Consider the following 72,089-nt stretch of genomic DNA (forward strand, 5'->3'; position numbering starts at 1 on the left):
TGTTGATTCGGTCTTCGAAGGCGGTTCTCGTGGCAGTTCGGATGAGTTGGTGGTGTCTGCGGTTGGTGTTTTTGAAGGCTGTGTGGTTGTCCAGTGTCTGATCTTGGCGCCACTTCTTTTCAAGTCTTCGTCAGGTCTGCTTAGGTTCGTGGAGGTCGCCGGTAAACCAGAAGGCCTTTCTGTCGGTGCATCTGTTGGAGGGATTGTTGATCGGGGCAAAAGTGTTGGCACAGGTGTTGATGCATTGCCTGAAGTTGCAGGCAGCTGTGTCAGTGTTGGTGGTGTCGATGGGTGGGTTCCGGGAGAGGGTCGTGATTAGTTGGTCTTTGGTGACCTTGTTCCAACTGTGGAAGGGAATCCGTTGTGGGTGGTGGTGTGCTGTGGGTTTCTTGTAGGAGAAGTGGATGCAGCGGTGATTTGTCCAGTGGAGTTCGGTGGTGTGGCTGAAGGAGACTTGATTGCTGGTGGAGAAAATAGGGTTGAAAGTGTATCCTGCGGAGTGGGTCGATGTTGTGACAAGCTGTTTGAGGCTGAGGTTGGAGAGGTTGTCAAGCGGGGTGCCGATGTTGTTGTTGTTGATGTTCTCGAGGTGGAAGTTTAAGTCCCCAAGGAATATGTAGTCAGTGGATGCGAGAGCGTGCGTGCGGATGATGTCGGTGATGGAGTCACTGAACTGCTGTCGGGGGATGGGGGGCCTGTAGACAAGGGTCCCTCGGAGGGTGGTGTTTGGGTCAGTGTGGATCTGGAAGTGCAGGTGTTCAGTGGTGCTGAGGGTGTCTTCGGTGCTGGTCGTGATCCTGAGGGTGTTCTTGTGGACGATGGCGATGCCTCCTCCTGGGTTCTTGGACCAGTCCCTGTGGGTGATCTCATAGCCGTCCGGGATGGCTATGGCGATGTCAGGCGATGAGGAGGGGTTCATCCAGGTCTCGGTCAGGACGGCGACTTTTGGGGAAGTTGAGTCGAGTAGATTCCACAGCTCTACTGCATGTTTGTGGACGGAGCGGGTGTTGAGAAGGATACATCTGAGATGGTTGCGTCCTGCCTTGGTGTGTGGGCCATTGGCATGGATGCTGGTGAAGGTGCAGTTAGGCTGTAGAAGGGTCTGCGGGTGATCTGCGGGGAGGCTTGAAGGCAGGCGGGTGAGCGGCCGGTGTAGAGGGCATGGAGGGTGGTGGTGACGTAATGAAGACGTGCGTGGCAGCGGTGGGGGGGGGCGAGAGCGCCGGAACCCCTGGCTCTTGTGGACAATGGCAATGCCTCCTCCTGGTTTGTTGGAGCGGTCCCTGCGGGTGATCTTATAGCCGTCCGGGATGGCTATGGCGAAGTCAGGTGTTGAGGAGGGGTTCAACCAGGTCTTGGTCAGGAAGGCGATGTCTGGGGAAGCTGAGTCGAGAAGATTCCATAGCTCTACTGCGTGTTTGTGGACGGAGGAGAGGACAGCTGTGAGGCAGGAGCGGGGGTGAAAACGGTGCGAAAAAAGGGGGCAGGGCCACGGGGGCAGCAGCGGTGGGAGTGCAGTGTGAGAGAGGGGAGGGGGGCGGGCTGCAGGGGCAGCAGCGGCGGGAGAAACAGAGGTGGGAGAACGAGAGTGAGAGAGAGAGCGAAGAGAGAGTAAAGCAAAGTCAAAAAGTCAAGAAAGGAGAACTGCGAAAAGCGAATGGCAAATGGGGACAGAGGAGGCAGTCACGGAAGAGAGACCACACAGGGAGTGAAGCAGAGAAAAGGAGGAGGGAGGCAGCCTAGTAGGAAAGCAGAGTTCTCCCATTAGACACCAGGGATGAGGCGCAGGCAGAAGCCTGGGGGTGGAGAAAAGCCTCCAACTCCTGACAGGGGTCAGACGTTCAGAGGAGCGAGGGATGAGGGCTCTACTTACTATGTGGAGCCACAGGAGGCAGAGCAGTTCACTGACCAGGTCTTGGAAATCTATAGCCACCGGTGGGTGGTCAAGGTGACGGAAAGAATGTAAATTCTTCAAGAGCAGTGATGAGAGATTCTGGATTTTATTAAAGACACTGAGACTTTTATTATGCATATTTAAATAATTTCAAAATAAAACCTAGCTAACACATAAAGAACACTCAACTACAGCAGGTCTTCTTCTTTTTTTCAACAAACGTTCACACTTTAAAACTCTATTATAATTAAATCACAGAAGACTTAACATGTAAAATCCTCTCTTCATTACAAACTCTTTACTGCTCATCTGTTGAAAAACACAAGAAAATATCAACATAAAATTCAAGCTAGCATAATACACTCTCAAAAACTGAAAATCAAAAAGTTGTATGACAAAACCAAGTATGTTGGAACAACGTATGCCTTAACAAAGTGGTCGGAACCATGACAGCGTCTTTTCCACACATGCCTTTAGCATGTATGCCTTTACAACAAATTGTGTTGTAAAAGCATGCTTAGTAAAGCATATGCAGAAACGGCATGAGTGGTTCTGTCATACAAAGCCCCCACCCGCCCTGAGGACCAAAACTACCCCCACCCTTAATAAGTAAGCTACCCAGACACTCCCCCCACCCACCTGGAGCCCTTAAACCTTCCCCCACTCATAATAAGTAAACTACCCCGACTCCACACCCACCCTAAACCCTAATAAAAAACTACTCTATCTCCCCACCCCTGCCCCTAAAAACTAAACTACCCCGATCCCTCACTCGTCCTAAACCCTGACAAAAAAAACTATCCCGAGCCCTCCACCCCGTCCCTAAAAACTAATCTACCCTGACCCTCCACCCACCCTGAATCCTAAAAAAAACTATCCCATCCCCCCACCACTAAAAACTAGACTACCCCAACACCCCTATCCACCCTGAGCCCTAAAACCTTCTCCACTGCTAATAACTAAACTACCCCGAACGCCCTAAAAAAAAAACTCCCCTCACCTCCCCACCCCTAAAAACTAAACTACCCCGACATCCACTCTGAGCCCTAAAATCTTCCTCCACCCCTACTAACTAAACTACCCTGACCCCCACCCAACCTAATTCCTAAAAAAGCTATACTAACCCCAATCCCTGCCCCTAAAAACTAAACTACCCCATATCCCCCACCCGCCCTGAGCCCTAAAAAAAAACTATCCCAACTCCCCCACCCCTGCCCCTAAAAGTGTACTACCCCGACACCCCCCACCCACCTTGAGCCCTAAAACCTTCCTCCAATAGGCAAAAACCCCAAACCCCCACCCACCCTAAGCCCTAAATCCACTCCCACTGCTAAAAACTACCCATCACCCTGCCCCAACCCCACTTACCTCACCGCACCCTATCCCAATACTTCCTCCCGTTCTCCCCTCCCTCCTTCTGCCCTACCTTAAACCTTCTCCCACCCCTAAAAAATAAACTACCCCGCCCGTCCTCCTGAAGCCCTAAAAAAATACCAAAACCCGTCACCCCCAAAAAAATAGCCCAACGCCCCTCCCACCCGAACCCCTTCGTCCACACCACCCATAAAAACTATCCCCAACCCTGCCCCACTTACCTCATTGCATCCTCTCCCGATCCACTCTGCCTTTTCTGTGCTTTAACCACACATATGCGTAGTTTGGCACATGGGTGGTTAAGGCACAGAAAAAGGAGGTCATTTTGTCGTGGGAAGTGTTGTTACGTTTGTGTGATAAACGTCCACGTTGTTCACTATATATGTATGTGTTTTATATGTTTTTAACCATGGGAGGGCTCTGGAGGCATTAAATTAGCCTTAATGTCTTTTGTAGATTGCAGGTTCTGTCGTCAATGCTTTTAAAGAATCTACATTGTATGTCAAGACCGAAGGTTACCATTATGCATGGTCAAAGCACTGCAATAGAGCGCAAGAAACATGCTCTAATGGTGTTAAATAGATGTTAGCAAAACCTGATTCACCAGACCAAACAGCTTTCAGTATATCTTTCTAGCAGCCACCCCAAGAAACGTCTTTGTTGCCATTGCCCTTCTTAATTAATGGGCCTTAAATTTTGACATTTCCACATCAGACTCACTCACCACCACATGAAGCCATTTTGCAGTGGTTGCCGTTGACACTGCTTTATAAGGTTTAACAAATGAAATCTGACTCTCTCCCATTTAGACGCATTCTGTCTCATACCAGACACCACACACAACTTTAGATGTGCCTCAAAACAAGGACAGGAAATTGAAGAAGCATAGGGCCTGATTTAGATATTGGCGGACGAGATACTCTGTCTGCCAAAATCTAAATCCCATAGGATATAATGGGATTTAGATTTCACTGTACAGGATATCCGCCATTGTTGTGACAGTGTAACATGCAGCTAATATTTAAATAAGGCCCATAGTTTTTATGCATCTCGTGAACTCAAAATGCACTTCTCCAGGAACATAAATCTTATTATTTACATATAAAACATCTACATCCAGCACCCTTCTAAAAGATGCCAGACATAAAGCTGACAACTTTAAACTTAACTCCTTCACACTCAAATATTTATTAGATGGTTTACTTTGAAAATAATTCAGTATTAAATTCACATCCTACATGTCATGTCTCACCTTTGGTGGTTTTATGATCATATGCCCTTCATCATTCTGCAAACAACAGAGTTTTTTCCAAGAGACTTCGGATCAACCAAATGAGGGTCTTAAGCAACTTCGAATCTATAACAATTAGTAGTCGTATAATATAACATAATCCTTTGGAAAACAGATACAAAACAACATTTGCAAACTCTCCTATAGATGCTTCCAAGGGACCCAATTCCCTTTCCAACTACCCACCAGACCAATATTTCCATGAACACCTGCATCTCTTCTTAGTTCCTGGTGTTCAAAATTCATCAAGCAACCTTCTAGTCTCCTGCCAAAGTCCAAATAACTTGATGGAATCCCTGATGTCCTCCAAAGTCCAATGAACTCTGTGGAAGTTCAAAACCCTTGACACAACTAAAGGATCATCCATTCCATTAACATCAGTTACTAATCCTGGAGAAGCAGGCACCAAAATTGAATACTCAACTGCTAACTCCAACATACCGTAAGCCATGGTTGACTTACCCCCAAAAAGTGTCACTAACATCAATTTGCATAACTCCATTCTCACTTTCATTAAAACTCTCTGAATCATGAAAAAAGGAATGAAGGCATAACCTAACTCTTCAATAACCTCCAATCCTGTAGAAATGCACCCACTCCTTCTGTGTTTGAGTCTGGTCTCCAACTGTAAAACTGCTTTATCCAATTTGCCATTCGTGAAGCAAAAAAACCTACTTCCAAATCCCCAAATTTGATTACATTTATTGAATACTGTAACATTCAAACTCCGATCACGTGATTCCTGAATAGTAGTGAATTCCATTTGGCCAATACATTCTCCTCACGTGGCAAAAAAGCCTACCCTGACTGTGATCTCATGTTCTAGAAAGAAATTACAGAACTTCAAAGCCAATTCCTCTAGTTTCTTTGACCTTTTTTCCCTAGGCAATTTATATAATGTACCACCAAAACATTGTCCATGCTTAATGAACTGCACATTTCTCCACTTTGTGCGAAAAACTCTGGCTTGCAAACAGAGCTGCTGTCAATTCCAGACAACCTATGAACTTTAATTTCTCCTCATTCGTCAATTTCTCACTTGTGTGAAAACTGTCCGAATTTGAACTCCAGCCCAACTGGCTTGCATCCGATTTTACTAAATATTCTTGGTGCTTCCCAAAAGTGGCTCATCCATTCTATTCCTCCAAGTTGTTGAACCACCAAACCATCTCCTCTCTTGTTTCTTCTGTCAAACTCAACAAGTCTCCATACCACATTCCTTTCTAGAGATAATCCCCTTTCACTCCATTTAGACATCAGTGATGCGAAGGACATGAGAACACTACCTCTTCCTTCTGTATTAAACTAGGACTTCAGATAGCATCTGCCGGAAAAATGTCCTCTTCCTCCAGCTGATCCAAAACACTCCATTTCCTCCAAAACCGTTTTAATGAATTCTGAATGTTGACACATATTTTCCCACAGTTTTCATTAGGCCATTGCCAAATAGTAGACCTTCTGAACCTTCCACAAATTCCCTTTTTGCCAACGTGCAAAGCTTTGGGGTTGTATACAATAAAATTGCTTTCCTTATCCCTGAAATTAAAGCTACATAAGCAAATTGCCCTCTGATTCCAACTACACAGGAGAGTTACACCCATCTGCATTTTCTTACAGTGAGCTTCCCCTTCCATATCCATTATTCTTGCAAGTGGACCATCAATATGACACTGAAGTGCCCTTTCTACGTCTTTCCTGTGATCCCTTCCAAGCTTAAAAATAATGTATTAAATCAGGATTCAAATCCGGTGCTCAACATGCTTTATTATCAACCACTGGTCTTGAATACTCAGTTTTCAAGACACTCCTATGCATGTTTTCCATAGACCTCCACGCTTAATATGCCAAATAATTGCTCAAATGCTCCAAAGGCCACCAATCTGCACTACTTGGATGTCTTATCACACCAGGATTAAACATTAATTAATATGGAAGATCTCTTAAATCCTTCTTTCCCACAGAAATAGTTGAATGCTTTCCACTAGACATGTCTCTTTCTAGACTTTCAGTCCAACCTTCACTATCTGAAAGGTCTAAAACATACTCATCAACTTCACCATAAGAATCCTTTTTATTATTATATCCATCAGGATTATCCTGAATAGAATATGTGCCATAATGGATACCTTATGTTTTGCCGACCATGACACTAGTTCTTTCTGTGGTGCTTAGAACACCTATATCCAATAAGACCATGTATTTTACTCACAATTACTTCAGAGTGAATCTGTTTTCTTAATCTCTTCTTTCCCTTCCCAAAATGTCACTCTCACCTTCGTTAAGTGATCAACATCCTCAAATTATTCTGATATTTTTACTAATCTCAGAGCTAAAAGCCTCCTTCACTGATAATTCAAACAGTTTATCAATCAACTTCCTAATAATTTCCTCCTGACACCTCTCATTTGTCTCCCTAGAGCAGTGGTTCTCAAACTTTTTTCTTTATAATGCCTCTTTTGGAAGGAGTCTGGTGCCCCACCTGGGACCACTTGAGGCCCCTCCAAGGGGGCCGCCCCCCAGTTTGAAGACCCCTGCCCTAGAGGTACCTTTCCATGCTTCAGACATTTTTAAAAAGCAAAATATCCTTAGCTTCCTCAAAGACCAAAACTCCTTTCTTTCAGCTCTATGTCCTTACCACAAATATAACTGCCAAAGTACATCATGCGACCGCGCTCAAACTGCCAACATAACATCCAGTTACAATCAACATTAACCTCCCAAACTAATATGGCGGCGAGTGATTGTGAGATTACAATTCTAATCTGTCCCTATCCACATTAAATTACCTGATCCTCTGGCCGGTTCTATATGGCCTCCAAATGTCACAGCCTTTGCTCCGACATGTGCGTCACCATTGCTACATAACCCGAATTGAACATCAGTCAGACACCTGCTTCTGCACCAACAGCATGTCCCATGCATGAAACTTTTTTTTTTAAACGAACATCAGCCTAACATAACAAAACTTTTCTTAAAAGCAAACTTTGTAACAATAAGGATTATCGGGCCAGATGCATAATGCATCTTTGTGATCACAAACGTCCCAACAGACCGTTTTCAATATCAAAAATACATTTTGGTATGTATGAATTCCAGTTTGCGATTCGGTAACTTGTTACCGAATCGCAAATTGGAATTGCAACTTCACACTGATTTGGTATTAGGAAGGGGCGTGTCAAGGGCATGTTTAAGCATGCTGGCCGCATGCCTTTCTTTTTTTCTGCAATGTACAAGCTTGCTTAAATATTCACCAGAAAAATAGCGTGAGATGTAGAACTCGTTAGTATTTCATCATCGCTGTGCCCACTTGACTGCCCCTTAAAGATGAAGTACGACAGCCATGAAGCGTGTGTTGTGATGATGAGATGCTTACCAGTTCTACAGCGCGCGCTGTGCCCAAACAAAATAAAGGCATGCAGCCGCCATGCTTAAACATGAAGCGCAGCAGCCGTGAAGTCAGGGGAGGGCACAGGAAAGACAGGCACGAATGGTGCAGTCGTGTTTCAAATGAGAGAGAAGGAGGTGGGAGGAATGAATGCTACAATCAAATTCTAGCAGCTCAGCCTGAAGCATCCACACTGTAACACCAGCAAAAAAGGAAAAAAAGTAGTCCCTGAAACCAAGAGATAAAGAACCATGGTGTAATTATACAGTAGTTAGTCCCTGCTCCCAAAGAGAAAAAGGTGGGACAAAGAGGCATGACTGACCAGTAGCAAGCAAGGATTTTTAAATGACACTGAAATTATCAAATGAAATAGCTGGAAGTCCACAGAAGTATACCTAAGTATACAAGAGGTTGTACGCTTCCGCTCAACCTAAAAAAGCTTTAAAACGTACTTACAGCCCACCCCATACTTACCGATACTCACCATTGGTTGGTTGCCATGTTGCTCTCATCTCCTTGCGGATGATTGGTCAGAACCCTCTGCTCCCTCCATTTTCTCTTCAGTGCTTGCTCACATTATGCACAGTTTCTGGTTTCTTCAGCCAGTGCCCTTCCACAGTCCATTTGTACAGGTTCTTTGTTTTCATTTTAATCAGGCACTCCTCAAGAATGCAACTGTTTGGAGGCTTCATCTACCCCTCTTAATCTCTCTAATGCCCTTCTGCTTTGTTGTTGTCATCTTTCTTGCCCTCCCCGCATTAGTACAAAGACACTATGACAGCCTATAGGAAGCTGGCCATCTATGTAGTATGCAAAGCTAGGCACACTGTGCAGGGGATCCAGGCAACCACACTTTGGTTTACAGAGGTAAAAACTAGATCACTTATGCTCTAATTTTTAAGGTAGCTTGGTCGAGCAGTTAGGCCAATCTTGCAGAAGTACAAAGCATTTGTTGTACTCACAGTATCAATCTTGCAAATCACACACTCAAAGAGCCCAATTTATAAAAATACTTTTGATTTTTATATAATTTTTAAAACCAATATTATCAAAATTGGTTAAGTACTTTTTGAGATATGGATTTTTGAAGTTTAATAAAAAATTTATTTTTGTGCGTGGCGGAAGCAAAGGTCTCCAGAGCTGGTGCAGGGTTACTGGGAGGGACAAATTGGAAAAGCACTGCACAGGTAAGTTTAGAGGTGGTTCCTTGGGGTCCCCTTGGAGTATCAAGGTTGCAAGGGGTGAGGGACCCTTAAGGCACAGCAGGTTCTTGGTTACGGGGAACAGGCTGGCCGGGTGCAGAGGGAATTGATGAATCAGGAGCTGTGCGCAAAGATGCCCTTTGGCGCCGGAGGTAAGTTGGTCATTTGCAGAATAACAGGGGCACTCTGGTGGGAGATCCAGGGTGTTCCTGAAGTCCCTTGACTGGGGCTTCCTCTTGGTCCCTTTTCAGCCCTGGGCAGGCGGGTTTTCCTGGTGTCCGAAGTCAGCTGACCAATACCAAGGGCATTGGTACGGTTTGACCACTGGAGGGTGCAGTGCTACTAAACTAGGCACACTTTTAGGGTTTGTCCTTGTGGTTGTCAGTGCGTTTTCGGGTCTGGCTGTGACTTCTGGTTCGGGAGTTAGCAGCTCATCAGTGAAGCGACCCTCACTGGGTTGCTGGTTTCTTCTTGTTGCAGAGTGGTACCTCCACTCCGGAGGGAGTTCTTGGGTGATTTTTGAAGCCTGGAGGTCCTCTGGGGTTCTTTATAGTTTTTCCAGTTGTCCAGCAGCTCCTCAGCGGTGGTTGTTGGGTCCTGGTTGCAGCTGGAAGGATTTGGCACCTTTTCTTTGCGCAGGAGGTCCACAGTTCTCGTGTTTTGGATCTTCTTGGTGCCGGTCTTCTTTTTGTTCATCGAATCTGATTACCTGGTCAAGGGGTGCCCACTAAATAATGAATTTAGTGGGCCTTTTAGGGGGAACCTGGTAGTGTCCAATGGGACACCTACCTTTGGGTGGCTACACCCACTACAGTGACCAGTTCCTGGGAGAAGGGTAATTTCCATATCCCTGCATAGGCTATTTTCCTTCCATCTTAGATGGAGGAAAAGAAAATGGTGTGTCCACCTCCCAGGCAACACCTTAAGGGTGGTGCATGCCAGGTATGGCCACTCCTCCAACCCCTTGTGTACTTTCCCACCTTTGCTCCTGCCAAAGTGAGAGTTTGGAAAGGGGTTGACCATCTGCTGCTAGCAGCAGGCCTGGGGGTCGAGTTTCAAAGGCGGCAAGTCCTTTGAAGCTCACCACCAGGGCAGTGCACATTCCTGAGGAAGGGTGTGTTAGCACCTCCACCCAGGAAAGGCATTGCTCTACAAACCAGAGAGACAGGTTTCTCCCCCAAGGTTTGTAGATTGGGTATCTGGAGGTGGTAGGCTGGATAGAACCAGTCAGCAACCATACCAGGGTAGTTAGCTTTTTTAGGGGGCACTAAGGTGACCCCTGAATACATTTATGTATAAATCCAATACTGGCACCAGTTTGGATTTATCATTCTGAGTTGTTTGATACCAAACAACCTAGGGTTCAGAGTGGCCATCATGTAGCTGGGAAACTCATGTTGACCAGTGTCCAGCACATGTATTAAATGGGTGCTCTGTTCACTCACTATGTCCCAGGTTTGGCAAGGACACATTGGGGGCAAATTGCTCATGGAGCTATTTCCTCACAAATGATATGGTGCACCCTGCCTTGGGGCTCTAAAGCCTGCCAGAGAGATGTTTTACCCATAGTATATACAGTGTATGGTGGACGAGGCACACAGACAGCATGCCATGTTGAGTTTGTGTTTTAGGTTTGCACCAGTACACCCAGCCTGCAATGGCAGTGCTGGGAGCATTGGATGCATTGCCCTAAAGGGTGGCACAATCAGTGATGCTGCACTCGGGAGCCTACTCATAGTACCCCATGCCCTGGATACCTAAGTCCATTTTACTAGGGACTCATAGTGGTAGCTAAAGGTGTATCCAATTGTGTCAATGCATCACAACAGTCTTAGGGAAAGAACCCTGACCCAGGGAATCTTGTTAGCAGGGGCCCTGGGCACTACAATTTCTAGGTTACCTCATACATCAGGCAAAACGTGGGGGATAACCATGTGAAAACTAGGCCTTTTCTCACACAGCGAGCGATGGCCATGGTATGGCGCTTTGTTTTATATACTTTAATTCATTCTTAAAAAACAATTACAAAGCCAAACAGCTCATGCAGAGCTATTTGACTTTCTTAATAATTTATTACAGATAGCACAACAGTGCAAAATAAAAACAAAGCATTATTAAATCCGTTTTGCAACTAAATCACTTTTCAGCAGTTGCGTTCCATTTTCCTCAAGAAAGGTTAAGACGTCAGGAAGTGGCACAGTTGAATGTTGTTGGGGACTGTGCTGCAGCAATGTAGTCCTGTACAGAGGTGGTTGATGCTGGTGACTTGATGCTACAGTTTTCCATTCTCACTTTATTCCTGAGTCCTGTGCCTCTCTGGTTCTCTTTCAGGACACATTGCCTCACTCTGATTTCTGATTTATGCAGTGTTGGTGGCAGTGCCACCCTACGCAAGGAAAGCAACTACTAGACAGCCCAGAAATAGCAGCTGTTCCAACGCTCCCTAGCCTATCCCCACATCTCCTCCTCACACTGCCCCCTGCTCCTCTTCTCCCTTCTTTCTCACCTCCTGCGCAGAGGCTTTTGGGCTGTGTGGTTTATAGATCTTTTCTCACCCTGTCAATAATGCCCAGTGCCACTAAGTGAGGTTCCTTATAGAGGAATGTCTGAGTGATACACAGGGGGAAGGGAGGAGGGAAGTAGAAAGGGAAGAGGGACAGAGCAACAGAGGAGAAAGGATGCAGAGTATACTATGGGGTGGAGGAGGGGTGTACAGTGAATAAAGATGTAGGAGTCAGGAGAAAAGGTTCTTCTAGCCCATAGGCCAAATTTGTTTGTGCTTATTTAACTTCTTTGAGAGTTTTAAAAATCCTTAGTTTGCAATGTCAAAAGACATATGTTGATCTTAAGGTGTGCCTTCAGTTTCTATTTCAGAAGCATTTTATCCTTCACAGACATTACCTTAGAGTTGGGTTGTCAAATGCGTCCTTTAGAATAAATTAGGAGAACCCAGATCACCTCCTGCTTTTACCTGTAGTGGTCCTATACTGAATTCACAAAGACTGTCATGAATCTGGTGCGTGAAGGGGCATTCTCGAGATGCCCAGGCATTTCAACTTTGCTCAAAAGACCATGCTCCTTAGGGCATCCTCTGTGGCTTGGGCATTTCAAAATCTGTCCCAGAGCCGCAGCTTTGCTAAAGGCCATGTATATCAGGATTTGCTTCCAGGCATCTCAAGGTTTGCTCCAGAGCCCTGTCCTCTCCAGAATAGAGACATCTCCAGATTTAACATAAATGTTTTATGACTGCACTCAACATAAATGGGTTAAGAAAAATGCAAGGGCATTAATATTTTAGCACAAATCATCTTTCATGGACAAATATGGCATTCAACCTTTTTGATTAGTAAGACTGATTTCTTGCAGGGATTTGTCTCTGACAAAGCTAAGCAGTGCATCTGCGCTACAAATAAGGATTTGAATAGAGGTGTTTGACATTATAGATGGCTCTCATTTTTTAAAACTATGACCGCTAATTCACTCTCTTTCCGGATGCCGCACAAATTACCAATATATCAGTCAGTAAACAAAAAAAGCATTGGCAAAGCCAATGGGTTTTACCTCAGCGAAATCTACTGGCTTTGTCAATGTATTTTTAGACATGTTGGCTTAAAGTTTCAAAATATAAAGCACTATGATACGGCCAGCGTTGACCTAGTGATAGCGCTTTTTCTTCTTTTAAGACATGTTGCAAAGCAGTGCAGATCAACATGTCTTAAAAGAAAAAAAAGCACTGTGATGTGGTCAACGTAGGCAGCGTCATAGCACTTTTCTTTTTTAATTTAATCCATATTGAACAGTAGCTCGTGCTGCTGTGCAACATGTCTAAAAATACATTGACAAAACCAATAGATTTTGCAGAGGCGAAACCTATTGGCATTGCCAATGCCTGTTAATTTAGTGCTTGCAAGTTAGGTGATCATTTAATGTATCTGGATTTTTAAAACTGAGCCTGGGTGGATTTTACTTTCAAATAATTGTGCACCGTGCTTCCTATTTCTGAGGGAGGTTTTCTTCGACAAAAAACGTAGATAAATTGCTGTACGAATTATTCAAAATAGAGGCGATCACTCTGCCCCTCCGGCACCTCAGTCGCTGGTTCAGGTAAGCAATATGAACATGACAGTCCACTACGGCTTTGTAAATCTTGGTCTGCCCCACTCATCCCTAAACTTTGAGATACTGATATGGTCTAGGCTCCAAGGGCCGTATCATATGACATCCATATTTGGGTCTGGCAATGAGTGCCTTGGCAAGCCCTGTTTTTACCACAGTGCAGTAATCCTGTTGTACGATGAAGGATGGTCTTGTGAGCTGCAAGCATGTCTTCTCAGCTGGCATGTCTGTTCAAAGCAGGTTAACATTCAGTGATTAGGCAACACAGAAAAGTATGGGGTTCACCAATGATATGGAGCTACAGTCACGAGGAATTATCCGTGGGCTCCTAGACCTTGCTGGGTGTCGAAAAAGAGGGGTGTGGGTGCTGTGGGGGTGAGTAAGGGGAGGGGGTATTTCCTTTATGGACTAGGTGGTCTCACACACTATATAGTGTCATGCTTCATCATTTGACCACCTAGCCCCACCCAGGTAGGACAGTGCTACCTGGGCGGACTCAACCTCACCGTAAAAAGAACGGGAGGGAGTGCGTAAATATATTTTTATCTGGAGTTAGTGGGATCCAGCTAAGCTAAGGGAATATAAAAACACCTAGGCAGTTACCAGTGTGTGATCTACACTTTTAATAGTGGTGTCTGCTGGTGTATTAAAAACAAGGATGGGACACCTCGGTGAGAGTAAGGACTCACTGGGTCGTCTATCTTAAAAACTGGCCGACATGTTTCTGCCCTCTACTATGAGCCATGGAAGGTCTGAGGGCATTCTTCAGGGCCTATGATCCCTAAACATCATGCAAAGTGCAGATAGACAATACACCCGTAAAAAAGGGGGGAAAGAGTAATTTGAACAAATGAAAGGGCCTACCTGTGGCAAGGTACTACCTCGCGGAGGCCCCAAAATCTAAGGCTACTGGCCTCAGATTCCAGGAGGGGGAGTGTCCCCTTATAGTCACACTTACGTCAAAGGAGGCGCTTGCTGTGTGCCTAAACCGACCCCTCGCTGGACCGCTTCAGGTGGATTCCCACCAAATACATGTTTCTAATCTCCCTTAAACTCTCAGGTTGTTGTGCTACGATAACATTCAGTGATAACAGATGGCCTGGTCCTACAGCATGAGGCATAACCTCTGCCTCAACCAAAGAGAAGGCAGATTTAAAGAAGCTGTCTGCCATCTGCATTTGGATTTAGTATTTGTCAGTTCTGGCAGACTAGCCTTACAACGCTTGCAGTTTACTCGTTAGGTCCATTGGCAAGGTTCGATTTATCTGAGTCATCCAAGGTTCTGTTTTTGTTTTTTGCGCCTTCCAAATAAACGTTTTGATGGAAGTTTGTGTTCAGAAAAGCTATAAAACAGAAGTTTCTAGACTGTGTTTATGAATAGTTTCTTGAAATTGTTTGCTATTAAGTAAGCAATATATAGCGTTTATTGGAAAGAGTACATTCACGTTAGGGAGTTTAGAAAGCAAGGTTTTTTTATTGCTGTGCGCTTGAGTTTGGTTACCATTGACGGTCTCTAGAAAGTGAAAATAAAGGTAGAACACAGAATGGCTATCCACGCTTAGATACTCTCCGTGGATCCACGATCTTGAAATCACTGCCCTCTAGTGGCACCACGATTCCAGCACAACAGAAACTTGCATTCATTTACCACTTAAACACCCACCCACACTGGAACCCGGTTCATGGAGCCCCCATTGCCCACTTCTACATTTCCACTTGTGGAGAGAAATCTCGTGGCACTTCTTTCACCTCCAAGAATTCCTTGTGCCCACTATTTTGACTTTTTAGAAATCTTTTGGATGTAACATTGACACGTTTTAATGGTTTCTCTCGTTATTCGAATTCAATACCTCCAAAGATACCACGAATTTTATTTACTTCAGTCGAGTATCTTGAACCTGTGACACCCTCGTCTCTGCATCCTATAGCAGCCGAGCGTATCCACGTAAAGAGTGACTTTCAGCCGGTCCTAGCGTGTTTAGTGAACAGCCCTTTCTTTTATGGGACTTGTAGTTTCATTTTTAACATTACGTGTATGGGTTCAAAAACCCCACCGGGGGCGGATGGATTTAAAAAATCAAGGGCTGACCGAAAGTGCTTCTTATGACCTAGGGTCGCTCGCCTTTCAACTCTTTCATGGTATCAATTTTCTGGGAACAATTTAAGGGAGCTTGACAGGAGCAGGCGTATTTACATCGTTGGATCTGCCATGGTGTGCCACCAGATAAAGCTCCACAAGGATTTGCACCACTTGACATCCTTATACAATTGACATGAGAGAGTGGACTTCAGCTTAGCATCAGCAGCTGCTATTTTTCAATGGTGATTAACATTTTGGTCAAAAGTTGTAAAGGAGGTTGCATAATTTTACGATGCCTTTCTGGTGATGAGAAATGACATGACATAATTCTGGAGAAAGTAATGAGTATTTCACAAGAACAATTACTGACACTAAAGAAAAGAACAGAATAAATGTTTGAGCTATAGATTATTTTGGGTACCACGTCACCAACAAGGGTGTAGGACCGAGAAAAGCCGAACACAAGCCACCAAGGAAGAGCCCAGTCCCGCCAACAAGGATCATTGAAATTGATTTCTGAATTTTATTCTAGATTTGTGCCTTATTTTGCAGAACTAAATGGCGCCTTGAAGATTTCTGCTTAAAAAGAGCGAGTGTTTGCATGGAGTGAGGAGTGTGGCCTGGCATTTAAACGAGGGAACACTGAGATAGCAAGTGCTAAGCTATTGGAGGCTTGTGACGTTAATAAGAAGCATTGCTGTGATTGGTGCGAGTGGGAATGTCCTTGTATAGGGATATTACATAAATGGGAGGGGCGAAGAAGAGCAGCAGAGTTTGCGTCATGCAGTTGGGAGGTGCAGAGGCTTGCTGCTCTGTTATTTAACATGAAGCCTTAGCTTGGTGGTGACGATTGCATTTGTTTAGGATGTACCTCCGCAGTACAGCTTTTTCCCAGGGCACTAACCACAACCCACTGTTGGGTCTTCTTAGACTCGACCCAGATTAGGTGACCTGCAAGGTAATTTTATTCAAACAACTGGATCCCGATATTATCCAGAAAATTTCATTTAAGCCCTCCCTCTGGGTTCATTTAACCACAAGGTTGAGTCGAGGTTGATTCTGCCCAGGTGGTATTGTCCTACCTGGGTGGGTGTAGGTGGCCAAATGATGTAGCATGACACTATAATGTGTGTAAGACCACCTATTCCTTAAGGAGGAACCCCTGAGATAGGTCCCAAATATATGGTTTTCACAACCATGTTTCATTAGACTGGATCACAGAAAAGAGAGGTTCTACCACAGGTTGATCAGGTCCTGTGGGTTTGTTCCCCCCTCATACTTTTTGTGTACACGGTTTCGATTTTGGGAGGTGGTATGGGGGCTATACCCTTCCTTGTCTCTCTTTATGTGTTAAAAGTAAGACAAAAGGTTCCTGAATTGGCCCACGAGGGTCATATTGGAATGAAAGTAATTAAAAGACATATTCATGAAGGTTTTTGGTGGCTGGCGTTTGACAAAGCCTTTGCATGTCTTTTAAAGTTACTGTATTGTATCATGTCCTGTAAAACCTCTTTTGGTTCCAAACCAGCCCTGTCACAAAGCAGCATTAGATATTGTGGTCCATTTGGGATTCCAGTTAGCTTGGATAATTGTGCTTGGTTATGTTAGATTGTGCCTCACAGTGGCTGAATGCAAGGTTTGTCAATGACATTTGTACCATGGACCTGAATGTACTGTAAAAGGATGTGCTTAATCAAGAAAGGAAAGGATTGGTTACTGATAATGAGACCCAGATGGTGACATACAAGATGGACAATGATGTGGCTTTTGTCAGTTGTGCAAAGCACCAAAGCCTTCTGTGTATCATCCAAGAAGAAAAGATTTGTTTGAGTATTTTAACAGAATGAGTAAGGACCATCTTTAGTTTGCCTTGTTCAATGGATTGAATTGGAAACTAGTGCTAAGTGAGCTAATGTGAGGGAGACACACTACACCCCACATCAGTAATAGTGCAACAGCGTTTACTATGTTCAGAGGGAAGTAGTGGACTCCTTGTTGAATTGACAGTGGATGGTATACAAGCAGTGGCGGCTCCTCTGCTATGGTGGAGGAATATTGCCCCCCCCCTTCGCCAGCAGCAAGCGCTTAAAATCCTTTAACAATGAAAGGATAATAAACTAGGTTTATTATCCTTTCATTGTTAAAGGGGCAGGGCATTTGGGATGACGAGCACTGAGGGAAGTACACTTTGTATTCCCCTCAGTGCGCATGTATGTTTGGTCGCCATCTCGGGCCGGCCAAACACACATGCGCACTGTCCTCTCTCCAGCCCAACACTGTGTTGCCGGGCTGGAGAGAGCAGGCACAGGCTCCCAGTCTGCCTGGGAGCACCCTGGCTGGGCGCTCCCAGCCAATCCTAATGCTGCCTTGAGCGTGGGAGCCTGTGCCTGCCTGATGCTGAGACTAATAGGATCGACGGCAGTATGTTTAAAAAAAATGTATTTTATTTAATGTGATTAATCTACACCCCCTGCCGCGCGCCTCCCCACCTCCTGTAGCCCCCATGAGCTGCGACTGTGTACAAGAAAGTAGAAGAAAAGGTCAAGAGAGTGGTTGACATGAGACTGGCCATTCAAGACAAGTATTGAGGTGGACACTAGAAGGTAGAATTTGTTGATAGAGTGGGGTGAAGAAAACTGATTGGATACACAGCCTGGGAAAGATTTCTTGAATTGAGTACAGTTGTAAGAGAGGAGTATGATGTTTGTGCTTAGTGATGGGAAGGTGTAGACAAAACTAAGATTTCTATTGTGCAGAAAAAATTGAGAGTGGATGTATGAAAAAAAACTGAGAAGAGGCTGAGACTCAGTTTCTGTCTATAAGGGAAAAATAACTAGTTCCAAATTGAACAAGGGCTACGAAATGATAAAACAAGCAATCTTGCCTAAATATGTTGTTGTCATATAAATAGATCTTCATGAGTTAAATATTTACGGTGTACATAGTTTCTTTATGGATGTTGGAAAGGAGTGAGGTTTGCTGGGTCTTTCCTTTGCAGAATTTCAGTGGATGAGCTTCTATTATTTTGATACTAGGAGAACTGAATGTTGAGGAAGAAATATTCTATACATATCAGATATTGCCTCTCATGGGTTGTCTGTGAACATGTACATCTTGTTTGCAAAAAAGCTTACCTTTTATCCTGCAAGTTATACGACATCTTTTCACACAGTAAGGGTAGATGGCCTTGTAAGTGGCTCAAAATGACATCTTAAAATAAAGAAGAGGTAAGCTTGATTGGTCTGTTTAAAAAGGTCAATTTTTAGGTTACAGCCTTCTAGACAACTCATCTGTCTGGTTTGTTAAAGACATTTAGAAAGTTGGCCTAGGATTGCGTTCGACCTGCTGCTTACCATTGCCTTTGTGGTTTGTAACTCACATTTTATGGCTTTCTATTTGCTGGCTTTATTTGCTTTAGGCTGTCCATCTTAAGTTCGTCCCTTCCGTTACCTAAACCTTGCTTACTGTATATTCCATTAACTCACTTTTTGTAAACAGGCCTTTAAATCTTGTTCTTATCATGTCACATTTGTTATGCATTTAAAGAAAGTGGTCAAATGTCAAGCTGTCTCTTTTGAGGGAACTTGGTATTTACTCTGCAGTCACCGACTTCAAAGGGAGACCCTTTATAGGAAAGAGGAAAGCAGATTACTCTCCCCATGGAGCCCGCTTGTGCCTCTCCTATGCTCCATTTACGAGTCTGTAACACAACATTTATCTAATAGCACATCATGTAACATGCAGATGACAGATTTTTATTTTAGCTAGATATGTAAGTGGGTTACTATTTGTAACACAGAGATCCTTTTGTTACTTGCAGTTAATACATTTTAATCCTTCTGATGTAGCACAGTGAGCTATGAAGGACATGTGACTCCTGCACCTTGAAGCTGCACTGTTTCATGCTACAGACATCTTGTTCATTGATTTACATTCTTCCATGATTTATTGTCAATGTATAATACGCATGTTATGTGAAGCGCTCTGACACCCTGCACTGGGATGAGTAGTGTTATAAAAGAAATAAAATAGAGGTATTTACACTGTTGTTTGTACAAATACTGGAACAGACCAACACATTTGACATTCTTACAGTAGATGCATCACATCACTCTTATGATCAGGGACTGAACAAAGTCAAAGGCATGCCTCTCTTAAGCACCTGTGAAGTGATAACAAGCTGTGCGCCTTTCTTTCCCCTCCTTTCCATTTGCATCCAAGTGTGAGCCCCCAGACCACACCCAGTCAGGGTCAGATTGGAAAAAAGGAGCCCCGATGGCCCCTTAACTTCAGCCTTGTTATTTGGCCCAGGTGGAGGTGAAAATAAATTTAAAAAAAGCCCCCTCCCCATCCAGATGGTGCAGCTTAGAATGAAAGCAGATGACAGGACAGATGCTGTTAAGTGTGTACCGGTGTCCGAAAATTGCACCGGGACAATTTCAGCATAGGCAAAAAGGGGAAGTTGTTCTTCACAAATAACAACACCCCATCACTGCTCCTCTAAGCACCTTAACTCACCTCTTCCTTCTCTATCTTTTGAAGATTCACTTCCAGGAGCTCACTTAATTTTTAAACAGAAAGTGCAGTGGCACCTGGACATTAAGAGCTCATGGGAAAATTAAACCTTCACTAATGCTTCAGTTTACATTTTAAACAGACAAAAATAACAAAATTCCTTTACTGGCACTAGAAGATACCACACTGCCTACTCCAGAATATACATTTTGACCCTAGCTCCATGTTAACTCCTTCCGTTTTGGGGACGTAACGGTTATATCCTCAGCCACGATGGTCATGTGCTGCAGACGACCACCAAATCCCTGTGCTGTTTACAGCAGTGGGATTTGTTTTTTCTAAAAAAAAGCCTCCGGAACTGATAAAGAGTTCCAGCTCCAGAGGGTGATTTTAGTTTTCACTGTAATGACGAGAGTTAATTTCAGTAAAAACGAAAGTGAGATGAGCCAACCAGCTCATTTCACATTAACTGCCTGAGCGCTCTGGAGGCTATCTCAGCCCCTCTCACCCCCCAGCATCGAGGCAGATGGGAGAGGTATCTTTGGAAAGAGAAGAATCTCCCCTTTTCAATGGTACGCATGGGGGGTGGGCAGAAAGGCCACTAGGCACCAGGAATTTTTTTGTATTCAAACCTAGGGGTGGAGGGTGCCCAAAATGGGCATGCCAATGCCCACACCCACCCCTCCAAAAAACAGTCGTTCTGCCAGGACTAGGGGGGCAGATATGGCAATAGCCTCCAATATGCCTCCTGGGGTGGGGTAGAGGGGGCAGAAAGCCCTATAGGCAACAGAGATTTTCTTTCTTCTAACCTAGGGGTGGGGGCTGGCCAGAATGGGTATGCCATTGCCATCCCTCCCTAGACACAAAGAGCAACATTCTTTCTGCCCCCCAGGGCAGATGGGGGTGAGAAAGCTCATTAGACACCAGGGTTTTTGTTTTTTTATAAAAGTGGAGAGGGGTCTGCCAACCTTGGGCAGGCCCCCACTCCATATAAATGGGACCAAAGTCTTTCTGCCCCACCCTGGGGGGCAGATAGGGTAATTACATCTGATCTGCTATCCCAGGCAGAATGTCCACTAGGCACCTAGAAAGGTCAAGGGGTGGGGACTGGCCAGAATGGACACAGCAATGCCTCCCCCCAAAAAAAGTAGGCACAGTATTTCTGCCCCCCTGCAGGAGGGAGATTGGGTGTTATTACCAGTTGTTTAATATAAAAGAGGGTTGGGGCTGCCTGTGATGCCCTCACCCCATAGAAAAAGAGACACAGTCTTTCTCTGCCTGCCCGCCCTGGGAGCCAGATGGAGGTAATTGCCCCTGATCAGCCCCCGGGGGTGCAGACCGCTCACTAAATGCCAGGGAATTAAAAAAAATAGAGGGGTGAGGGCTGCCTACCACCATGGGCATGGTTATGCCCCCACCCCAACTGAAGGGGGCAACAGACTTTCTGACCCCCGCAAGCAAGAGGACATTTCACTCTTTTGGGATATGATTTTACATATGGGCCAAGAGAGCTTTGCTAACTTCCAATATCGTCCCACTTGCAATGGTGAGGGTCTGCACTTTTTGGACTTGGGTACGCTGCCACATGGAAAAATCTACTAGACCCAGACAAATCTGAAAAATAAACATCTGGCAGAGTCCATGGTGGTGTACTTTACATGCACCCCACACTATTTTCTTATCCACATTGCCCTGTAAACCTCTGACTTTGCCTGAAATTACACATTTTCCCTACATTTCTATGATGGAAACTTCCGGAATCCGCAGGAATCCACAAAATTCTTACCACACAACATTGCCCCATCTGTATTGATAAAATCTCGGCTCCACTTGTGTAGGTGCCCAAACCACAGTCAGCCTAAAAATTTATGAAAAGAACTGCCCTTTGGACCTGCTTTAGTTCCCCCTTAATTTCTACACATTTGTTGTCCTTCCCTGTCGCAGGCACTTGGCCTACCTACACAAGTGAGGTATCATTTTTATCAGGAGACCAAGGGGAATGCTGGGTGGTAGGAAATGTATACCGACATGATGATCCCATGCAAAAATGTGAGGAAAATGTTATTTTGTAGCTAAATTTGAGGTTTGCAGGAGATTCTGGTTAAGAAAATGTTGGGGGACCCATGCAAGCCACACCTACCTGGCCTCCCCAGAGTGTCTAGTTTTTTAGAAATGTCTGGGTTTGGTAGATTTTCCTAGATTGCCGCCGAGCCCGGGACCAAAAACACAGGTGCCCCCCTTGCAAAAATAGGTTGTGACAGTTATGTTTGATGTGTCCACAATACATTTTGGGCCCTTCTCTGTCATGGGCTCTTGGCCCAACCACACAAGTGAAGTAGCATTATTATTGGGGGACCTGGGGGACCACTGAGTGATAGGAAATTTGTGGTTCCCTTCAGATTCCAGAACTTTCCATCACAGAAATGTGAGGAAAATGTGTGTTTTTTTAGGCAAATTTTGAGGTTTGCAAGGGATTCTGAGTAAAAAAAAAAAACCTTGTAAGTGTCATACAAGTCAACCCATCATGGATTCCCCTGAGTGTCTAGTTTTAAAAAATGTACAGGTTTGCTAGGTTTCCCTAGGTGCCGGCTGCACTAGGATCAAATTTCACAGCTAGGCACATTGCAAAAAAAGGGTCCGTTTTGGGTGGAAAAATGTGATGTGTCCAAGTTGTGTTTTGTACTGTTTCCTGCCAGGGGCACTAGGCTACCTACACAAGCGAGGTACCATTTTTATGGGAGACTTGGGGGAATGCTGGGTGAAAGGAAGTTGGTGGCTCCCCTCAGATTCCAGGACTTTCCATCACAGAAATATGAGGAAAATGTGTTTTTAGATACATTTTATGGTTTGCAAGGGAATCTGGGTAACAGAACCTGGTGGGAGCCACATATGTCACCCCACCCTGGATTGCTCTGGGTGTCTAGTTTTGAAAAACTTACCGGCTTGCTAGGTTTCCCCAAGTGCCAGCTGAGCTAAGGCCCAAAATCCACAGTAAGGCACATTGCAAAAAAACGTCAGTTTGGGGTGGAAAAATGTGATGTGTCCATGTTGCGTTTTGGGCTGTTTCCTTTCACAGGCACTAGGCCTGCCCACACAAATGAGGTGCCATTATTATCAGGTGACTTAAAGGAACACAGAATAGTAGAACAAGTGTTATTACCGATTGCCTTTCTCTGCATTTGCACCTTCCAAATGTAGGACAGTGTGTAAAAAAAAAGTCATTTTGAGAAATTTCTCCTAAGTCAGACGCTAGTATGGGTTGCCACAAGTTCAGAGGTGTGCAAATAATCACTGCATATAAACTCCATATCTTGTGTCCAGTTAGGTAATACTAAGGTTTCCTTGACACATATTTTTCACTCTTTATATGTTACCAAATGAATTTCTGTATACCCTGTACACAATGAAAAACCATTGTAAGGTGCAGCTCAGTTACTGGCTCTGGGTACCTAGGGTTCTTGGTGACCCCACAAGCCCTATATATCCCAGCAACCAGAAGGATCCAGTGGACGTAACTGTATATTGCTTTTGAAAATCTGTTACAGATTAAAACATAGACACAAATGGCTGTTTTTTCAACTCAATTTCAATATTTTTTATTTTAACTGTTACTTTCTACAGGAAAACCTTGAAGGAACTACACAAATGGCCCATTGCTGAATTCAGAATTTTGTCTACTTTTCAGAAATGTATAGCGTCCCAAGATACATCAGTGATTTCATACCAGGCTGGCGAAAAGCTGAGTTGTAATCAGCCCTGGCTGAGTACAACTCAGACTGCCATCACCCCATCTAGAACCATGTTCCTGGTGGGGACAGTGGTCCACTGCCCGGTCCACCTGCCAGGGTTGTAATGTGGTGGTCGGGTTGCCACAGTTGCGGCAGTCTGACCATCACCGCAAGGCTGGCGGCCCTTGGACCACCATCCTCATAATGAGGCCCTTAGTTTTAGGAGCGACCTTTGACCCTGTCACCAGGCAGGTCGCTCCCCCCATCTGCCACGCAGCCCCTTGTGGGTTGAACCTCCTTTGCTGCTTTTGCCGCCTGACTACTCGCTCCCTTTTTTCTGTACCCCTGCGCTTGGCTTCTGTTCCACTTCGTTTTTTCATTCTGTGCCCCTGTGTTTTGCTTTCTGTACCCCTGTGCTCTGTTGTCCCTCTCCCGCTGTCTTTTCCCGCCGGTTTTTCCCCGGGTTTTTCCCTTGCTGCTGAGCCCCTGCTGCCCTGCCCCCTTCACTCCCATTGGCCGCCCGCTCCGACCTCCCAGCTGCTCCTCCCTCCCTCTGCCCTCATATGGAGGCCACGAAGCGGTGGTAGAGAGCGACCTTTGACCCTGTCACCAGGCAGGTCGCTCCCCCCATCTGCCACGCAGCCCCCTGTGGGTTGAACCTCCGTTGCCGCTTTTGCCGCCTGACTACTCGCTCCCTTTTTTCTGTACCCCTGTGCCTGGCTTCTGTGCCACTTCGTTTTTTCATTCTGTGCCCCTGTGTTTTGCTTTCTGTACCCCTGTGCTCTGTTGTCCCTCTCCCGCCGTCTTTTCCCGCCGTTTTTTTCCCTGGGTTTTTCCCTTGCTGCTGAGCCCCTGCTGCCCCGCCCCCTTCACTCCCATTGGCCGCCCCGCTCCCACCTCCCAGCTGCTCCTCCCTCCCTCTGCCCTCACATGGAGGCCGCGAAGCGGGCGTGCCTAAGGCAAGCCCGTCTGCGCCCGTCTGTGCCCGTCTGCGCCCGTCTGTGCCTGGACCGCACCCAGCACCAGAACCTCTGGAACCCGCACCCCCCGCAACGCCAGACTGCACTACGACGCAAGCACCCTCCACGCACTCAACACCAGACGAGACCACCCCTGCTACCGGGCCACCCCGAAACGCACCCAGCGGCCTTTCACCTGCCGGAACTGCAGATTCACCAGCATCCAACCCTCCACACCTCCAGCCAGAGAACCCAACCACCTCCGCTGTATCCTCCTCAACACCCGCTCTGCTCGCAAGCACGCCATCGAACTTTGGGACCTCCTAGACTCCACCGCCCCTGACGTCGCATTCCTGACGGAGACCTGGCTGAACACCACCTCAGCACCAGACATTCCCATAGCCATCCCACAGGGCTACAAGATCTCCCGCAGAGACCGCACCAACAGAGTGGAAGGAGGAATCGCCATCATCCACAAAGACTCCATCAAAATCTCAACGAACACCGATGACACCCTCACCACCGCCGAGCACATGCACTTCCAGATCCACACCGACCCCAACACCACCCTCAGAGGAACTCTCATCTACAGACCTCCCGGACCCCGCCCACAGTTCAGTGACACCATCGCCGACCTCATCAGCACCCATGCCCTCACTTCCACGGACTACATCCTCCTCGGGGACCTGAACTCCCACCTCGAGAACAACAACGACGCCAACTCCACCGCCCTGATCGACAACCTTGCCAACCTCGGACTCAAACAGCTCGTAACGATACCCACTCACGCCGCTGGACACACGCTCGACCCCATCTTCTCCGCAAGCCCCCACGTCTCCTTCAACCGAACCACACTGGACCGACCACAGATGCGTCCACTTCACCTTCAGAAAACCCACCACACACCACCGTGCCCAACAGCTACCACGCCGCTGCTGGGGCAAGGTCACCGAGGACCAACTGACTACCACCCTCGCCCTGAGACCACCCACCGACCCCACCGACCCAGACACCGCCGCGACCAACCTCATACAGTGGATCAACGACTGCGCCAACACCCTCGCCCCTCTCAAGACCTTTACAACCAACCACACCAACAAGAAAGCCGCCTGGTTCACCGAGGACCTCCGGATCCCCAAGCACACCTGTCGGAAGTTGGAGAAGAAATGGCTCCACGACCGAACACCAGACAACCACACAGCCCTCAAGAGCGCCATCTGCAGACATCACCAACTCATCAGGACCGCCAAGAAGACCGCCTTCAAGGACCGCCTAGACAACAACGCACACAACACCAAAGAGCTCTTCAGCATCGTGAAAGAACTCTCCAACCCCAGCTCCATCACCAACGACATCCCGCCATCTCAAGACCTGTGCGACTCCCTGGCCACCTTCTTCCACTGCAAGATCACCGACATCCATGACAGCTTCAACCCCGACCCCCCCGCACCCACCACCGAGTCCACCACCCCTGCGATTACCACTCGCACCAGTCGCCTGACCGTCTGGTCCAGCGTCAGCGACGAAGACACCATCAAAACCATGAACTCCATCCACTCCGGATCCCCATCGGACCCCTGCCCTCACCACGTCTTCAACAAAGCCAGCGCAGCCATCGCGCCCCACCGCCAGAAAACAATCAACTGTTCCTTCGAGACAGCAACCTTCCCAGAAAGCTGGAAGCACGCCGAGATCAACGCCCTTTTGAAGAAGCCTAAGGCGGACCCCAAGGACCTCAAGAACTTCCGGCCCATCTCCCTGCTCCCTTTCCCGGCAAAAGTGACAGAGAAGATTGTCAACAAACAGCTGACCCGCTACCTCGAAGTCAACAACATCCTGGACCCTTCCCAAACCGGTTTTCGCAGTAACCACAGCACCGAGACCGCCCTCATCGCCGCCACTGACGACATCCGGACCCTGATGGACAAAGGAGAAACAGCCGCCCTCATCCTCCTGGACCTATCAGCAGCCTTTGACACGGTCTGCCACCGCACCCTATCAGCACGCCTCCATGACACCGGTATCCAAGAGAAGGCCCTGGCCTGGACCACATCCTTCCTCTCCGGCAGAACCCAGAGCGTCCGCCTCCCACCCTTCCGCTCTAAAACCACCGAGATCATCTGCGGCGTCCCACAGGGATCCTCCCTCAGCCCGACACTGTTCAATATCTACATGGCCCCCCTCGCCCACGTCGCACAACAACACAACCTCAACATCATCTCCTACGCCAACGACACCCAGCTGATCATATTCCTCACCGAAGATCCCCACACTGCCAAAGCTAACCTCCACCGAGGAATGAAGGCCGTAGCGGACTGGATGAAGGACAGCAGACTGAAGCTGAACTCAGACAAGTTGGAGGTCCTCATTCTTGTACCCACCCGATCAGCCTGGGACGACTCTTGGTGGCCCACGTCACTAGGCACTTCCCCGGAACCCACGGACCACGCACGCAACCTGGGAGTCATCCTCGACTCCACTCTCTCTATGACCAGGCAAGTCAACGCCGTCTCCGCGTCCTGCTTCAACACCCTCCGTATGCTCCGCAGGATCTTCAAATGGATCCCCCTCGACACGCAAAAAACTGTTACCCAGGCCCTCATCACCAACAGACTCGACTACGGGAACGCCCTCTACTCAGGAATTACAAACAAGCTCCTGAGACGACTCCAACGCATCCAGAATGCCTCGGCCCGACTCATCCTCGATGTCCCCCGCCGCAGCCACATCACATTCCACCTGAGAGGCCTGCACTGGCTCCCCATCAACAAAAGGATCACCTTCAAGCTCCTGATCCACGCACACAAAGCACTGCACAACACGGGACCCACTTACCTCAACAACCGACTCAGCTTCCACACCCCCACCCGAAGCCTCCGCTCAGCCAACCTCGCCCTCGCCACAGCCCCCGCATCCGAAAAACCACCGCCGGCGGCAGATCCTTCTCCTACCTCGCCGCCAAGACCTGGAACACTCTCCCCACCATCCTACGACAGACCCAGGACCTGCTGGCCTTCAGAAGACTCCTCAAGACCTGGCTCTTCGACCAGTAGCACCCCCCCTCCCCAGTGCCTTGAGACCCTCGCGGGTATGTAGCGCGCTTTACAAATGCAGTGATTGATTGATTGAGTTTTCTGATTCAAGTCTGCCTGTTCATTAAAGCTGGGGAGATGATGATTTTAGCACCACAAACCCTTTGTTGATGCCATTTGCAGGGAAAAAAAAGACGCTTTCTTCTGCAGCACTTTTTCCCCATTTTCCCCCCAAAAAAGCTCAAAATGTAGCTATATTTTGCCCATTTTCTTGGTCCCCTTCAGGGGAATCCACAAACCCTGGGTACCTTTAGAATCCCCAGGATGTTGGAAAAAGTGATGCAAATTTGACATGGATAGCTTATGTGGACAAAACGTTATGGGGGCCTAAGTGCAAACGACACCAAATAGCCAAAAAAGGGCTCAGCAGCAAAGGGGTCAAGATGAAAAGAATGGCTATTGTTTACTAGCACCACAACTTATCACCCTGCTTCGTGGCGCACAAAACAACAACTCACCTCTCTCTTTATCAATCATTCTGAACTACACATACCAGACATTACATTTGTGCAGCATGACCAACACAAACACAATGAGCATAAAACACAACTTCATTTTCCCCATGTACAAATTCTTCTGTCCCTAGACTCAACTCATCTCTCCCCACTCCCCCATGCTTTTACAAAGCCCTAACTTTCATTCAGGCAGCAAGTCTACTGGCTTCAGCATGGACAATTCACTCTTTTGTGCTTTTCTGCACAAATGTGCACATCTAACATTAACCTTCCCGCTACAAACAGACACCACAACTTTCCAGCCACTCTGAAAATTGCTCCTTCTCCCACCCTCATGCCTAAGCATTGCCGAGCCCCTCTCCCCCTGCCATTCCAACTTCAAAGCTTCCCTATCTCTCTTTAGGTTCTTTCAACACTTTGCCAACTCTTTGTCTATTTACACCTCACCACACACTCTAACAACACACTGCATTCTTTATGTCATTTCAGCATGGACAACAATTACAAATATATGCTCTTCAGGCCCTGTCTTTCACTTATTGAATCACATATGTAACACAGACATGCCTCCTGCTTTTTATTACTTTTTCAGCCCTAGCACATACATAACATTACTTAATTACATATACTATGTGCAGTAACACCTTATGCCAAAAATAAGATCAACATACAATAATAATTTGTTCCACAATAAAATACAGATGCATATTTAATTAATATCACTACAACTCAGGACACACTACCTCTTCAACAGAGCAGTTTTTCATTAAAATAGATTTGGCCTTTTGCGTTATCACCTCTCACCTTGGACAATGTGTTCTTTCAAAACAACAACAAACCTCATCAGTAATATTTCATAACACTATAATTTCTTCTATCTCAATGCCACTGTACTCTATGCTGTTGCTCTGTACACCACTTTACTCTATGCCACTGTAATCTAGGCCACTCCAGTCTTCACCACTGCACTCTACAACACTCTACTCTGCAACACTCTACTTTCTGCCTCTTTGCTCTGCTTTACTGCACTCTATGCCACTGCACTCCACGTCACTTTACCCTAAACCTCTGTATTCTGTCAATACACTGTATTTTACTATGCACCACTGTACTCTTCGCCACTGCACTCTACACGACCAGTCTAGGCCACTCCTCTCTACTCAGCACCACTCCACTCTACAGCACTTCACTCTACGCCAGTTCACTCTACTCTGAAACAATCTACTCTACAGAACTGCACTCTGTGCCACTCTACCCTATACTGTGCCACTGTAAACCACTTTACTTTACACCACTGCCCTCTAAGCCAGTCTACTCTAAACCACTGCACTCTGTCGAATGTACTCTACACTACTATACTTAAAATCAATGCACTCTAGTGCACTGCACTCTATGCCAACTACTCTGCATCACTGCACTCTACGCCACTATACTCTACTCTGCAAACCTTTACACCACTGCACTCTATGCCACTGCATGCTACGCCACTCAACACCGTTGCACTCTATGTCACTGCAGTCTAAGCCACTCTATTCTACTCTGCACCACTGTACTGTATGCCACTACTAGGGCTGTACTCTGCAACTCTCTATACCACTGTAGTCTACACCAATGCACTCTAAGCCAATTAATCCTACAATACTTCACTCTAAGACACTCTACTCTGCAAGGCTGCTCTCTCTGCCATTGAACTTTCCACTACTCTTCAGCACTGCACTCTATGTCACTGCACTCTGCTCTGCACCACTCATCTCAACGCCAGTGCACTCTACACCACGGTACTCTACTCTGCACTCCATGCCACTACCCTCTATGAGACTCCAGGCCACTGCACTCTACACCACTCTACTCTATACTTCTGCACTCGATCCTGCACAACTTCACTTTACCCTTCACCACTTCACTCTACTCTGAAACAATTTACTGTATGCCACTGCACTCTATGCCACTCTACTCCACCCTGCGCCACTCCACCCTGCACCATTCCACTCTGCACCATTGCACTCAGCGCCACTTTAATCTATGCTGTACCACTCCACTCTACTCTACTCTGCACCACTACTCTATGCCAGTACTTACTTTACACCACTGCACTCTATGCCAATACACTCTACACCACTTTACTCAACATCAATACACTTAAGCCACTGCACTGTATGCCAATCTATTCTGCACCCCGGTACTTTATGCCACTTCACTCTAAGCCACTTTACTCCACTCTACAGCACTCCACACCACACTTGCTACTCCATGAAACTCTACTCTATGACACTTTATGCCACTCTATGCCACTCTATGACAGTACTTCATTATGCTACACATAACTCCTTCTACACCATTCCATGACACTTTATTCTATTCTTTGATGCACAACTAAGTCAACTTCTCTCTACTACTCCACTCTACACCTCTCCAGTACTGCACGCTACACCCCTCCACTCCATGCCACTCTATGCTATTCCACTCTGACACTTTATGCCACTCCACTCCACTGTACACCATTCTATGCCATTCCACTCTACTACATTACTCCACTCTGTGCCACTCCACTCTGCGACAATCTGCTCCACTCTGCACCAGTCAACTCCACAGCACTCTACGCCACTCTACGCAACACCCTCGACTCCACTCTACTTTGCTCTATACCACTCAACAGCACTCCAGGCCACGCCACTCTACTCCACTCTGACACTCTACTCTACACCACTCAACTTTACAACACTGTACCTCACTCTATACACTTTAACTCTATGACACGCTATCCCTTCCATGATACTCCACAACACTATGCCACTTCATGACACTCCATTCATCTCAACTGTACCCTACACCACTCCACGCCTCTCTACGCCACTCCATAACACCCCACTCAACTCCATGACACTCTAATTTACAACACTCCACTCCAAGCCACTCTCATTTATGCCTCTCTTAGCCATGCTGAGTGGCTGCAAGCTGGTGTACAAAATGGCTACGTCATTTTGGCAAAGCTAATAGCTCTTGCATAGGCGAGACCTATTGGCTTTGCCAATGCTTGTTATGGTCTGGCTTTATAGCGCAGCTGCCGCCAGTCAATTATGTCAGAACCACCATGAAAGGGGTTTGGCTCCACCCGCATGTTGGGAGTCAGGAGAACATGATTGGATTAGGTAGAAATTGTGCTCTTCCACAAAAAAAGTGCTTGCCCTTTACATAGCTGTGATCATTTTGTTTCTTTATCCAGCTGCCTGAGGTTGAACTTTCTGGGGCACTCACACAGGACATTGTAATGTGCTTTAAGTGCCTTAGATAACTAGATAAGTTGTGGTATTTTTCTCTGGCAGCAGCACAGATGGGAGGAGGGCAGTCATTAACCTACATGGATTTTTAGGTCTGGTTTGACAGTGCATTCATTAACGTTACCTATTGGCATTGCCAATGCTTGTTCAACATGTGTAAATCAAATGTTCTGCATTTAATTATATAATGCTTATTTGTTAAGCCCTGATAAGTGAGATACAGCTTGTAAGTGCATTCTTGTAGGTCTTTCCCACTTGCCGAATTCTCTTCGGATATGCTAATAACACAGAGCACCTTTAGACAGCTGGTGCCTGATGAAGCACCATGCCTGAGGTAGGTAGCGCTGCAATAACAATATGAACATTCTGCCCCTACTATAAATTGCTGTTATGACTGGAGCCCCAAAAGCTCTTATAACAAGGCACCGCTAGTGTACTTAATTGACTTCATGTTCCAACATCCTTCTGGGCTCCTGGAGGTGGACTTCCAGTGCACTGAGACTCCTTAAACTCCCACCAGTGTTATAAAGTTCACTTTTTGCTCCCACATCCTGGGTGATTTCCGGCAGGGACTTTATGTCCCAACATTCTTTTGGGCTCCTGGAAGTGGCCTTACAGTGCACCTGAGACTCCCACTAGTGCTATAAAGCTTGCTTTGCACTCCCACAGCACAGGTGAATTCCGCAGGGACTTCTGGGCATGTGACCTCCAAATATTAGGCTAAGGTGACACATAATAGGGCAGTGAAATCTACTATCCTTAGAAGTCGCCTCAAATCATTTGACTCAGACAGAAGTAATGAGATCATCAATTCAAACAATGAGAATCAATAGTCATAATCAACAACAATATGCAATGAGGAGTCAGTAATTTATAAGCACCATGACCTATGTGGTCATGAATCACCATCCCAATTTAGTAAAGTTTAAACATTTATTGCCCTTATATTGACAATGCTAAGGTCACATAAATTATATGCAAAACCAAATAGTAACAATACAGAAACAACACAGGCTGTCCAAATCATCTGAAGAATCTCAATCTAATAAGTGCAATTACCATTAAGCACTCTAAAAGAACTATGCAGAATAACAACCAAAGTATTTGAAAAATAGTGATTTAATTAATTGTGCAGTTGAATCAATCATAATCAGTTAATAAACATTTAATGTTGGGTCAGACATCCGAGCTACAAAATTCTGATGCAGAAAGCATGTGGGGGGCTGGGCTTTGTCACATGCAGAAATTAAAAATAAGACAAAAAATAATTTGGAAAAGCATCTAACTATGGCGTTATGAAAAAACGTGATTGGATTTCCAAAGGGAAAAACCTGCAAAGGAAAACAAATACACATTGGTTATACCTATCTTAAATGAGACAGCAGCTTGCAGAGTCTTAATCAATCGAACACCGCACCCGAACATTAGGTCCTCAGCGGTCAGCATCAGGAACATGAAAAGGGCAACAGTTCAGTAATGTCGGGTCTATTCTATTTGAACTGTTAAAATAATAAGCAGCTAAGCAAGAACTGCGCCCAGCCTAAACAGAATTTCATTTTCTGCATGGAACTGAATGGTAAACTGACTTACATCAACTAAATCTCTGCTAAATTAAACTCCAAAAAAATTACTAGCAATGCTTCTATTGGACAAGATGATGGTGTGTTCGCACGCAGCCAGTAAAATTTCACCTGGGCTTCAGTTGTATCTTTCTTCGTTGTTTCTCTAAGAAAGGGTCATGTTCACGCTCTTCTATGGATGGCAATTTCTGTGCAATATTTAAATTGTTAAAACAGCAGTACAGAATACAACATTTAACTAAAGTTGCTTCCTTTCAGAGACCAAGGCTCATTGTTAAAACTTGCAATATTTATCACAAGAAAGTACAGAATCAGCAGGACAGAGAAAGCAGTAGCTTTCCACTGTGAATAAACAATGCTTGAAAAAGCAGTTCACTAAAGTTAGCATAACATTTCAGCATTGTGATTCTGGAAAAATCCTTAAATGTAGGCTTTTTTAATAATGCTAATACATGAAGAATAAACGCAGGGTTAACAGTGGGTGGAGAGCGTTTTGTAGGGGACTTGGAAGCAGCCCAAAAACTTACACCCGGAATGTGCCTTTCTACCAACTGCCTGCATGCCTATTCTTGCAGAATTTGGAAGCATATAGCTTCAATTAGTATGGGTAAGCCCAGTTCTAACAGCACACTGGGGGGCATATTTACAAGAAACGGGCACATCAACAGTGATGCGCCGGTTTTCTTGCGTCACCCCTGTCCCACCTAGCGACACCATGGTTGCACTGTATTTACAATACAGCACACCATAAAGGTCGTTAGGCCAATAGCGCCAGAATTGCTGATGCTATTCTGGTGCTTTGCTGCACTAGCATCAAAAATTCTGACGCTAGTGCAGCAAAGTGCAAGGAGGCCCAAAGGTTACTATGGGTGCGTCATTTTAATGCCTGCTTTGAGCAGGTGTTAAAAATGACGCCAAAAAAGGTGCAGTGAAATCAGATTTCACTGCACCATTTTTAAGGGCCTCCTCGCTCCAGAACATCCCCCTTGCATACACTATTTGCTTGACTCATGCATAATGTGGTGCACGGGGTGCAAAGTGGCACAATGCATGCATTGCACCACTTTGTAACTAGGGTGCAGCAGAAATGCTTCATTAACGCCACATTAGCATAAAGAATAGCGCTATTGTGGCGCAAGGAGGTGCTAGGGGCTTGTAAATATGGCTGCTGATGTTTTTCTGCAGTTGGTGTATTAAATAAGGAAATTGAAACAGATGCTACTCTCTCCCTCCAACGTGTCCTCTAAGGCTCCTTCGGACGCGAGCCTTGAACTATGTGGTGAAACACCAAGTCACACACTGGACAGTGATGTTAGTAAGTCCCCATGGGTCCCCTTTAATTTGGAGCCTGCCGTTCTCCTAGACCCCTCACTGAAATTGCACCACCTGCTCGTAATGACACCAGATGAGAGAGGAAACGAGCTGATACTGCCACTAACACTAACGCAAAACACCCCCGGACAGAGGCAAACAAAGTGCAGGAGGCCCCAGATGGCCAAACTGAGGCCAGTATTGAGGATTTATTGGGAAACTTTGTCACGAGGGTCAGGGAGGAACTGGAAAGGAAGTTGAGGATAATTAATGAACGACTATCGGCGATAGAGATGGCTCTTGGGAATCTTATGCCGTCCACATACCAGCAACAACGCCTAAGACTCTCCCTTTAACCAAAGCCCCGTAGCGCCGACAGAGGTATCTATTCAAATGACAGGGGTGCTGAGCATTTGGAACAGTAACCTGTAAATAGGGCCAATGTTACCTCTCCTGTGCCCCGTGGGAGCAACCTCCAGGGGGGGGGACAGACATTTACATACGCAGGAGAGCAATGGGGGAAAGGCTCGAGAGGGCATGAGTCATAGGGGACAATGGGAGATGGCTTTAATTGCTGTGGGAACTGAATTGACTATACGGTACTTAATCTTCCTCCGGACGCATGCCCACTAGTGGCGGTAATAGTAAAGGCTTGCCTACAAATACTGCAGAATATTTTACACAATTGAAAAATAAGGTACTCTATCGGTTGCACTTATATGCCAATTTTCCCTACCAAATGACTTCTACCATACTTATGATATGGAGGGTATGGCGGGTAGGCTGACTGCCTAAGCAACTACCGGGTGATTGTGTAAGCATTAATTTTAGTTCTGCTCTTGTCATTCATCAATTGTATTTTAGTTGCACAATCTATTTAATTGTTCTGTCCTAAGCCTGCTGTGCTCCTTTTCCACCCCTGCATGCACTGAATTGATCCCCATATCAGCTCAAGAAACCAGATGGTTTTACTGTAAAAATTGTTATAGGGTGGCTTCAGCAAGGTGTCCATCTCCACAGAAGGAAAGCCGCTCACACTTGTCTGAGAATGATTGACTCACCTGGGGCGGCCCTCTGTGTACCATTGCCCTCCTACATCATAACCAGTCCTCTAAGCAGAAGTGCCCACCACCTCTAGCACATGTCGCTCATGATCTAGCTAGCGGACTAATAGAGGTGGTATTGTCGATAAATCCAAATATGAATCCACAGTGGCATTTCAGGGCCCCCTGGAAGTGTGTGACCAAGATGTGATGGAGAAACAAGCCTCAGTGCTAGCACCGAGTGGGAACCATCTTCCCCATAGGGATTCATCAACTAACTCCCTTGCAATAGGAGATCCCTCATTGGTGGTATCATTGAGAGGAATGCACTACTCCCTTAAGGAAACGCCAGCTACCTCTCTTTTGACCCCCTCAGATGACCTGGTAAGCATTTTGAGCTGGAATGCTGCAGGGATTGGGTCTAAACTGGATAATCCAACATGGGGGACATTTATAGACAAACACCAAATATTCCTGTTTCAAGAAACTTGGGCCCTAGATCCAATATAAAGGAATGGCTTCAAGAGCTTCAGGATCCCAGCTAGTGGTTCAACTTCAGGACGGCCATTGGGCGGCTTACTTGTATGGACAAGCATGTCACTCCTTTGCACTATAAATGAATTTAGTTTAGTATATAGTGATATCCAAGGGCTAGTCCTTTCCCAAGACAATGATGTCTCCTTAATCCTAATTAATTTGTACAACAGTAGCGAAGGGAAAAGCTATGAGTCGGCTACACTACATCTACTGAGTAATTTTCTCACAAGCTTTCCTGGGCCCACTACACGATCATCATGGCCGATATCAATCTTACCTAGGAGCCTACTTTTATTGCCCAGGATATATCTCATGAAAAAGATCAAATATGAGGGATCCCCGAGTTGAAAGCTCAACCTAGGCAACTGTTATCCAGAGCAGCCTTGCAGGTAGTGGATCTCACTTTAGCTTACTGACTTAGAGCGTGCAACGGTCGCTCACCCTCAGATTCCAACCCTGTTTCAACATTCAGACGTGGGTCCTATAAAAGCCACATTGACTACATTCTGTTAGCCATCGGGCTATGGAAACACATGGTTGACATGGAGGTAATAGAGTGTGATGAAAGTGATCATGAGCACCTAGTACTCTCCATTGGCAACCTACTAACATTAGTCACTCCACCTCATTCTGAGAATTATGATCAGTAAATTAAATTGACCAATTATGGTAGAAACGTTTAATAGGAGGCTGTAAAATGTTCCCCTGTTGTAATAGCCACCCTATTTCTGACTCTTACCGCACATATGGAGGCCATGATTATGAACTGGAGTGATAGTGGGATGATCATTAAAGAACACACAAAACTCTACAATACACTGAGGGATTTCTTTGTGTCTAGGTCCACCAGCACAGGCAGGCAGATTTGCAACAGTGGGTGGTTTAACAAAAGCTGTAGGAAGGGCAAACACAACCTACTAACAGCAAATAAAGCAGAGGATTGCAGAGAGATCAGGGCAACCAGAGCCACTTACAGGCAGGAACTAAAACCGGCAAAAAAGACTGGGATGGTAAACTGTGGACAGATTTACTCAAAGCTGTTCAGAATAATGACCAAATAAGCTTTTAGCGGTTTGTTAGCAGCGGCAGTGGGAACTTACAATCACCTACCGGGTCCTCAATACTCCTATGTGTAGGGACTGTCATTTTAGCATTCTCTATTCCTGTCCCCTTGATACCGACCATTCCCTAGTGAGGTCTGTTTTTGCCCCCTCTGAGGACACGGTCTGTCTTCTGTTAGGGTTCTCACTCGCACATACCATATCAGCAGTCAATGCACTCAAATAAGGGAAGGCTGACATATAAATTTAATATTAGCATCTGCATCCCATACATTAACACTATTACCAGTGCACTCCCACTGGTGCACCAATACCTTCAACGTGGAAGGGGGCAGAGATTGTGTCTATATTTAAAAAGGGGAGCCCCAGTGATCCATTCAACTTTTGTCCAGTTAGCCCTCTGGATAACCTCCAGAAGGTTTTCTGTAAGCAAAATTCTGGATTGGTTAATGAAGTGGACCAATAAGAACAATGTAATCTCAAATCTTCAAGCAGGGATCAGACCCCTAACTACCTTGATTGACCAAGTATTCAGATTTATGAAAATTAATTAGAAGAATGTGGATCAGGTGTGGCTTTTGTAGATCTCTGCACGGCCTCTAACGTAGTTCCAAGAGGGGAAGCTGTGGGCTACTCTTTGGGGGATGCGTGTCCTGAAAGAACTACTAAGCATCATAGCACGATTGCATGAAGGGAACTATGCCAGTATCTGCTTTGGTACCAAAGGTGAATTAACAGACTCTGCAAAAATGATAGTAAAGGGTTCCGACAGGGATGCATCCTGGGGCCTACACTTTTTCTCCTGTACATTAAAAATTGCACAGATTACCTAACCAATTGTGTTAATGATTCCCCTTCATTAGCTGTACAAAAAATCCCTGGCCAGATTTAGGCAGATGATACCCTCTTATTAGCTAAAACTAAGGTCGGGCTCCAGAACTTAGTGAACAGTTGCTGTACATTCTGCAAAGATTTTGGCTTGGACGTTAATGTTGCTAAGACCAAAAAGAGGAGGCTAAATGGAGTGGTCACATTGGATAACAAAACACGGGAAAGGGTTTCCGAGATTGATTACCCAGGTGTCAGATTGGCAGACTCTGGGCCATGGCTCCCTCAGATCACCAAAAGTTCTCATACTACAAGCAGGGGCCAATATTAGAATGGCAAAAAAAGTGCAATGATTCCCAGTTAATCCTGCAGTAGAAATGTATAAAATGCGGGTAAAGGGAGCGTCCCTGTACCAGGCAGAACTCTGGGGATAGTGCAATTTGTGCACTTTGGGTGTAAAGGAGAATGATTTTCTCAGAGCCATCTCAGGGGTGTTGTGAGCTTGCAGCTTTAAGAATGCTGGTATATTGGGTCCATATTAGGACCACTGGCGAACTGCAAAGTTACAGGTCCAGCCTCAGTGATGTTATGCGGCTCAAGTAAGCAGCACAGAAGATTTAGTGGCTAAAGAATTTGAGGAAATCATGGATTGATGTAGGATTGGCAGGGTTTTGGGAAGATCCAGCCTCTGTCCCGATCAATGCTGCTCCAACGGTCAAACAGATATATCGGGAGAAGGCATGCTCCCGGATCGAACAGTCCTATGGAGGAACACTGACAAGATGCTTTTTAATGCACAAAGCTGTACCCAAAGCTGAGGAGTTCCTTAATTGCATTAGACTAGTACGCGCCCGCACTTTGGGCTAGATCCACAAGAAATTGGTGCAGCGTGCTGCTACGCCAAAAATAGCAGCACTGCTCTGCACCAGTTTTGAAATGCAGGGATGCACCGTATTTACAAGAATACTGCACTCCCCTGCGTTCCCCCTGCACCGGTGCTAAATTAAGCAGCCTGTGCCAACGCAGGCATCCCTGCACCATAGTGCAAGGGTGTTTGTGTTGAGTGGAGTGATAGTTTATGTGCAGGAAGGTTTCCCTTCCTGCACATAAACAATCTACAATGGCGATTTGGCACGTCTATGTGTGCTGAAGAATTCAGCACATGTAGAAGTACCAAATAGTAATTTTTGAATGATTTTTTATACCAGGAAGGGACACCTCCCTGCACATAAACAACTATTTATGGCCTTTTGCTGTTTCTATGTGTGCTGAAGAATGCAGCACACATGGATAAAGCAAAAAACGAGGAGGAATAAAAGTATTCCTCCTCATTGTGCCATGCTAACGCCACTCCTGGGGGTGGGTTTTTGGCACTGTCACAGGTTTACGCCTTATAGTAGATCTGTGGCAGCGTCAAAAGCAATGGGCGTGGCGGTGGAACGGCCACAGCAACACCCATTGCACGCTTCTCTGACGCAGAAAACTGCATCGGAGAGGCCCACATTTACAAGGTGGCTCCCAGCCTGCCCTGCGGCCAATCCTGACACTGCTCAAAGCAGCGTCAGGATTGGCTGGAATCACCCAGCCAGGGCGCTCCCAGGCACACAGTACTATGCACTCCCCTCAATGCTCTTCACCCCCGTGGCCCAGGCCCTTTCAAAGAAAACGATAATAAAATAGCTTATTATCATTTTCTTTGAAAGGTTTTGCAGTTGCCGCTGCTGGCAGGGGGGGGGGACGGGGGGGGGGGGCAACGCTCCTCTGCCCCAATGGAGGCGCCGCCCCTGGTTAACTAGAGTTTTAATTATTTATATGATACTTTTGAGCTTTTTAATCTAAGACATGTTAATAATGAAGTCAAGAGGCATTGTTATTATTTGTTGTGTGTCGATTAAAGAATTTGTTTCGATCTGACGATAAACTTGAAACTTGATGGTTCCTCTAGTGGGGATGTGGCTGGTGGTCTTTGTGCCCCACTTTAACAGTTCTCTTTTTCATTCACTGCCTGCCTTTTTCTGTGCACTGCTATTTAAGCCATATTTGCGGGTTGACATCAGAACGAATCTCACGGTTTTGTATACAGAGCTTTTTCTTCGGAGATTTGATAACATACACAAAAACACTTATAGCACACATCCGGTTTTCCTCATGCGTCAGATGGAATGTGGACGTAAGATTCTTGTTTCTATTTCCCACCCTCCTCCGCGAAACCCTGCACGAGCATTGCAAATTAAGTATAATGCAGATACTTTGGAACGAAACTTTTTGGCGTGGGAATCTGTGACGCTCCACTTTTCTTTTTTGGAGTGCTGAACAAGAAGGAAGCTCGGTGCTTTGACCCTGCCCTCTCAATCATGTTTAGAGAAAGTTTGTGAGGAAGGCCAGAAAACAGCAACCAAGACCAGACAGACCTCGAGCTTTTCTTAACAACTTCATGTACGTATGTGCGCTCTAGGGTTTCTTGGCGGTTCATTTGACCATCTTCAATCATGTGCACACCGTAAGAGAATGTGAGCTAATTCACAAAACTTGTCTAGGACACTACTAAGTGCTCAGGTGGTCTGAAGATTCGCAAAGAAGACTCCATATGGATCAGATTCCACAGGGTGGGAGCCAGCAGAGAGAATGAACGTTCTACTATTTGATGACGTGGGAGCCTGGGACTTTGAAGGTGAAGTCCTGCAGGGTTGGAACCCCATGAAAGGTTGTTAGGCGGTGCGTTACTAAGTCTCATTTTCAGACGCATACAATCAATAATGCACCGAAGGTCTTTTGGCTTTTCACATTTTTGGTTAATTATGCCAGTTCTTGCAAGTAATGGAATTTACTAGAATCTAAATAAAATCCAAAAGCTGCGGTCATTCCCGCAGATATGTGTGCCTTCTGTGTTATTCATTGAGCAGATTTTTGGTGCAGTAGGAAGATGTTGAATGCTGCCCATGATCATACTCATCTGGGGTACCATAGAGAGGCGAACTCTTTGTAACCGTCGTTATGAAGTCCAAAAACTGTAGTGAGATATAATATTATCTCTGAAGGACCAAAGATGTGATTTAGTGCCCATTGCTCCTCTCATTATTCGGACCTCATTTTATCACAGTTAATCTTCAGCCAGTGGTGTAAAAGTTGGAGGAGCGTGGCAGTGGTGTAAAAACTGGAGGAGCATGGCAGTAGCCAAGTACAGGTACCTTTAGTTGTCCTTCATTTAGTTTGATCTGAGGGTTGGCTCGTTCAGTGCTAGCCTTGGTGGCCTGTGGAGTTCTCAGAATGAAATAGCAGAGGGTGCTTTAGATCAGGATTGCTGTTCTTTGAGATGCGTTTGGGCCTTGTTGTTCCAATGGCAATGGCTGTCAGATGCCGGGGACTACAAAATGAGGCGCATTGAGTGCTGGAGTATCAGAAAATGCTGCAGGTTTAAATAGTGTACTTTTGGAGTGCTTCACAGGGTAATGAAATATTGGTGGAGCTACTCATCTATGAATGAAATCCAAATATACCCCCTTTACCAACAGAAAAGTAAAGAGTTTTGTGGGTGGGAAGTGAAGCAACAATATAAACACATTGGATATTCCATGTCATGGCCCAGGAGGCTTGTTCACTCCTCTAGATTTCGGCAATCCTTATCATCCCATGAAATATTTTGCATCACATTTATTAATTTATTCTCACAGAACGGTGCAAACATTTTGCAATCATTTTGTCATTACAAATGAAAATATTGATAGCATAATATGGATCTTTGAGAATATCATAGCCATCACTCCGCTGCAGGGTAGTGTTCAGTAGTATTTCATTATACTCATATGGCATCCTGGAGGATAGCAGGTGTTTCTCAGGTATAGTCTAAGTGCTCAGTTAGTTGTTGGCTATCCATTTAACCTTTCCACTTACATGGCTGCTGTCCATCCATCTGGAAAGCGAGGAAAACAGCATATCACTTCTCGTTTCTCCTATCTCTCACTCTTATAGACACTCCAGTCCATGCATTCAATACTTCAAAGGTTCTTTCTGCATTTTTTTGGTTTTGCTGCACAGCAATTATGTTGTGCTCGTGAAGTCTTTTGGAAGTAAATAAAATCTTAAAAGGGTTCAGAACCTTAGAATCCGCCCCTTATTTACCTGAACTTACCATTCATTGATTCCAACGTCACTCTAACTTACATGCTTTTGATTGGCCAGCATGTTGTCTTATTTTGCTTCCTGCTCTGCCTTTGCCATCCATGCCATGGTGTGGAGCTTGGATCAAGTACAGCTTCCGGTCACTGGCTACTGATCAGTGTCTTCCACTGGTTACTCACTCTGTAGGTACTTTTTCTTTAGCGGTCCATGTGCAGACCGTCTCTCTCCTCCAAGTTTGTTGTCACCCTCCTCCCCGAGTTTTAATTACAGACAAATCATTTAGCCTCCCTGTGCCTCTTCACATTTATTGTTGGGTGCACATATCCTCTGCTCCCCCGAGATCCTGTTCTCCCCTCAGATCCCGCTAGTCCCATTTTTTTAAAACATTTTTTTTGCAGTTTCATATAGCGCGATGACCACCTGAAGGTATTGCAGCGCTTTGCATGAGGACCAATTACTTTATTCAAGGACACTTTCACTTCATAGGGAGATTAAGTGATTTGGCCAGAATAACAGGCTGTTGAGCTGATGCCGAGACTCGAAACTGATTTCCCAGCTCTATAGTTGGCAGCTCTGGCCCTTACACCACATCCTCTCCCCAGAGGTTGCCACATCCTATCCCTAGTTTTTTATGTTTTCACATGCACCCATACTCGTATGAACGCCTCCTCCCTGCTGCAAAGTACTCTGATGTGCACCTGGACCTGTGGGATTCCCACTTGGTGCTCCCCTAAAGGTGAGCACTGTCGTGGCTGAAACAGCATGGAAACATGAAAGTGAATGCTCTAAATCAATGTTTGCATAAGTGTGGGATACAAAAGCAGTGAACCACGGATAGTTCAGTTTAAGTATTAACAAAGTGTGTGTATGTTGCCAGCTGCAAAACTGTTCACCCTTGACCAGATTTCCTTAATTTAGCCAAGATTCTTTCTCCCAAACCACTTTCATTCCATTAATGTAAGTTAATTTGCTTTTTTTATCTACCAGCTGACCCTTGCTCCTCCTCTTAGTCTTAATAGGTTTCATTAACTCTTTAGCTCATTCGGGGTTCCACAGGATGCTGTTTTATAATATGCACAACTCTTGGTATTTCCAGCTCGGGGAGAAATGCTATAACAATTTTCTGCTTGGAAAAGTTTATTGACAGCATTCATTTTATTAATCTATTTTCATATTTATAAAGCACATGGTTACCCCACACGGTTTCAAGGTGCTAACAGATCCGACTAACGAAGACTAAAAGGCAGATTAAAAAAATTCATCTAGGTAGCCACAGAGCTCACTCCCAGCATTGTTACAAACAAAAGCTTTTTAGGGTACGTGTTGTATGTACGTCGATTTAGTTTTTTGTGGTAGTGAAGATCCTTCCTCGTTCCTTTTGGTCTTGTACCCTGAAAATTATAGTTAGGCTCCACTTATAGCATCAAAACCACGCTGCCACGGCCAGCAATAAAAAATACTAAATGCATGGTCTGTAAATTATATTATGTAATGTCTTTACTTTGGCACCGCATGTTTGTCTTTTCATGCCTGTAAAGTGCTCTGCAACATAATGCATTCTGGGAGCTGTAGTCTTTGTGCATGTCACATGAAAATGGTTTGAAAATGTCCAGCACTAGAAACTTCATATTTCCAAATGCATGGAGTCATCTGGTAATTCTTAGTCTCCAGGCACCCCTTAATACCCTACAGTTTAAGATTAAGAGCAATATCTACAGAAATTGCTTTCTCCTGAGACAAAAACTAACCATTACGTAATGTAATTTACCAGAAAAATGGGCTTCAGTCTCCTAACAGCGATTAGATTCTCTGCCCTGCTGGGCAGGTATTTAAGTCTCCTTGATGACCACATTTACCTTGCTATGCATATTTTCATTTAAGAGGCATGCCAGTGTGTGTTGTTTTTCAGATTTTCCAATATCTCCATCCAAAGTATTGCTTTTTTCTTTTCAGCAGTTTTTATTTTAATTTGAGCCATGTCATAGAAGCTCAACTGCTATGCAAAATGTAAACAAAAATTGACAAAGTGAATAGATTTCTCATAGGCGAAACCTATTTGATTTTCCAACTCTTGTTTTCTTAAAGTTGCTTTCCTGTGGAAGAGAGAAGCCTGTCTCCCAGACTGACTGCGGCCTCTTTCATGCAAATAACCCTCAGTTTGACCTCTCTCTTTCTTTTGAATTGGCGGGGTGTTAAAATGGGCAGTCCCCAGTCCACACCAAAGACCAAATGCTCCAGGGCCAGGGTGTTGTAGGGATGGAAGCAGCAGCATCCTTCTGTTTCTGTTGTCTCAAGGACAAGCGAAGCTGGTACATTGCGCTAATTTTCATGCAGCAGAAACTGGTATACGATTGAGGTCAAGCATGTCTCATTATGTTCCTCCTCCCCGTGTTTAAATTACAGGCAAATCACTTATTCTCCCTGTGCCTCTCCACATTTGTTGTTGGGTGCACAGATCCTCTCCACCCCTTCTCCCTTGATACTACTCCCGTAGTAAAAGTTGGTGGATCCACCACATTGCATCAAGGGAGACCAACAGATGAATCCATCCCCAAAACAAAAGCACATATTGCATCAAAGATTACGAGCTAGAATGCCAAAGACTGCACTTTGGCAGCTGTTGGGAATGGTCCTGGGTGGTTGTAAAAGTTTGGAACCATGGCACAGACTTATCGCCACCATGTGGACCACCAGAAAGGTTGCCAGAAGAAAGTGGCTGACGTTAGCAATCCAGAGAAATCAGCCCCTCCCCTCCATACCTGAGGAAAAACTATGCAAATACTCATCTTCAGTATCCCTGAACTCAAATTGCTACTTTTGCAATACCCTCAGAGAAACGGAAAACGGGCCCTTATTTTTAGGTCGAGCATAAGCGTACGACCTCTTGTATACTTTTAAGTATACTTCTTCTGTAGGCTTAAAGCCATTGCATTTGTTTGTTTCAGTGTCATTTAAAAATCCTTGCTTGCTAGTGGTCAGTCATGTCTCTTTGTCCCTCCTTTTTCTCTTTGGGAGCAGTGAACAACTACTGTATAATTATGCTTTGTTGTGCTTATCTGTTCTTTAGGGGACTGTTTTTTTCTTCTCTTCCTCTTCTCCCACAGGTTTGCCTGTGTTCAGCTGCTTATATTTAATATAGCATTCCTTCCTTCCACCTCCTCCCATGTCGCTGCATGCCCCCACACTCCCCCTTGTGCCTTGTGCGCCTGTCCCTCACCCCTCCCGCCAAATGACTTGTTTTATTTTATGGTCCAGAGTGTGACTGTGCGCAAGTAGCCTCTTTCTAGCTCTGTTACCCCAACTTTTGGCCTGTTTGTGAGTATATGTCAGGGTGTTTTCATTGTCTCACTGGGATCCTGCTAGCCAGGGCCCGGTGCTCATAGTGAAAACCCTATGTTGTCAGTATGTTTGTTATGTGTCACTGGGACCCTGCTAGCCAGGACCCCAGTGCTCATAAGTTTGTGGCCTATATGTGTTCCCTGTGTGGTGCCTAACTGTCTCACTGAGGCTCTGCTAACCAGAACCTCAGTGGTTATGCTCTCTCTTTACTTCCAAATTTGTCACTACAGGCTAGTAACTAAATTTACCAATTCACATTTGCATACTGGTACACCCATATAATTCCCTAGTATATGGTACTGAGGTACCCAGGGTATTGGGGTTCCAGGAGATCCCTATGGGCTGCAGCATTTCTTTTGCCACCCATAGGGAGCTCTGACAATTCTTACACAGGCCTGCCACTGCAGCCTGCGTAAAATAACGTCCACGTTATTTCACAGGCATTTACCACTGCACTTAAGTAACTTATAAGTAACCTATATGTCTAACCTTAAGCTGGTGAAGGTTGGGTGCAAAGTTACTTAGTGTGTGGGCACCCTGGCACTAGCCATGGTGCCCCCACATCATTCAGGGCAAATTCCCTGGACTTTGTGAGTGCGGGGACACCATTACACGCGTGCACTATACATAGGTCACTACCTATGTATAGCGTCACAATGGTAACTCCGAACATGGCCATGTAACATGTCTAAGTGTTGGGGGGACAATTCCATGATCCCCTGGGTGTCTAGCACAGCACCCGGGTACTGCCAAACTGCCTTTCCGGGGTCTCCACTGCAGCTGCTGCTGCTGCCAACCCCTCAGACAGGTATCTGCCCTCCTGGGGTCCAGGCAGCCCTGGCCCCGGAAGGCAGAACAAAGGATTTCCTCTGAGAGAGGGTGTTACAACCTCTCCCTTTGGAAATAGGTGTGAAGGCTGGGGAGGAGTAGCCTCCCACAGCCTCTGGAAATGCTTTGATGGGCACAGATGGTGCCATCTCTGCATAAGCCAGTCTACACCAGTTTAGGGATCCCCGAGCCCTGCTCTGGCGCGAAACTGGACAAAGGAAAGGGGAGTGACCACTCCCCTGACCTGCACCTCCTCCAGGTGCCCAGAGCTCCTCCAGTGTGTCCCAGACCTCTGCCATCTTGGAAACAGAGGTGTTGGGGGCACACTGGACTGCTCTGAGTGGCCAGTCCAATCAGGTGACGTCAGAGGCTCCTTCTGATAGGCTCTTACCTTCCTTGGTAGCCAATCCTTCTAACCTAGTAGCCAAACCTCCTTTTCTGGGTATTTAGGGTCTCTGCTTTGGGGAATTCTTCAGATAACGAATGCAAGAGCTCACCAGAGTTCCTCTGCATCTCCTTTTTCACCTTCTACCAAAGGATCGACCGCTGACTGCTCAGGACGCCTGCAAAGCCGCAACAAAGTAGCAAGACGACTACTAGCAACCTTGTATCGACTCATCCTGCCTGCTTTCTTGACTGTTTCCAGGTGGTGCATGCTCTGGGGGTAGTCTGCCTTCACCCTGCACCAGGAGCTCTGAAGAAATCTCCTGTGGGTCGGCGGAATCTTCCCCCTGCTAATGTAGGCACCAAAAGACTGCAACACTGGTCCTCTGGGTCCCCTCTCATCTTGACGAGCATGATCCCTGGAACTCAGCAACTCTGTCCAAGTGACTCCCACAGTCCAGTGACTCTTCAGTCTAAGTTTGGTGGAGGTAAGTCCTTGCCTCCCCACGCTAGACTGCATTGCTGGGTACCGCGTGTTTTTCAACTGCTCCGGCTCCTGTGCACTCTTCCAGGATTTCCTTCATGCACAGCCAAGCCTGGTTCCTCAACACTCCTTCCTGCAGTGCACAACCTTCTGAGTTGTCCTCCGGCATTGTGGGACTCCCTTTTGTGACTTCATGTGGACTCCAGTTCACTTTCCTTCCAAGTGCCTGTTCAGGTACTTTTGCGGGTGCTGCCTGTTTCTCTGAGGGCTCCCTGAGTTGCTGGGCGCCCCCTCTGTCTCCTCCTCCAAGTGGCGACATCCTGGTCCCTCCTGGGCTACAGCAGCACCCAAAAACCTCTACCACAACCCTTGCAGCTAGCAAGGCTTGTTTGCAATCTTTCTGCGTGGGAATACCTCTGCAAGCTTCATCGCAACGTAGGACATCTGTCTTTCAAAGGAGAAGTCCCTAGCTCTCTTCTTTCTTGCAGAACTCTAAGCTTCTTCCAACAGGTGGCAGCTACCTTGCACCCTCAGCTGGCATTTCCTGGGCTCCTGCCCACTCTCTACACTGTCGCTACTATTGGACTTGGTCCCCTTGTCTTACAGGTACTCAGGTCCAGAAATCCACTGTTGTTGCATTGCTGGTGTTTGTTCTTCCTGCAGAATCCCCCTATCACGACTTCTGTGCTCTCTGGGGGTAGTAGGTGAACTTTACACCTACCTGTCAGGGTCTTGGGGTGGGCTATTTTTCTAACCCCCACTGTTTTCTTACAGTCCCAGCGACATTCTACAAGCTCACATAGGTTTGGGGTCCATTCCTGGTTCGCATTCCACTTTTGGAGTATATGGTTTGTGTTGCCCCTATACCTATGTGCTCCTATTGCAATCTATTGTAATTCTACACTGTTTGCATTACTTTTCTTGCTGTTGCTTACCTAAGTTTGGTTTGTGTACATATATCTTGTGTATATAACTTATCCGCATACTGAGGGTACTCACTGAGATACTTTTGGCATATTGTCATAAAAATAAAGTACTTGTGTGTATTGTGTTTTCTTATGATATTGTGCATATGACACCAGTGGTATAGTAGGAGCTTCACATGTCTCCTAGTTCAGCCTAAGCTGCTTTGCCATAGCTACTTTCTATCAGCCTAAGCTGCTAGAAACACCTCTTCTACACTAATAAGGGACAACTGGACCTGGCACAAGGTGTAAGTGCCTCTGGTACCCACTACAAGCCAGGCCAGCCTCCTACAGTGACGAGCAGAGGCAGCATTGGGTTCTTGTTATGCCATTGTTTTAAATTACTTCTGTCGTCATCATTGTGTGGGTGGAGCTTTTGTACTGACTTTGTGGCTGGCTGAGTACGTCCAAATTGCAACAGTACACGTTTTATTTTTTTTCACTTTGCAACGCTATTATGTAGCTCAGCGCTTGTCGCTGTGCTGTTCTCACCTTTTCCAGCAAGTGGATAGCTCGAACACCCTTCTTTGCAAGGAGCTTAATGGACTCATTCAGTCAGCCTCTACAAACCCAACGAGCAATTCTAGCAGAGATAGCTCACTTTCAGCTGGTGCAGTAATTCCAGTACAAGGGGGTGGTCTCTTGAGGTGCAACAAGGTTTCTTCGTAGTAGAATACTCGTCTTTTTCAGTGAGGATGAAGTAGTGAGTTTAAATATTGTGAAGTACATGTTCTGTTTAGAAAATAAAGCAACAAAAGTTTTGTTTGCTAGTCTAGCAATTACTGGGTGACTTGGTGACATGAGTTCGAGCTGTGTACTTTCAGATTCTCAAGAAATTTAAATATTTTCAGCCAAGCATTTCCCAAGGGAGCAAATTGTTCTTATCAAATGATTTGCTGAAGCACAGCGGTAGACATGTAGCACATGATGTATGAAGATCTGGTAAAGGTTCTTCCAAAGCTCAACAGGCATCACCTTTAAAATAAGGAGTTCTGGACATTAAATTTACTTATATATTGCTTACTTTTTACCCTGGAATTTTCATTGGTTGGAGGGGCCTTGTGACTCCTCTTTTGCAGAGGACAAAATGCACAAAAATGTCCTTGTATGAGGAGCCCCGAGATGACGTACTTGAGGAGATTTATAATTGTTTAATGATTCACAAAAGTTACAAGATTAAGCAAGGTACATTTACTAATTTTGTAACTCCCCTACCATATAATATGCATGTTTCCTCTAAATCCAAGGCTCATTCACTGATGCAAAGGGTAGTGGAGTTGACACACGTTGATCCAATAACACCCAGGAAGTGTTCTATAACATTTGACCCCCGTTGTCTTTCCAGCAAGGGATTCCTTGTGAAATTTAACCCTGATGACATCACGTGTCCATCACAAATGTTAAGATCTATACAATAAGTGCAAGATTATGGATGGAGCTATCACATTAAATGGTACAGCACTGGAAGCAGTTTTGCAGCCTTCTTTAAAAGAAAAAGTATAAGCATTGCACTCAAAAGAGGTACTGCATTGGAACCAGTCGTGCTCGCCTCCTTCACACAAAAGATGCAATTATGAGCAGTAGCTACACAACCCCCAACACACAAAACATGAAAAACCTGGGCAGAAGATGTTGAAGTCACCTTCAGCTAACAGCTGCAGAACAGGAAGAAAGCAGCAGTACAGGACTCACTAAGTCTCCCCTATGAAACAACATTTTAACAGGTACAGCACCCTACCTTAAAAAGCACAGGAAGCAAGTATCCGTCCTCCAAGATAAAACATGAAGAAGCTATGCAACCCGCTTTCACACAAAACAATTCCCGTGTGGACAGAGCAGGACAAGCCTACCCACAAAATGAACACAAGACAGAAAATATAATAAATAATGGCAATATTTTCATGTTTGCAACAGGTAGAGGAAAAGGTAAATGGAAGTGGTTTAGTTATATGCAGGCCACTGGAATTATGTAGCAGAGGACCACATTTTGTGGCAGGATTGACCAGTTTATGTGTCAAGAAAAGTCCAGTTATGCATTTACAATGCCAATAGCTCTAACTCAAGCAAAAGCGATACCTATTGAATTGCAAACGCTTGTTACTATAACATCTTTAAGTTCCACCAGCCATGTAAACAATTCCTTATAAATCTATAAATATTACAAAACACTACTATGAAATAATAACATATTAACAAAACCTTCGCATTCTTTTGTCTGTTTTTGGTACAGTGTCTTCAAAGGCAACATGACCACATAAACTGAACAATCATATATAATTTCTGAGAACCATCAATGTGAATTTGCACATGATTTCATTAATACATTCGTTAAAAGAACTCAAAGTCATCAACTTTCTCATGCTTTCCCAATAATATAAGCGCTTTTGTCCTTTGCCCTCTGTTCTGGGAGATCTTGCAAAGACCACAATAAGTCTCCTGAAGCGTTTTTAGATTCATATAACACACCGGGTAATACCCAAGTCAAAAGAAAACCTATGCCGATTAGGCAACCATCTTGAGGAGGGCAGCACCTCACTTAGACACACCCATGCCTTTAAGCCTGCAGCTGAGATGACATTGTGGTTGTCTTCTCCAAATCAGAAACTATATTTCACTTCAACTACTCAATTTTACAAAGTGGCCCACGTCACCTGTTACGCCCAGTAACAGGCTATCAATGTATCCGCTGCAAAACGGGTACCATCTGTATGTTAAAAGAGAATCACAGAACTAGGCAAATCATGGACCATGGGCCAGATGTATGAAATTCCGATTCGCAAAATTGGATGCAGAACGGTGTCTCAGACACCATCTGTGAATCTCAATGGGGTCTCAAAGACCCACCTCATTAATATTAATGAGGTGGGTCGCATTTTGCGACCCCATTGAGATTCCCTGCACTCACAGGGATGGTGGCCTAATGGAGACAGCAGACCTCCATGTCTGTGACTGCTTTTTAAAAAAGGAGTTTTTTTTTTTTTGTATTGCAGCCCGTTTTCCTTAAAGGAGAACGAGTTGCAATACAAAAAAATAACGAAACCATTTGGTTTCGGTTTTTCAGAGTAGGCAATAGTCCATTGGACCACTGCCTGCTCTGAAAAGACATTAACGGCAACATTCACAAAGGGGAATGGGTCCCCTGGGATCCCTTCCCTTTTGCGAATGGGTTACCACCAGTGTGACACTGGTGGTAACTGCGAATTGTTTACGCCCGCGTTCGCGGTCACAAAGCAATTCGGCATTGCGGTGCAAGTTGCAAATAGGAAGGGAACACCCCTTCCTATTTGCGAGTCGCATTCCCATTTTGCGAGTCGGTACCGACTCGCAAAATGGGAATGTGCATCGTGATGCGCGTTCTGCATGACGCAAACTGCGATTTTTGCAGTTTACGCCATGCAAAACGCTACCTACATCTGGCCCCAAATCACCACACATCCATGCTTGAACACATTGTGATCAGCAGATATAACACTCAACCACTCTCTTGTGAACTTGTCCCCCGCATGTAACTTTACTACACAAGCCTTACCATTAGGACTCTACCCCATTGTCACACTTTACAGTGTGTGCTAATACGCCATCCTCAAGTACTTCACTGCATGCATCACCAGCAAACACTACATGAAAATGGTGCCAAATGGAATCACCAGGTCATTTAAAAATACACACTAATCAAAGAGAAAGACGTTTAAGCAATATCAGCCTATCAATCTGCTTTGTCAAACTGGTTGAAGCAACACTGAGCCCAAAAGCCAGTCACGAGAACAAGCCAGACCACACAGGTACTTACACCATTAACTTTTTTCCATCCTGGTTTTATGTGCAGCCAAGCAGGTGCCCACCTAGTTGCAGTAGATGAAAGACCAATACCAGTTTATCTTTTGTCTTTATATAAGCTAGATGGGATCACAAAATAAAAATAGGTACTCACTTGGAATAACTGGTGAATTCTCCATCTTAAAAAAAACACCCACACACGAACAATTGTTGCTTTTGTCCCTACACCACCAATTGCTGCTACACAAAGGATAGGAGGCTGGTAGGGCCTCGCTGAGTCCCATGATCCAAGCCTATGCTCAGACTAAACCGGTGTGGCAAGCGGGCATCTGACTAGAAAAGCCCGAAGCAGAGAGTAACGGAAGAAATATAGAAGTCTTACAATTCTATCTAATGAAGATAAAAGCAGGACTAAGGTCTTATGTAGGCAAACATTGCTAATTTGATCCCAATGCAGTAACGAGCGGCCACACGGGTGAGGTCTGAATCATTTGAGAAATCAGTCCATGCCATCAGACATGATTGAAACCCCCCACCAAAGGTTATCTTTCAAATGTTCCCATATCTCACTATGAAAAGATGCGGAGCAGTCCACTACCCGGAGCTAACACATTCACAGCCGTTCTTGCCTATTGAAAACATAGTCTGACCATTCATCCAAGAGAAATTCCATGACTTTACCAGTACATGAAATGCAGGGATGCCCGAACTACGACCGGTGTGGCTAGCCATACCGCATTTTCATGAAATCTACTTGGGATAGATTTACACACAATGAATCCAGGTGTAATTTGTTTACCATTACACTGGTTCTTCTGAAAATATGGACTGGATTGGGCCTTCCTGGCCCTGCATTAAGCGTCTCTGATGTCCTGCATATTACCACCTGGGCATGTGATGATCTAGGAGAAAGGTTTATAGATGACTGTCTGATACCTGTCTCTAAGAGTCATAGACATCAAGGTACTGGGTGTGATTCATACACTTGTAATGATGACTGCTTCACAGTCTTGAAACTCCCTGTGCTTTAATCTGTATCATAAATCTCTTCAGTGGTATTCAATCAGTATAAGGCAGCCATCCAACCCTCTGAGTCAGCACAGTGAGTGGAGGCTACCGTAAAAGCCTTAAAAGTGTTAAGTTAACTCCGCAGAGGGTGACTGTATCACGCAGTCTAACACTGGACAGCTGTCCAGGTTCAATCCACAAGCTCACGAGTTGAGGGTTAAGAATTGCAAACATCTGTAGACTCCAGAGAGTTTTTATATTGCTGTACTTCATTTTAGCCAGCAACAAGGTAAGGTCCTCTATGTGCAACCAGAGGCTGATCCTCAAGCTTCTGATGTAACGTAGCCCAGTGTTAAATTCATTAAGCAGTGTTTGCCCAACACACTTGCCTGCTGGGGTGTAACTCATAAGAGGGTGATTCCCTCAGTGCACTCCATGCAAAGAAAAATGATATTAGGTAAAACCAATGAGATATCCAGTCCATTCCCATTGAATTCACACTTAGTTGTAGACTAAGGAAATACACCTTATTGAAGATTAACATCACGGTGAAGACCACTAACCTCTGCATCCAAGCTATTGAAACACATTACTCACCATCACCAAACGTGACACCAACCATCATAGAAACCATTCCTTGAGAATGTGTTTTTAATAATAAGGAATAATAGGTGAAAAGGATGGAATGCTATGTTTTCACAACACTGAGCCCTTTTTTTACATTGGACCTGAGCACGTAATTTCACACATCCACAATCTCAGATCATTGACTTAGTCCATGATTACATATCTCCATTCATGCCCAGCACATACTCTCTACAGACACAGCCCCACCACTTCATCCTTTGGCTCTCCTAAACTGAGGGTCTAAGATTCCCCAGACTTTTGCCAAATGTCTGTGATGTACCAATGGGAGCGTGGAGATCAGACTAGACTTCTCCAACATTAACAACCCAATCCATAACTATTCTATTCTAGGTGGTTACATACAAAATGCTGGTCACACATGCACACTGACAAGAGGGCCTCTTGGAGCTACTACAATCGTGCTTTACTTAACGAAAGTTAATTAACGAAATTAACGAAGGTACCTAAACCTCTTACAAAACCATAAGTTGGTGAATGACCTTCAAAGTAGGAGTGTCCTGTCTCGCCGAGCCTTAGTAGATGAGTCTATCTTGAAAGCATGCTGGGTAGATAGGACAAGTTATAGGTAGAAGGGAAGAGCACATTGAAAGGTTCAATAAACCAAGATGCAGAAAATGGTAGACATGAGATTTGTGGCTGCTCCTGTTAAGCTAGAGCTGTAACATTTAGAATGCTGTTGTGTAATGTTGAGACCTGCGTTCCCAGAGGTCCAACACAGCTTCGTGTCACTTACCCAGCACAACCCATCCGCCCGAGACAGCTGTCATACATGCATCTCCCAGTAGAACTTTCTTCCAATTCCCAGAGGTCCATGAAGAAATACCCCTTATGCATGCAGGGAGCAGTTTGTGACCTCAAATATGCTCTGCCATTATTTTCCTCACACACACATAAAACGATAGAGTACACCTCAGAAACATGCTTTGGGGGGGTGAAAGGTCAACTGGCAGTAGTTCAGCCAGTGTATAGTGCTTTAAAATATCCATCACAAATTCACAGTCCAGGTAGGATTTCTCCGATTCATCCAGTGCGCATGCGGAGTAGACCAAACAATCCGCCAGTAAGTATGAAGATAACAGAATTCACCACACACACTTGTCATACACCTGGTGTGCCACAGTCACTTATCGCTGGACACCAAACAGCACTTTCCATCCAACAGCGCTAACTACATGACAAATTTACAAATACACTTATAATGTGCTTTAACCAAGCCGAATATGCTAGACAGACCCAAGCATCCTCACGCACACAGGGCGCCGCCAAACACACAGCGCTGGGGACTCACTGCCAACTGCACAGCCCTTGCCCTCGGGAGGCCAACATACATCTTATGAATGTTCAGAAAAGGTAGCTTAAGCATACTACGCCTTCAGATGTATTAAAACACATCGAAGTAATATGCTTGACTTGCGATGCCTGCCTTGAAAGCAATCTGTACGGGCAGCGCAATGGGCAGCTACGTCCCGTGGCACTCCCATCCATACACACAATACACCATAAATATCTCTGTCAGGACTGAATGTGCTTTACCGTCATTTTACAAAACCAGACATTTAACAAACGAATTACTACCGAAACATAACAAAAAAGAACACACACAAAACCACAACCGATCAATGGACTTCCAAGAACATCACAGAAAGGTTGCCCAGGCTACCAGAGTGCCAGCGACCCAAACACATGGTAGAAATGCACTATATAAATGCTGACAACATAACATGACACAACATAGCATTAGTGATGAAGTGTAATATAAGGCCACATAACGTACTGTGTGACGTAATGCAACAAACAACACAGCATAACATAACATAAAGGGTATGAAGCGCTATACAAATGTGGCAATACAATACCATAACTTGTCACACTAGTTATAGACATTTTGTGCTGGTCAATTGCATACTCTCATAATGATGCAGATTTGAACTCATTTAAAAAAAATACAAATTAGCCAACACAAATAACTTTTTGCTGTCCAGTCATAACCCATGCAGGTGGTGTAAGGACAACTGTTTGCATTTGCTACTTTCTGGTGTCACACACACCCCGCCATGTTTCTGCTTTTACCCCTGAAGTTGCCTTACATTTGCGAGCACTTAGCTGCGTGCAATTGGCCTGTAAATGCCGGTGGTTAAGGCATCTTAGAGTATTACTGTCCCATAATCGAGGCATATTTTCTGCCCTTCCCTATGCATAGTATACGCTGGCTACCCTAAAATATACACTAAGGCCCTCATTGCAAAATTGGCGGTAAAAGCCGCTTACCACCGTGCAGAAGACCGCCAACACACCGCCGTGGCCACGGAATTCCGCCACAGCTATTATGATCCACAGCACGGAATCCGCCAAAAATTGAGACACCCACACAAGTCCGCCACACCAAAGGTTAGTGATAAACTGGCGAAAACAAAACCTCCACGTCACGCCAACAGAAATACGCCCACACTATCACGACACACGAATCCACGCGGTGGTCTTTCAACCGCGGTATTCCATTGGCGGTACACACCGCCGTGCTCAAAATACACACACATTTACAAAACACAACCACATTGGACAATTCAAAATACACACACCTGATACACATATACACACCACTCCCACACACCCATTACAATATAAAACACCCACCCACATCACCCACAAACCCCTACGACCCCAATTACAGAGAGAAGGCCAGAGAGAGACACCACAAACAACTACCAAGCATCCACAGGCACACAATACCATCACCCACAGAACTTCCACGCACCTCACACAACACACCACTAAATATCACCCCACTTATTACTATACACACCACCCCACACATCACCCACACCACCCCATTGCACGGCAAAGACACCCCAGGTTCTCTGAGGAGGAGCTCAGGGTCATGGTGGAGGAAATCGTCTGGGTGGAGCCACAGCTATTCGGATCACAGGTGCAGCACACCTCCATAGCTAGGAAGATGGAGCTATGGCGAAGAATAGTGGACAGGGTTAAACGCAGTGGGACAGCACCCAAGAAATAGGGATGACATCAGGAAGAGGTGGAACGACCTATGGGGGAAGGTGCGTTCCGTGGTCTCAAGACACCACCTTGCGGTTCAGCAGACTGGCGGCGGACTCCCACCTCTCCCCCACAACTAACAACATGGGAGGAGCAGGTCTTGGCGATTCTGCATTCTGAGGGCCTCGCAGGAGTAGATGGAGGAATGGACTCTGGTAAGTCAAACCTTTACTATTCCATCCCCCACCCTACCTGCATGCCATCACAAACCCCCACCCTCACCCTCACCCCCATCACTCCTACTCCTCACAAATGTCCCACTATCACAACCCACCCATCGCAACACCAAGCCCTGCATGCAACAACAAAGCATGGACACCCATCACCAAAGCATGGCCACTGCACATAACCATACACCCCCCTAAACCACCATCACACAAGGTCCCACACAGGAATGCAAGCACTGGGGTACACGGACACCCACCTATTGCACACCATGGCACACACAGATGTAATAAACATCCTTTTATACCCCTGCAGGACCCCTACCCAACGTCACCGGACAGGAGGGCCCACACATGTCCACACCACCAACAGAAGAGGCCCACAGTGATGACAGCAGCTCTGTCCAACTGGATCTAGATGACCAGCCCGGCCCTAGGGGACCTCGGGACAGTCGGTTCCACTCACACAGTCACAGACCACTACAGACCTTCCCCCCTCTGGAAACACCAGCACAGCACCCACCCAACGGGCCCATACCTCTGTCCCCAGGACACGTCAATCAGCAGTGTGTCCACCACTACAGGGAACCCAGGATAATCCACCACCCCAACAACAACAAGGACCTGGGGGCAGTGGTAGTGGGCACACGGTCCAGGGGACGGAGGCCCAGGAACACAGGTGAACTGGGAGGGCTACTGTGTCACAGGGGGAGGACAGGCCACCCTCTGTGTCACAGGGGGAGGACAGGGAACCCACTCTCCACGAGGCCCTCTCCTCCATCATGGGAGCCTACCACCACTCCCAGGAGATGATGGCAACGGTACTGGCCAAGTTTCAGGAGACCCAGTGCCTGCAGGAGGAACAGTATTTGGGCTTCAGGGAGGAACTCAGAGCCATCAATTCCACCCTGGGCACCATCGTAGGGGTGCTGAAGGAAGTACTCAACACCAGGAGGGACACTGTGGCACAACAAGGGGCCCCTGACACTAGCATGGACGATGAACTGCCCACCACCTCCGCTGGCGCTAGTGGACAGGAGGCACCGCCACAGGACCACCACATCAGCACCCCACCCCCTGCAGAGGGAGAACCACCCCACAAACGGTCCCTGAGATCCAGGACAAAGACAGAGAACGAGGCCAAGACCCCCACCAAGAAATGAGACCAACCTGAATGTCAGCTTACTGTCCCACTTTGTCACCCTGTCCATCCTCAAACTGCCCCAGCTCCACTTCCTATGCCCATTTGGGCAATGCACCTGTGAGACTAATAGACTGGACTCTGCCATGGACATTCCTCTACCATCACCCCTTACCATTTCACAACCCCCTCCAATATTGAGCACTTAAATAAACACCCTTGAAGCACAAAAGAATCTGGAGTCAGTCTGTGATTTCAAAATAGTGTATTAGCAATTACAGTGGCAAAATGCTCTTTCAATTGTAATGTCAACATACCAATGTCACACAGCTGTAGTCCATGAGGAAACAAAGCAGATGTCACACTATGGGACACACATCTGTGAAATCGTAAGGGAAAGTGACAACTCAGTGACCATACACTGGGTGAAAACAACAGACAGTAGAGAGGTAGTAGTTGTTAAGTACATGTAGTAGGCAGGTTTGTATTCTTACCTGTGTCTCACTGGAAATATTGCAGGATCACCGAGTTCCTGTTGTCCATGTCCTCTTCTTCTGCTTCCTCGTCTTCACTGTCCACAGGCTCCACAGCTGCAACAACACCGCCATCTGGACCATCCTCCTGCAGAAAAGGCACCTGTCGTCGCAAAGCTAAGTTGTGAAGCACACAGCAGGCCACGATGATCTGGCACACCTTCTTTGGTGAGTAGAATAGGGATCCACCTGTCATATGGAGGCACCTGAACCTGGCCTTCAGGAGGCCGAAGGTCCGCTCTATTATCCGCCGAGTTCGCCCATGGGCCTCATTGTAGCATTCCTCTGCCCTTGTCATGGGATTCCTCACTGGGGTCAGTAGCCATGACAGGTTGGGGTAACCAGAGTCACCTGCAAATGGCGAGGGACAACTGTTAGACACACACTAACCTGTAGGGATATCCCCAGACAATCATTCCCACTGACTTGCTTCCAGGTGCTCACCTATTAGCCACACACAGTGCCTCTGGAGTTGACCCATCGCATAAGGGATGCTGCTATTCCGCAGGATGTAGGCGTCATGCACTGAGCCAGGGAACTTGGCATTAACATGGGAGATGTACTGGTCTGCCAAACACACCATCTGCACATTCATGGAATGATAACTCTTCCGGTTTCTGTACACCTGTTCACTCCTGCGGGGGGGGGTACCAAAGCCACATGTGTCCCATTAATGGCACCCATGATGTTGGGGATATGTCCCAAGGCATAGAAGTCTCCTTTCACTGTAGGCAAATCCTCCACCTGAGGGAAAACTATGTAGCTCCGCATGTGTTTCAGCAGGGCAGACAACACTCTGGACAACACGTTGGAAAACATAGGCTGGGCCATCCCTGATGCTATGGCCATTGTTGTTTGAAATGACCCACTTGCAAGGAAATGGAGTACTGACAGCACATGCACTTGAGGGGGGATTCCTGTGGGATGGCGGATAGCTGACATCAGGTCTGGCTCCAGCTGGGCACACAGTTACTGGATTGTGGCACGGTCAAGCCTGTAGGTGATGATCACATGTCTTTCCTCCATTGTCGACAGGTCCACCAGCGGTCTGTACACCGGAGGATACTGCCATCTCCTCACATGTCCCAGCGGACGGTGCCTATGAAGGACAACAGCGAGCACAGAGTCAAACAACTCAGAGGTACGTACCCACAGCTTACACAGAACACAAATCATAATCCGAAAATTGGCCTGTATGTTTGTTGAGGCTAGGCCTAGGTATGTGTGATGCAGTTAAAAATTAAGCCATGTGGGCCCCTGAAATGGCGGCTGCCTGACCTGTAAAGTGGGACAATGGGATGTGAGGTAACTGCGCTGGCGTTGTACACCGTTGCGGTAGGCGGTCGAAGACCGCGGCGCAATGCTGCATTGGTTAACATTGGACCCTATGGGTCCCAGGAGCCAATGACGATGGACGCCGGCGGTACGCACCACCACAGACGTGACCGCCATTTTATATCTGTTCAATCAATCGATACCTGATCTTCGACAAGGGAGAGGACCTACACTGCAAGTGCTGCTGTGACCTCGGTCTGGAAGAGACAATGGCTCGTGCGTCTGGGGAAAGGGCCCTTGTCTTCACATTGGAGGAGTTGGAGAAACTCGTGGATGGAGTCCTCCCCCAGTAAACGCTACTCTACGGTCCTCCAGACAAACAGGTAAATACACTGGGAGGATGCTGTTTGGGCTATGCCTGTGTGGAGTGGGGTGAATGAAAGATGGTGGGGGGGAGATTGAGGTGTGCATGAAACGAAGGTGAGTGCATGTGCATCATGGCAAGGGTAGGGATGGGGGCCAATGACTGTGACGGTGCATTTGGTAATAACTTTTCTTTTCCCCCTGTACAATTCATGTAGGTCAGCGCCCACCAGAAAAAAGATATTTGGCGTGCCATCGCCAAGGACGTCCGGATCCTGGGGGTCTACCACAGACGGAACACCCACTGCCGTATGAGTTGGGAGGACATTCGCCGCTGGAGCCAGAAGACGGTGTAGGCCCAGCTGGGGATGGCCTCTCAAAATGGGAGGGGTGCCTGTCGCACCATGACCCCCCTGAAGTTCAGGATCCTGGCGGGGGTGTACCCGGAGTTGGATGGGCGTTTGGGGGCATCGCAGCAGCCACTAGGGGGTGAGTACACTCTCATTCTGCTGATTTTGCGTGCAGTGGAGGTGTCTGGGTGGGGGAGGTGGGCTGTGGGTTTCCCTAGGCCAGGGCGAGTTTAGTAGGCAAGGTCCCCTTTTTCTGGCAGACCCTGTGGCACCCCACCCCACCTGTGTTCAGTGCCAAGTACACCTAGTCAGGCTCTTGTGTCATCCATGTGTGCAGATGTCGTCCATAGCCTTGTAGGCGATGTCCCAGGGATTGAACAGTGGAGCCCAAGTGCGCGGCGTAGTGCAGGGGGCTTCTGTGTCTGTCGTGTCTGCCAACGGTAGCGGTAATGCATGCACTCAACATGTCTTTCTTCTGTTGTCCCCCCCTTTCTGTGGTCTCCCTGTTCTTGTGTGCATTAGCATCATCAGGCGGAGGAGCAGTGGCACCGGAGCAGGAGGGAGCTGCATCCCACATGGCCCTGGAGGGCGAGACAACGGACTCGGAGTTCACCAGTGGGATGGAGGGCGAGGGGAGCTCCATGGCGGGGACAGGAGCTGAGACCAGTGACACCGACTCGTCCTCTGATGGGAGCCCCCTTGTGGTGGTGGCAACATCTGTGCCCCCTGCATCTACTGGTACAGCCGCCACCCGCCCTACCAGCACCGCCCTCCCAGCAGCCCCTCAGCCTTTGCCCCATTCCCGCTCACCCAGGAGCGTGGGCATCACCTTCGCCCCAGGCACCTCAGCCCCTACCCCAGTCACCCCTGCTGCCCTCAGTGAGGACCATTGGGCAGTCTTTGAATGCCATCCAGGGTGTAGAAAGGCAGTTTCAACAAACAAATGCATTCCTGGAGGGCATACATTCTGGTCAGGCGGCCCTTCAGCGAGCTTTTCAGACTCTGGCCTCAGCACTGATGGCAGCCATTGTCCCTGTGTCTAGCCTCCCCCCTCCAACTTCCTCCACCCAGACCCAATCCCCTCTACCTCAGCCTATCCCAAGCACACCTTCAGACCAGCATGCACACACATCAACACACAAGGGAAGCTCAGGCAAACATAAGCACCACACATCCCACAGGCACTCACGCAAGCATCACACACATGCAGACACACCAACATCCACTGCCTCCACTGTGTCCCCTCCTCCTCGTCTCCCTCCCAGTCTCGTCTACACTCACACCTGCATGCACTACATCTACAGCCACTACTGCCATCACCGGCACACACACCACCACACCCCGCTCACGTTCAGTCACCACCCCCACTACCATTCACACGTCTCCCAGTGTGTCTGTGACGCCACCTCCCAAGATACACAAACGCAGGCACACACCCACCCAACAGCCATCCACCTCACGACAGCCTCCAGCGCATGCACCTTCACCCAAAGTCACCAAACGAACACCTCCTACAACCACAACCTCTTCCTCTACTCCCAAACCCCCTGCAGCTACCCGTCACAGTGTTTCCAAAAAACTTTTCCTGTCCAACCTTGACCTCTTTCCCACACCTCCCCCATCCCGTCCGTCTCCTAGGGCCCGACTCTCCAGGTCCCAACCTAGCACCTCAGCCACAACATCTCTGGGACCAGTGGTGGCTGTAGTCACCGGAATCTGGAGTGCACCGGCCACCAGGGCAGCCAGTGTGGCACGGAGCCACAGCACAGACAGTCCCCCACCTGTGAAGCATCAAAAGTTGGACAGTGCCTGGCGGGAGAGGGGGAAGACTCCAGCCACCAAAGCCGCTCCCAGGAGTACAGGTGGGAGTGTGGAGTCAGCTGCGACACCTTCCAAGGTGGGGAAGGGCCACAAGAAAGTCAGCAGGTCTGGGAAGAGCAGCAAGGCGGAGAAGACTGCCATCATCCCCGCTGCCCAGGAGGCCACCGCCAGCACCTGCCCTGCTGCCCAAGAGGCCACAGCCACCAGCCCTGCTGGGCCAGACAGGACAGTCAGCACCAGCCCCGCAGGGCCAGACAGGACCGCCAGCACCAGCCCCGCTGGGCCAGAGAGGACCGCCATCACCAGCCCCGCTGGGCCAGACAGGACTGCCAGCAGCAGCCCCGCTGGGCCAGACAGGACTGCCAGCACCAGCCCCGCTGGGCCAGACAGGACCGCCAGCACCAGCCCCGCTGGGCCAGACAGGACTGCCAGCACCAGCCCCGCTGGGCCAGACAGGACCGCCAGCACCAGCCCCACTGAGCCAGAGAGGACCGCCAGCACCAGCCCCGCTGGGCCATGAAGGACCACCAGCCCCGCTGGGCCATGAAGGACTGCCAGCAGCTGAGTCACTGCAAAGGACCCTGCCGTAACAAGCACTGCTGAACAGGTCACCGCTGCAACAAGCACCGCTGAACAGGGCACTGCCGCCACATGCACCGCTGAACAGGTCACCGCCGCCACAAGCACCGCTGAACAGGGCACCGCCGCCACAAGCACCGCTGAACAGGGCACCGCTGCCACATGCACCGCTGGCCCATGAGCACCAAGGGCACTGACGCTACTGAGTCCGTCACGAGCAGGATGAAGCACTCTGGGCACCAACCCCCCTCCAGAACCAGTGAAGAGATACATCCACTGCCTCAGTCCTTGGCAGGATGAAGCACTCTGGGCACCAAGTCCCCTCCAGAACCAGTGGAGAGATACATCCACTACCTCAGTCCTTGGCAGGATGAAGCACTCTGGGCACCAAGCCCCCTCCAGAACCAGTGGAGACTGTCATCCACTTGAGAGACTGTGGCTTTGCACTCCCCAGGATTGAACAGTGGGCGAACCTCCCACTGTAGAGACTTGAGAAACTGTGGCTTTGCACTCCCCAGGATTGAACAGTGGGCAACCCACCCACTGTAGAGACTTGAGAGACTGTGGCTTTGCACTTCCCAGGATGAAGCAGTGGGCAAACCACCCACTGTAGAGACTTGAGAGACTGTGGCTTTGTATTCCCCAGGATAAAGCAGTGGGCAAACCACCCACTGTAGAGACTTGAGAGACTGTGGCTTTGCACTCCCTAGGATAAAACAGTGGACAAACCACCCACTGTAGAGACTTGATAGACTGTGGCTTTGCACTCCCCAGGATTGAACAGTGGGCATGTGGCCCCCTCATGGACTTGGCGTCGTGCACTCAACCGGCTGAGGTGCCCCCCCTTTCCCTCCCCCTGAGGTGCCTGTTTTATTGCTATCTGATGCCCCTGCAGTGTTCTTTCCGTCATGGTCGGGGATCTTGTGTGGGCCTCGCCCATACCGTGTGGGCCCAGTGTTCCACGGACTTCAATGGAGCACTACCTGGACTACTATTCTTGGTGTATATTTTGTTTATAGTGTATATATGTATATTTTTGCGTACTGTATTTTAATATATTACAATGGTTACACTCATTTTCATTGGTCTTTGCATTCTTCCGGGGGGGGTTGAGGGGGGAGAAATTGTAATGTATCATGCTGTATTAGTGTGTGTGTTGCAGTGGGTGAGGGTGGGGGTGGGGGTGTTGCGTGTGTGTGTCCCTGTTTTTTCCCTCCCCCTCCTCTGTGTTGTAGGTGCAGTACTCACCGTGGTCTTCGCTGCCGGCGTTCGTGCGGGATAAGGAGCAAGAAGATAAGGGCTGGCAGGATCTGCAGCTCTGGTTCCATGGCGTCCTGGTTCCTCGTGGGGTGTGTGGAGGTGTGCGCTTTCCCTTCGAAGACCTGTTTCCGTCGTGTTTTTGTCCGTGGTGAATCCGCCCCGGAAAAGGTGGTGGATTGGTAGGTTGTGATACTGTGGGCGGTATTTTGTCCTCCGCTTGTCTGTTGGCGGTGACCGCCAAGCTGTTTGTTTGTACCGCCGTGGCAGTCGGAGTGTTAAAGTGGCTGTCTTTGTTGCCGGTTTCCGCCACAGTTGTAATTCCAATTTTTTTACCGCCGGTCTGATGGCGGTCTTACCGCCGCTTTAACACCATCCGCCAGAGTTGTAATGACCCCCTAAAACTTTTAGATAAACCAATAGAATGAATCGATTAGATGAGTTCATTTTATGCTGTCGATGTGCATCTCATAGAAAACATTTAAATCTCATCAGAATCAATGCGGCGAGAAGTGATGGTGGCACGAGAGAGCCGCGATACCATTCAGTTTGTTGTGTGTGCCATCCATGTGATTATTTTATGAGGCACGGCATTGCAGCCATTGTCTTAAGCCCATAACCTCTGCTTTCAATTTTGTCTGTTAAGGACGATGAGAAATATGTAACGTTAAAAGTCCAGGATCACACCTGTTCATCAAATGGGGGAATCTGGGATTTTCAACTCAGAGTGCCTGATTTAAAAGTTTGGACATTACACCCTGGACACATCTCTGCTGGAGTTTAGCGTTACATATCCGCATAATACTATATCAAATCATGTCTTTCAGGACCAAAAGAGCACTCTGTAAATCGCAGATTGCATGGTAGTATATGGTAGTATGCAAAAAATGCATTAGGGATATAATATTAAGTATCAGTCTAGAAAAGGGATACGTAGATGTTTTAGAAACTCTTATAAAATGTGATAAGTATAAACATCAGTAATGAGTATATTTTCTAAATGACTATTTTTTTTTGAACGAAGATTGACTAAGTACAGATGGAAACAAGTATTGGCAAAGCCAATAGGTCTTGCCTATAAGAGAGCTATTGGCTTTTGCAATGTATTTTTGTCATGTTGTACACCAGTGTAGCCACTGTTCAGCATGGCTAAAAGTTAGTGGCATGGAGTATTCTAGAGTGAAATGGGGGGCATAGAGTGTGGTAGACTAGATTTGTTGGAGTATAGTGTGGTAGAGTGGAGTGTCATAGAGTAGAGTGTCATAGAGTGGAATGGTGTGGAGTGGAGTGGGGTGGAATAGGATGAAGTGGATTGAGACAGTGGGGTGGATTAGATTGGAGTAGATTGGAGTGGAATGGACTGGGGTACAGTGGGTTGGATTGCGTGAGATGGATTGAAGTCAGTGGACTGAATGGGGTTGATTGGATTGCAGTGGGGTGAATTGAATGGGGCTTAGGTGGATTGGATTGGAGTGAATTGGAGTATGGTGTATTATATTGGTTTGGGGTGGGTGCTTTGGAATGGATGAACAGGACTGGGGTGCATTGGGTTGAGGTGGGATGGATTGGATTAGAGTAGAGTGGTTTGGAGTGAGAGGAATTAGAGTAGAGTGGGGTAGATTAGACTGGCCTGGACGATGGTGGATTGGACTGGACTGGAAAGGGGTGGATTGGATTAAAGCAGGGTGGATTGGTGGATTGGAGTGGGGTGGGTTGGAGTGGGCTGGACTGGAGTGGGGTGGATTGGAGTGGGGTGGATTGAGTGGGGTGGGCTGGATGGATTGGATTGGTTTGAGTGGGGTGGACTGAACTGGGGTGGGGTGCATTGGACCTGGATAGAGTAGGGTGGACTGGAGTAGAGTCAGGTGGATTGGAGTGGAATGGGGTGATTGAAGGGGGTAGATTGGAGTGGGGTGATTGAAGTGTGGTGGGCTGAATGGGATGGATTACAGTGGAGTGGGGTGGATTTAAATGGGTTTGGGTGGATTAGATTGGGGTGGAATGGAGTGGGGTGGAATGGAGAATAAGAGTGGGGTGTATTTGATTTGTATGGGGTGGATTGGAGTGGAGTAGATTGCATTGCAGTGGGGTGGAATGGATTGGATTGAGTGGGGTGGATTGGATTGGGGCTGTGTGAATTGGATTGGGGTGGGCTGTGGTCAGGTGGATTGGAGGGGGTAGAATGGATTTGGCTGGGTTGAGGTGGTTTGGATTGGTGTGCGGTGGATTGGATTGGAGAGGGGTGAATTGGATGGGAGAGGGTTGTATTGAATTGAGGTGAAGTGGATTAGATTGGAGTGAGGAGGGTTGGATTGGAGTGGGGTGGGGTGTATAGGAATGGGGCAGATTGTTTTAGATAGGAGTGGGGCAGCTTGGATCGAGCCAGATTGGAGTGAGGCAAATTGTTTTGGGTTGGAATGCGGCTAATTGGAGTGGGGCACATTGTATTGTATTGGAGTGGGCGGATTGTTTTGCATTGGAGTGGGACAGATTGTTTTGGATTGGAGTGGGGCAGATTGGTGTGGACTGGAGTGGGACCGATTGGTGTGGGGCAGTTTGGAGTGGGACTAGGTGTTTTGCTTTGGAGTGGGGTAGATTGTGGTGGATTGGACTGGAGTGTGGTGAATTGGGGAGGGGGTAGGGTGGATTCGATTGGGGAGAGGTGGATTGGACTGTAGTGGGGCTGATTATTTTGGATTGAAGTACAGAAGATGTGAGTGGGGGTGGATTAAAGGGGGTCATATTGTTTTGGATTGGAGTGGGGCAGATTAGAGTGTGGCAGATTGTTTTGGGTTGAAGTGGGGCAGATTGGGGTGGGATGGATTGGAGTGGGGAAGAATGTTTTGGATTGGAGTGGGGCAGATTGGATTGGGGCTGAGTGTGTTGGATTGAAGGGAGCGGAGTGGGTGGAATTGGATGGAGTGGATTCAGGTAATGGGCTGGATTGTATGGGAGCAGATTGGGATGGAATGGATTAGGGTAGAGTGGGAAGCATTGAGTGGAGTGAGGTGGATTGGAGTGAGTGGAGTGGATGGGGTGGATTGGATTGGAGTGGGGTGAGGTGGATTGGATTGGGGTGAATTGTAGTGGGGTGTATTACATTGGTTTGCGGTGGGTAGGCTGGATTGGAGTGATAGGACTGGAGTGGGGTGGATTGGATTGAGGTGGGATGGATTGGATTAGAGTAGGTGGGTTGGAGAGGGGTGAATTAGAGTGGAGTGGGATGGATTGGACTGGAAACGGGTGTGCTGGATTAAAGTGGGGTGGATTGGATTGGGGTGGGGTGGGTGGATTCGGGTGGGGTGGATTGGAGTATGGTGGATTGGGGTGTGGTAGGCTGGAAGGATTGGACTGAGTGGGGTTGACTGAACTGGGATGGGGTGGATTGGACTGGGGTAGAGTGGGGTAGACTGGAGTAGAGTTTAGTGGATTGGGCTGCAGTGGAGTGGGGTGGATTGGAGTGGGGTAGATTGGAGTCAGTGGATTGTAGAGTGGTGGGCTGGATGGAGTGGATTAGATTGGAGCTGGGTGAATTGAAGTATGGTGGGGTGGACTGGATTGGAGTGAGGTGGATTGGATCGAGTGGGGTGGATTGGGGAGTGGTGGATTGGAGTTGGCTGTGGTAGGGTGGATTGGAGTGGGCTATGGTAGGGTAGGTTGGAGGGGGTAGAATGGATTTGGTTGGACTGAGGTGGTTTTGGTTTGGTGTGCGTAGGTTTGGATTGAAGTGGGGTGGTTTGGATTAGAGAGAGGTGGATTAGATTGGAGAGGGATGGATTGGATTGAGGTGAGGTGGACTAGATTGGAATGAGGTAGGGTGGATTGGAGTGGGGTGGATTGGAGTGGGGCAGATTGGTGTGGACTGGAGTGGGACAGATTGGTGTGGGGCAGATTGGAGTGGGACAAGGTGTTTTGGATTGGAGAGGGGTAGATTGTGGTGGATTGGACTGGAGTGTGGTGAATTGGGGAGGGAGTAGGTTGGATTGGATTGGGGAGAGGTGGATTGGACTGGAGTGGGGCCGAATATTTTGGATTGAAGTAGAGCAGATTTGAGTGGGGTGGATTAGAGGGGGCCATATTGTTTTGGATTAGAGTGGGGCAGATTAGAGTGTGGTAGATTGTTTTGGGTTGAAGTGGGGCAGATTGGGGTGGGATGGATTGGAGTGGGGAAGATTGTTTAGGATTGGAGTGGGGCAGATTGGATTGGGGCCGAGTGTGTTGGATTGAAGGGAGCGGAGTGGGTGGAATTGGATGGAGTGGATTCAGGTAATGGGCTGGATTGTATGGGAGCAGATTGGGATGGAATGGATTGGGGTAGAGCGGGTTGGATTGAGTGGAGTGAGGTGGATTGGAGTGAGTGGAGTGGATGGGGTGGATTGGATTGGAGTGGGGTAAAGTGGATTGGATTGGGGTGAATTGTAGTGGGGTGTATTACATTGGTTTGTGGTGGGTATGTTGGATTGGAGTGATACAACTGGAGTGGGGTGGATTGGATTGAGGTGAGATGGATTGGATTAGAGTAAGTGGGTTGGAGAGGGGTGAATTAGAGTGGAGTGGGATGGACTGGACTGGAAACGGGTGGACTGGATTGAAGTGGGGTGGACTGGATCGGAGTGAGGTAGGGAGATTGGTGTGGGGTGGATTGGAGTGGGGTGTGGTAGGCTGTAAGGATTGGACTGAGTGGGGGTGACTGAACTGGGATGGGGTGGATTGGACTGGGGTAGAGTGGGGTACACAGGAGTAGAGTTTAGTGGATTGGGCAGCAGTGGAGTGGGGTAGATTGGAGTCAGTGGAATGTAGTGTGGTAGGCTGGATGGAGTGGATTCGATTGGAGCTGGGTGGATTGAAGTATGGTGGGGTGGACTGGACTGGAGTGAGGGATTGGATTGAGTGGGGTGGATTGGGGAGTGGTGGATTGGAGTTGGCTGTGGTAGGGTGGATTGGAGTGGGCTGTGGTAGGATGGGTTGGAGGGGTAGAATGGATTTGGTTGGACTGAGGTGGTTTTGGTTTGGTGTGCGTAGGATTGGATTGAAGTGAGGTGGATTGGATTAGAGAGAGGTGGATTAGATTGGAGAGGGATGGATTGGATTGAAGTGAGGTGGACTAGATTGGAATGAGGTAGGTTGGATTGGAGTGGGGTGGATTGGATTTGGGCAGACTGTTTTGCATTGGAGTAGAGCAGATTGTTTTGGATTGGAGTGGGGCAGATTGTTGTGGTGCTGATCAGAGTGGGGCAGATTGTTTTGGAATGGAGTGGGACAGATTGGAGTGGGGCAGATTGTTTTGGATGGAAGTGGGGCTGATTGGAGTGGGACACATTGTTTTGGGTTGTAGTGGGTCAGATTGGAGTGGCATGGATTAGAGTGGGGAAGATTATTTTAGATTGGAGTGGGGCAGATTGGAGTGAGCAGGTTGTTTTGGACCGATGTGGTGGCAGATTAGAGTAGGAGAGATTGTTTTGGATTGTAGTGGGGCAGATTGGAGTGGTACAGATTGGAGTATGGCAGACTGTTTTGGATTGGAGTGGGGTGGATTGGAGTGGGTAGATTGTTTTGGATTGGATTGGAGCAGATTTGAGTGGGGGATTATAGTTGGGAAGAATGTTTTGAATTGGAGTGGGGCAGATTGGAGTGGGGCCGAGTGTTTTGGACTGAAGGGAGCAGATTGGAGTAGGCAGATTGTTTTGGACTGGCGTGGGGCAGATTGCCAAAATAAAAGAAAGTTAACTATAGAAAATAAATCTTTGCAATTTTATTTTTCCTGCTGGCCATATTTTTGCCAGTCTCATGCCTTCTGTTTGCATGGAACTAAAAGTTAAAAAGAACAAAATAGTACCTCAATCACGGCGGGAACAGCGGACGGCCAGGGCCAGACTGGGAACAAGAAGCCGCCCTGGCAAATTCTGTCAGACCACTACAAGGGGGCTTGGTGTGGCTCTCCCCCCAAGAAGATTTGGGAAAAAATTTCAAAAGGGTGCATTCTAAAGCACAGTCTTCATTATGTATCCAGTTATAATTGTTTCTAAAGCACATTAAATGATGACCTTACAGTGCACCAGGATACAGCAATCTTTATTGGGGCTCTTCAATGATTCCCTCACCATCACCCTCTAACAGTGCCTCTTATCTCTCTGTAGCCTCTCTGTCACATGTATGTCATTTGTTTTATAGCGCCACTTACTAGTGTAGGATGTTGGAGCAATTTACATCACACACACACATACAGAGACAGTGAATCATACATGTGTAAATCAAAGTATAGAAAATGTTACATAAGACAAAGAGAACTACAAAGTGTAGGATTCACGTCATCCATACTGGTAGGCAATTTTTAGAGTGCATAGTCTGGGGAAGAAAAAACTCAGGATTCAGAACGTTACATAGTGGTTAGGGTTGACTTTACTAATACGAATTTGTTTCTACCAAAACAAACCTTTTTTGTTACAAAACTAGGATAATTAGAGAACTACATAACTTTTCAACCTGTACCATACAGTCCTTTGATGGCAGTTCATAGCTCACCCGGCTAGATTATGATTGTAACATATGAACTGTACAGTAACAAAAAGATCTCTGTGACAAAAGCAGTATCCCACTAAGCTACGCACATAAAAAACTGTTCTGTGATCTGCATAGTACAGGTTCTTTGCAGCAGGCATATTAACCCTCTGTGCCACCTTAGATGAGTCACAAATGCCACTAGACAAAACTCTGACCTCTCTGCACAAGGTACATTTTTCACCAGAGTTATCTTGGCACTTTTATTGTTGTCTAAAAACTGTTGGATATACAAGAAGCTCTGCAGTGCTTTTAAAACTGCTGCATTGCTACAAAACCGGCCCCCCAGTATCAAAAGTCCCCCCCAGCCTTCCAGCCTCCCGGAAACACCAGATGCCCAGTCCAGTCAGTCCAGCCACTAAATTCTTGGTCCCTGCTCCACAAAGAGGAACGGAAATGAAGAGTGCTAGGCAAGCCAACAAATTGATTGGACTGAGGAGGATTGGATTGGAGTGGGGTGGATTGGGGTTGGGTTGGACTGGAGTGGGGCGTGGTAGGTAGGTTGGAGAGGGTAGAATTGATTTGGCAGAGAGGAACGGAAAAGAAGAGTGCTATGCAAGCCAACAAATGGATTGGACTGAGGTGGATTAGATTGGGGTGGGGTAGATTGGGGTTCGGTTGATTGGGTTTGGGATGGTCTAGAGTGGACTGGAGTGTGGTGGGGTAGAGCGGGTTGGAGGGGGTAGAATGGATTCTGCTGGTTTGAGATGGATTGGATTGGAGTGGGGTGGATTGGATTGGAGTGGGGTGGGCTCCACAGAGAGGAATGGAAATTAAGAATGCTATGCAAACCAACGAAAGGTAAACAACGGGCAGGCTCCAAGCCCTTATTGTTAACAACAGTGTCTCGTAAGCAAGACACATGCGCTAGCAAATTTGTTTGCACACATGGACCCTAAAAATTACTCAGTGACAATAATTTCACTTTCTAGGTACACCTAATACAAGCTAAATCAAAGTAACATGCTATGTGCATGGCAAGCAACCATTAAAGGGATGCGAAGTCAGCTCAAAAATATATATGATAAAATTCTCCCAGAATACTTTAAAATAAGAAACAGCATCTGCAACAACTGGGGAATAAATAAATATGTTTTCAAAGGCATAACAAGAAAGTGATGCCCCCAGCAATCCATCGTATCACATTCAATCACCCAGGGATGTTAAGCTGAGAGAGTGCCCTGCGTAGAAGCCACCAGACCTCAAACTTCAACGCTTGGTCTCTTGGGATAGGGAACCCCAAAATTTACCTCCGTTATGTGCTTACAAGCTGAGGTCACTGGTTAGTGGGAACATTTTCGTTTTTTGGGAGGGCAGCAGGGCAGCCTGCACAGGGATGAATAATCTGGTTCACTCATGCAAAGTTTAGTGACCCTAAATAATGGGGACCTCTTTTCCTGTCACCCAGATTGTAAGAGGTCCTCCCCCTCCCCCATGTGCATGGGTGTGATGTAAAGTCAGTGCTTAATTTGTAAATAAAAATGTGCCGGTGCCCAAAGCCCTGCTCTTAAACATGCGGCTGCTGTAATTAAATGTGTGGGCATGGAATACTGAGGAAGCGTAATCCTGAAGCCATCTCGGGCCTCGTCAATCCATTTACAGCCCCTCCCTGCCCCTTCAGCTCACTCCTGCAGCTTTCTGCTTTCTTCCTTTGTGACGCATTTTCGTTTTTCTCTTCCTCCGTCTTCCCAATATATGTATTTTGCTCACAAT

This window comes from Pleurodeles waltl, chromosome 7 (assembly GCF_031143425.1).
Source record: "Pleurodeles waltl isolate 20211129_DDA chromosome 7, aPleWal1.hap1.20221129, whole genome shotgun sequence".
NCBI classification, from domain to species: domain Eukaryota; kingdom Metazoa; phylum Chordata; class Amphibia; order Caudata; family Salamandridae; genus Pleurodeles; species Pleurodeles waltl.